This window comes from Camelina sativa, chromosome 14 (assembly GCF_030686135.1).
Source record: "Camelina sativa cultivar CO46 ecotype springtype chromosome 14, ASM3068613v1".
NCBI lineage: Eukaryota > Viridiplantae > Streptophyta > Magnoliopsida > Brassicales > Brassicaceae > Camelina > Camelina sativa.
The window spans coordinates 14,009,334-14,066,797 of NC_141893.1; the positions used below are offsets into that span (position 1 = coordinate 14,009,334).

The following is a 57,464-nucleotide window of genomic DNA, read 5'->3' on the forward strand; positions in this document are numbered from 1 at the left end:
GGACTAGAGTTAGAAATACTTGTTTCTCTCTGATCAATTGGAACTAGGTTTTAGACATTTCCGCACCCAAAAGGTGTTCGATGAAATGTCTGCCTAAGAGATTAGTTGTCTAGGATGTTTGTTGACGTGAATGAACTTGTTTTTCATGCCATGCTTGATCGTGTTTCTCTAGCGAGAGCTAGGTTTGGAAGTGGTTGAGTTTGAGTAGCTTCTGTCAAGAGATTGTATTAGCTAAGTTGTGATGTTCATTGTTTAGGGATAGTTTGCTTGTGGTATGTTAAATACTCTATAGACTAGGATACTCCACCAACATCAATTACTCCCATCCTTAGGACTTCTTTCTTTCTGATTTTTATTACATTCCTGAGACTGTTTTGTTTCTTGATTTTTAGTTCATGCTTAGACTCGTCTCCGTTTTCATTCATTTTAGTTTCTCGTCATGAATTCTCGTTTCTAGTTCTGTGACTCATTTCCGTTTTTGTATTGTCATCATTCTAGGACTGTTAGACAAACACTCTATTTGAATTGGCTTGACTTGTGATTTCTTGATTGCAACTTAATTGTTAGTAAAGTTTCCCAAATGGATTGACACCTTAAGTATTACAACTGCATAAGGTTAATTGAACCTACTAGGAGACACAAAAATCTTAGTATCAATTTGGCGCCGTTGCCGTTTGGGATTCGTTTTGCTACATTTAAGTTTTCAAGTTTTGCAAGATTAAGTTCTGTTACACTTATCATTCTGGGTTTTGACTTGCTTTGGTTGTCTGCTTGTTTGTTTTTCATCTCAGGTACCTGTTGATTGCAACCTTGCATGCACACCAGATCAAGAGGGCATCAGAATCTCCTTCCTGTTATCGACGAAATCAATCGGTTGCAACGACCACGACAAGCTCGTCAACTTACTGATCATCCCGCACCAGTCACTATGGAACAACAGAATGCACCACATCCGGGACCGCGAAACATTGGTGCTGGGGATGCACCGAATACTCATACTCAGCGTGCTGGAATCGTCCCTCCCCCCGTGCAGAACAACAACTTCGAAATCAAAAGTGGTCTAATCTCCATGATCCAAGAAAACAAGTTTCACGGGTTGCCTATGGAGGATCCACTCGACCACTTGGACGAGTTCGACCGTCTTTGCAGTCTCACCAAGATCAACAGCGTGAGTGAGGATGGTTACAAGTTGCGCCTCTTCCCATTCTCCCTGGGAGACAAAGCTCATCAATGGGAGAAAAACCTTCCCAAGGGATCAATCACCACTTGGGACGCTTGCAAGAAAGCCTTCTTGGCCAAGTTTTTCTCCAATTCCAGAACAGAACGTCTGAGGAATGAGATTTTCAGCTTTACACAGAAGAGCTCAGAATCATTCTGTGAAGCCTGGGAGCGTTTCAAGGGTTACCACAGCCAGTGTCCACACCACGGTTTCAGCAACGAGTCTTACTGAGTACTCTCTACCGTGGTGTCCTTCCCAAAATACGCATGCTGCTTAACACTGCTTCTCACGGTAACTTCCTGAACAAAGACGTAGATGAAGGTTGGCAACTTGTGGAGAATCTCGCCCAGTCTGATGGCAACTACAATGAGGATTATGATCGCACAGTTCACAGCGACGTTGGGTATGAGGAAAAGTACAAGAAAGACCTCAAGAATGCAAATGAGAAGCTTGACCGTATCTTGCTGAGCCAGCAGAGGAGCGTCCACTTCGTATCTGAGGATGACCCTTTCCAAGTTCCAGATGGGGAGGGTGAGCAAAGTGAGGAGATCAGCTATGTCCAGAATCAGGGTGGATACAACAAAGGTTACAACCCTTACAAGACGAACCCCAATTTGTCTTACCGAAGTAACAATATTGCTAATCCACAAGATCAGGTGTACCCGCCTCAACAGCAACAACAAGGTCAACAAAAACCTTTTGTGCCTTACAATCCGGGATTCGCCCCAACGCAGCAGTTCCATCAGGGTTACCAAGCTCCTTCAGGTCCACCACCAGGATTCCGCCCTCAACAAGTTCAGCCTACTACAACCCCAGATCAAGAAATGAAGCAAATGATGCAAAAACTTCTTCAGGGTCAAGCTAGCGGTTCTATGGATACTGCTAAGAAGTTTGCTGACCTTAGTCAGAGGATGGAATGTTCCTACAATGATCTGAACGTCAAATTCGAAGCTCTGAATTCGAAGATAAGGTACATGGAAGGGCAATCCGCTTCTACTTCTGCACCAAAGCCTGGCCAATTCCCAGGTAAAGATGTTCAGAACCCCCAAGGAGTTCGCCAATGCCATTATGCTGAGAAGTGGGAAAACATTGCGTCCCAGGCAAGAAGTTCCAGACGTCACTGAGGACAGTGAGGAATTAGATGGGGAGGATTTTGTTCAGGATAAAGCTGAGATGGAGAACCCAGTCGAAGCAATCAAGGATCCGGTTGAACCAGTTAAGCAGTCTGAACTTGAAGCTGTTAAGGAGCCTGTTGTTTCGGATGACAGACCTACGAGGTTCATCCCTCCACCGTACAAGCCTCCTCTACCATTTCCAATGAGGTTCAAGAAGCAACTTAATGAGAAGTACAAAGCCTTGTTCGAAAAACAAGTCAAAGAGATTGAGTTGAGGATGCCATTGCTGGATGCATTCGCACTCGTTCCTCACTACCAGAAATTCCTCAAGGACTTGGTGATGGAGAGATCAAAAGAAGTTCAAGGCATGGTGGTACTAAATCTTGAGTGCAGTGCAATCATCGAGAAGAAGGTTGTACCCAAGAAACTCAAAGATCCTGGATCATTCACTCTACCCTGCTCCATTGGACCTATGTCTTTTGAGAGGTGCTTATGTGATCTTGGCGCTTCAGTGAATCTGATGCCATTCTCTGTGGCTAAGAGGTTGGGTTTCACAAGGTTTAAAGGATGCGATATCTCCCTCATCCTTGCAGATAGATCAGTGAGACTTCCACATGGTATCTTGGAGGACTTACCTGTCAGGATCAGAGATGTGGAAGTGCCAACCGACTTCGTGGTTCTGGAGATGGATGACGAACCGAAAAATCCTCTCATCTTAGGAAGACCGTTCCTGGCGACTGCTGGAGCAATCATTGATGTCAGAAATGGCAAAATTGATCTCAATCTGGGCGACGACTTCATTATGAAGTTTGACATCAAGGATACTTTGAAGAAGCCAACAATAGGAGGACAAGTCTTCTACATTGAAGAGATGGATAAGTTGGCTGATGAGTTGTTGGTGGAATTAGCTGAGGAGGATCATCTCAAGACTGCTTTGACCAAGGGTGGAGAAGAAGGGTTCCTGCATGGGGAGACCACTTGTTACAAGAATATGCTAGACTCCCACAGAGAGACGGACGAATTAGAGAAGTTCGAGCAGCTATCTGACGCATGGGAGGTATGTGTAGTTGAGACAGAGAGTTCAGAACGTGAAACCTTCCACTCGACCGACGTCAAGACCCGACTCAAACCACCGCTCGAACCGCACTCAACCGTGACCGCTCCTGACGCCCATGCTGAGGATTGGTCGGAACTGAAAGCTCCAAAGGTAGAACTCAAAATTCTCCCTTCCGGACTTAGGTACGTTTTTCTGGGAACCAATTCTACTTATCGTGTCATTGTGAATGCTAGGTTGAGTGATGATGAATTGGGGTTGCTAGTGACTGAGCTTAAAAAGTATAGAAGAGCTATAGGGTATTCATTAGATGATATCAAAGGTATTTCGCCTTTGCACACATAGGATCAATCTTGAAAATGAGTCTTATGCTAGTATTGAACCCCAAAGGAGATTGAATCCTAACCTGAAGGAAGTAGTTAAGAAAGAAATTTTAAAACTTCTTGATGCTGGAGTTATCTATCCTATCTCTGATAGTACTTGGGTATCTCCAGTGCACTGTGTACCTAAAAAGGGAGGAATCACTGTCATCAAAATTGAAAAAAATGAGCTAATCCCAACTAGGACCATCACATGACATAGGATGTGCATTGATTATAGGAAGTTGAATGTTGTTTCCAGGAAAGATCATTTCCCTTTGCCTTTCATTGACCAAATGTTAGAAAGATTAACCAGTCATCCCTACTACTGTTTCCTTGATGGGTATAGTGGATTCTTCCAAATCCCTATCAACCCAAATGATCAGCAAAAGACAACATTTACTTGTCCCTATGGCAGTTTTGCCTACAGACGCATGTCATTTGGTTTATGCAATGCTCCCGCCACCTTTCGAAGGTGCATGACATCAATTTTCTCGGATTTGATTGAGGAGTCAGTTGAAATGTTTATGGAAGACTTCTCTGTATACAGTTCCACTTTCTCCTCCTGTTTGTTAAATCTGTACAGGGTATTGACGCGATGTGAGGAGACGAACTTGGTGCTGAACTGGGAGAAGTGCCACTTCATGGTTGAAGAAGGGATCGTTCTGGGACACAAAATTTCTAAGAAAGGAATTGAGGTTGACAAAGCTAAGATTGAGGTCATGGTTCAGCTTCAACCGCCTAAGACAGTGAAGGACATCCAAAGCTTTCTGGGACATGCTGGGTTTTACAGGAGATTCATCAAAGACTTCTCAAAAATTGCAAGACCATTGACAAGGTTGCTGTGCAAGGAGGTTGAGTTCGAATTTGATGCAGGATGCCTAGAAGCTTTCAGCAAGATCAAAGAGGCCTTGGTTTCGGCACCCATAGTACAAGCTCCAAATTGGGATCATCCGTTTGAGATCATGTGTGATGCTTCAGACTTCGCAGTTGGCGCAGTTCTGGGACAGCGTATTGACAAGAAGCTTCATGTCATCTACTACGCAAGTCACACCTTGGACGAGACTCAAGGAAGGTATGCTACCACAGAGAAGGAACTCCTAGCAGTTGTGTTCGCATTCAAAAAATTCAGGAGTTACCTTGTGGGTTCGAAGGTCATAGTGTATACCGACCATGCTGCTCTGAGACACATCTACTCGAAGAAGGATACCAAACCGAGACTGTTGAGATGGATCCTGCTTCTTCAGGAGTTTGACATGGAGATAGTTGACAAGAAAGGCATAGAAAACGGAGTTGCAGATCATTTGTCTAGAATGAAGATTGAAGATTCTGTTCCCATAGATGATTCAATGCCTGAGGAACAACTTCTGGTCGCCCAGGTTTGTGAGCGGATGCATGACACAGGGGTTGAGAACCTCAGAATCAGATGCATGGCGATCACTTCTGAGAATGCACCATGGTATGCAGATGTCGTGAATTACAAGGTTTGTGGAGAAGTTCCTGATGACATGGATCCCTACAGGAAGAAGAAAATTTTCAGGGAGGTCAACCACTACTTCTGGGATGAGCCTAATCTGTACAAAAGAGGTTCAGACGGTCTGTTCAGAAGATGTATAGTAGAGGGGGAAGTGCAGGGAGTGCTTGAGCACTGTCACGGCTCCACCTATGGAAGTCACTTCGCCACATTCAAGACAGCTCAGAAGGTTCTTCAAGCAGGTCTCTGGTGGCCAACCTTGTTCAAAGATGCTCACAGCTTCATAACCAAGTGTGATGCTTGTCAGAGGATGGGCAACATCACAAGGAGGAACGAGATGCCCCAGAATCCGATCCTGGAAGTAGAGATATTTGATGTTTGGGGTATCGACTTCATGGGTCCTTTCAACCCTCCATCAAATGGCAACGTCTATATTCTGGTGGCAGTTGATTATGTTTCTAAGTAGGTCGAAGCCATTGCTAGTCATACCAATGATCACAAGGTTGTTCTGAAGTTGTTCAAAAGTATAATCTTTCCAAGGTATGGGATACCCAGAGCGGTGATCAGTGATGGTGGAACTCACTTCGTCAACAAGGTGTTTGAGGGTATGCTGAGAAAGTATGGGGTCAAGCACAAGGTGTCTACTGCGTATCACCCTCAGACCAGCGGGCAGGTTGAAGTCTCAAATAAGCAGATCAAAGGTATCTTGTCAAGGATTGTTGGGGTTTCAAAGAAAGATTGGTCAGTCAAGTTGGACGAGACTCTCTGGGCGTACAGAACAGCGTTCAAGACGCCAATAGGCAGAACACCATTTCAGTTGGTGTATGGTAAAGCATGTCATCTCCCTATATAGATTGAGTACAAAGCGCTTTGGGCAATCAAGTTGCTGAACTTGGATATTGACACAGCTTAGGCTAAGAGAACTCTTGACATCCATGAGTTGGAAGAAAAACGACTTGATGCTTATGAGAGTTCTAAGATTTATAAAGAAAGAACCAAGAATTTTCATGATAGGAAAATTGTTGTCAAGGAGCTCAAGGATGGAGATCAGGTTCTACTTTTCAACTCCAAACTTAAGTTATTTCCGGGAAAGCTTAAGTCCAGGTAGTCTGGACCTTTTGACGTAAAGGAAGTTCTGCCATTCGGAGCTATCACTCTTTTGAACAAGGATGGTAGCGAATTCACTGTAAATGGTCAAAGAGTCAAGAAATATTTAGCTGACCAAGTCCGACCAGAGGGGTTTTCCTGTGCTCCTCTATGAAACCCCAAAAGCCTAAAAAGCTGAAAAGTCAAGCTAGAGACTTTAAACAAGCTCACTTGGGAGGAAGTCCCAAAGGTATCACTATAAATATATTTTTAGGATCCTTGTGTTTTTAATTTTTGTTTTTGGTTTTCTTGTATTCAGGAATCTACAGAAGGGAGCATGGACAACAAAAACAGAGGATACAGGGACCAGTGGAGTGAAAAGGAGAGTGGGAGAAAACTTTTTCTAAAAGAAAAAAAAAAAAAACACGCTCACGTGAGCCCTCCCTCTCCACTCAATCTTCACTACTCTTTTTCCTCCCCCACGTGAATTAATAATTCTCTTGTCACTTCACCTCTCATCTTTCTTGCTCCCTCTTATGAGACACAAACACTTTGTGTCATCTCATCCACCCCCATCACTCCTTTCCCCTCCTCACTCGAGCACACTCCCTCTATAATTAAACTTCCCTCTCCCCTTCTTTCTCTACACCCACCAACCATTTGCTATCAACTTCACTCTCTCTCTCCTTTAGCTCCGTCTGAACCCAGCTGCTCGAGCCATTATCACTGTCGTGTCCGCCGCACTGCCGTTCGAGCCAGTCGCCATTCAAGCTCACGCCTCTGATAGAGCCACACTCACTCCTTCCGATCGAGTCGTGCTCCGCTGCTTGCGTCGAGCCATCGTCGCCAAGCGCCTCAACCGAACCATGCCGACGCCGCTACGTTTGCTTTTGCCTCGCATCCCCTCGTTCGAGCCCTTTCCATCAAGCTTAGATCGAGCCGTTATTTGCACTACTCGGTCCGTCGTTATCACTCCACCGCCGTGCCGCTGCCGCCATCTGGTCTCGCCTGAGCCAGTCTCGTCGACCCTGCGAGCTCTGCTCGAGACACCCACCAACCGCCTCTCTCGAGCTACTGTTGCACACCTCGTCCGAGCCACTTCTCGATCGAGCCATTGTAACCATCTCCACTCACTCGAGCCATTCTTGTCACATCCTCGATCCTTTGCGTTTGTCGTTCCCAACACCTTGGCTCTCTCATTGATTTTTGCGATTTGTATTATTGCCCGATCACTAACCTACTAATCTTTGATTTTGAGTTTGAATTGTCTCAGTTTTACAATGTCTGACAATTTTTGGGATGAGATGTATGAGAAGTATGGTTGTGAGGTACCAGGACGTGTTAAAACTTCTAAGCCGCCTACGCAAGGCGCTGGGTCAAGCAGACCAGACAAACCGCTCTTTAAGAATAAGAGTCGCGGGAAGAGACCGGCACGAGCTTCAAACTCAAAGGAGGACGAGAGTGATTACGAGCAGGAGGAACCTGCGTTGCGCTCAGAACAAGCTCCCAGAAAATCGGTCAGACGGAAGAGCGCTGAGACAAAACTAACTCCCAAGGAATACTACGAGCTATTCCAGCAGTTGGAATTCGATGGCACAAGGTTTCCCATGTGGAGACGATGCAACAACTCGGGATTACAGAGGATGTTCAGTATCTGTTTAGGAGGTGCCATCTGGAGAGAATCATGAAAACACCCAAAAATGGATAAAGGGAAGAGACAATTCAGTTCCTCTGCACCCTGGAGATGCACTTATATGCGGATGATCCGGGAATGATGTCTGATGGAGGTCTGGGTTACATTACATTTCGTGTTCACGGCCAATTCTATACTCTCACCCTCAGAACTGTCGAAGAGATGCTTGGATTTCCCAGCGGAACGGGGACTACGCCGCAATTTGAGCGGACTGAGATAGCCGCCCTCTGGGAAACAATTGGGAGCACGCTCATATTCACTTCATCGAAGACAATAGCGCTGAACCTGCGAAGCCCAGTGTTGCGTTACTTCCAGAAGGCGGTTTCGAATGCATTCTACGCCAAAGAGATCAAGGGATACATGACAAACGAAGAGCTTGAGATGATTGATCTCGCGCTGAAGGGACTCTCATTCACTGCCATGGATTGCACCGCGATGCAAGGTGACATATCCAACACTTCCATCTCGCTCTATCTTATCAACTACCTGATGTCATACAAGAACTGGGTCTCTAGGCTCAGCAGCAACCACACTCCCGGAGTAATGTGCATGGGAGGGGTAGTGACTTGGTTTCTTGAGGCTGTTGGTGTTCCCCTGCACTCTGAGTCGCACCCACCACGTTGGATAGACATCAACAACCTGCGACAGCTACGCACTTTGGATTGGGGTTTGAGACATGGACGATTGCTCTACAAGTTTGTGCATCCTGTTGTCGGTCCTTCGATATTACTCCTCCCTCGCGTCGAGTTGACTACGATCTTAGGGGGTGAGCATATCGAGTTCATCCCTCCCGCGGATACCCTATACAATTCCGAAGCTGAGGAGGAGCATGTAGACGTTGAGGAAGCAGAGGCCGTGCCAATGGTGGAAGACACCAAGGAGTACCGCCCAGAGCAGTTCTACTTCGAGGAGTACTCAGACCCAAGAATGGCGAAGGGGGTCAGAGCAGCTCATCAACGCCTACAACAACTTCAGCAATGGGGGAAAGCCAAAGACAAGGCGCTCAGAAGCTTCACCAAGACTATCAAGAACTTCATGCGTAAGTTTAGCTGCTCGAATTTAACAACCGCCATCCCTAGGTCTATCCCCGCGGATACCAGACCAATGCCAGGACCCGCTTCCGCGACCCTAGAGCAAACACCTTCTCCGATTCCCTCTCCAGCACGTCAATCTTCATATATGCCTTGGGAGCGTCAACCTTCACCCGCTCCTTCACGCCACTCTTCACACGAGTCTAGGGAGAGACAGAGACGCGGTTCGCGGGGTTCCAGAGCCTCTTTCAGTCGGCGATCAGCGCGTCGTTCTGCAGCTCGAGAGGAGCATGAAGTTGAGGTTGAGCAGCAAGTTGAACATCAGGGTGACTATCAGCCTACCGAGGTTGTTGTGTTGGTATCGGACCACGGTGAGTCCAGAGTTGATGACATGCAGTGTGACGAGCAGCCGAACATGTATCAGAACACGCAAGCGGTTGAGCAGCAAGTCGACAAAGCCAGTTTCACGCTCCTCCTTGGGTGAGCACGGATTCCTTCCTCTACTACTTAGGTACTCCGACCTTTCCTTTGTACATACCATTTCATTCCTGCATTGTTTCTATTGTGATTCTTAAATCCTCCTGCAAATTTTTCTTACACAGCAGACTCTGTAATTTAAGTTTGGGGGAGGGTTTGAGATGATGTATCTGATGTTGTGTTCTGTAATTCTTATTTCATATTTTTGTATCATATTATGTTTGAGTCTGCATTCATTTATTTGCATAGAAAAACCAAAAAAATTAAAAAAAAAAAAATTCAAAAATTTCAACAAAAACAGAGTGTTCATGTAGCTTGCACTTGCATATTAGGATTGAGTCTAGTGTCATTCATATAGGGGTGTTGCATTTAGCATAGGGGTTGATGATGATTGTAACCATGGTAGCATGCTGAATTCAATAGGATAGGATCAAGGCCCTTGTTATTAGTTATTTGATGCTTGTTGATTGAACTTGAAAAAAATAAGATTGAAGCATGGTTTGAATTGACGTTATTCCCTATCTATCTGAACCTAATCCTGATTTGCAATTATCTTGTTATGCATTGAAGTTGAACTCATAGATACCATATACATACTTGGACTGTCTTTCACATTTTTACCACCCTTGTCATTCCAAGTAGCTGATTCCCATCTTTGGAACAGTTCCCCGCACCATTAACCAACCCTTCTTTCAAGCCAATTGTATTCTTGAGTGTCAGGCCTTTTTCCGAGTTGAGCTTGTTAGAAAGTGTTAGGTTCTAACCGACAAGAGTAGGATCCTGTGTAGTTCTAGTTTGCGTTATCCGGACTAGTAGGACTAGGTGAGAACTCGATTTTGGGTATTGGGTATGGATTTGTGCAGAAAAGTGAAGTGTAAAAAAAAAAAAAAAGGAGAGTAAAGGGTAGAACGTCTTTAGGAGGAGGATGTGTTTACAAAGTTTACAAGTCTAGTAAAGGATTTGGGTTGAGCAGAATAATGAGTTATTGGTTTTGGGCATGAAATAAAAAGATTAGACAAAGAAAAGAAAGTAAAAATGCTGAAGATGTCTAGAGTTCTCAGAAGAAAAGAAAAAGAACCATAGTGATAATAAAGATTTCCCAATCCGGTAGAATGATAAGAAGTGAACTCCTCCTAAGACCAAGTGTAAAGGGTGAAAGAATGGGTTTGATATGGTGTTTCTGATGAAGGGTAGAGATAGGACCAACTTCGGTTTGGAACGTTCTTTGGGTAGACAGGACGCTACTCTTGTATGTATCAGTTGGTTTCAACCTTTAGCCTTCTCTTAAGCTCAACTCCTTTTCTTGAGAGAACCTTGTTCTGAATTGATAAAACCACCTGAGAAAGAGACCATCTATGTCTCTGACCTTTTACCCTAGCCAAATGAGTTCAATGACATTGTTTAGCTTGATTCACGGTTCTCTGTTAATGAATGTTAAAGGGAATGATTGATAGGATTGCATGTGTAGATTAAAGAAATAAAGTTCCTTCACTACGCATCATAGAACTAAAAACAAGGACCTTGATTCTAACTACTCTATTCAACATGTTCTATGTTCTGAGACCCCATCTTCACACCTCTTCTCCATACTTCCTTCTTAATCGTTTGCTTAAGGGCAAGCAAAGAATAAGTTTGGGGGAGTTGATATGTCTATATTTTGTCTCTCCTTGGCATATATTTATCATGCATTTAGCTAGGATAACACATTGTTTTGCTTCATTTTCTAGTCCTTTCTATACACTTTGCATGTTTAGGTAGTTCTTGCATCATCCTTGCATACATTGTGCATTTTGGAGTGTTTCAGATATATAGGAGACGTTGGAAGCCTTTCTCGTCCGAGCCATTGTCGTCCGAGTCATCTCCGGGAAGCGTCAATCAAGCCATCCGTTCGAGCCGTTCAACTCCATTGGGATTTAGCTTTCGACGTCTTCATCAAAGTTGTATGTAATTGAGTTATCTTTCCAACGCCATTCATTTCAAGCCAATCGGAGGTATGGTTCAAGAGTTATCATTGTTTTAGTGAATGCGTATACACCACACTCGAGCCATGCTCCCCCGCCACGCACTCCAGCTTGTTTGATCGAGTCATGCTCCCCCGCCACGCACTCCAGCTTGTCTGATCGAGCCATGCTCCCCCGCCACACATTCCATTCGACGCGCACGGACTCGATCGCACATGACGGGAAGAAAGACGTTTGGTATCACACGCTTCAGGAGATTACCAAACCGACGCTTTACCTTGTCGTTTTAAGTTTTAGGGATTTCCATGTTGGACTACTATATATACATTTTGTTAAGTCTTTGCTAGGGGGAATCTTTTATCTCGTATTGTTTTTCTTCCCAGAAGGTTTTTAACCTAGCCACAAAAATACGTTCTGAGACTTGTATTCCGATATCGTGGAGATTTATTGAGATTTTGCATTTGATTCGTTCTACAAAGTTGTTCATATTATATTTTTCTATCTTACTATGCTTGTTTCAGTGTTTTCTATGTTTGCATCCTTGATGATGATTTTCGGATCTGAGTAGTGTAGTAGTTCTTGAGGATGGGATAGAATAGGTGGAGGATCTTAGGATGTAGAGTGTTTAAGCTTTGATTTGTATGATTCTCTTCTGGACTAGAGTTAGAAATACTTGTTTCTCTTTGATCAATTGAAACTAGGTTTTAGACATTTCCGCACCCAAAAGGTGTTCGATGAAATGTCTGACCAACTAGTGCCAGAGACTTACGTTCCTAGCCTAAGAGATTAGTTGTCTAGGATGTTTGTTGACGTGAATGAACTTGTTTTTCATGCCATGCTTGATCGTGTTTCTCTAGCGAGAGCTAGGTTTGGAAGTGGTTGAGTTTGAGTAGCTTCTGTCAAGAGATTGGATTAACTAAGTTGTGATGTTCATTGTTTAGGGATAGTTTGCTTGTGGTATGTTAAACACTCTATAGACTAGGATACTCCACCGACATCAATTACTTCCATCCTTAGGACTTCTTTCTTTCTGTTTTTTATTATATTCCTGAGACTGTTTCGTTTCTTGATTTTTAGTTCATGCTTAGACTCGTCTCCGTTTTCATTCATTTTAGTTTCTCGTCATGCATTCTCGTTTCTAGTTCTGTGACTCATTTCCGGTTTTGTATTGTCATCATTCTAGGACTGTTAGACAAAAACTCTATTTGAATTGGCTTGACTTGTGATTTCTTGATTGCATCTTAATTGTTAGTAAAGTTTCCCAAATGGATTGACACCTTAAATATTACAACTACATAAGGTTAATTGAACCTACTAGGAGACACAAAAATCTTAGTATCAAGGTCCAAAGCCAGCTCATGTTTGGCTCGTTGTCTGTAGATTTGCATTTCTCCGGTGTCTATAGGGAAATATCTACACCATGAAAAATTACACTAGTATCATTTTATTTAAGAAGAGAAATGGAAAGGGTGACATTCCTTCTATAATATGTACGAAACTGTTTATATTTACACCAAGCTTATATCTATGACTCAATCATGACATTTTAAATATATTTGTTTTTGGTTTAAAGAAATTGTTTTTGTTTCTCATTAATAAAGATAAAGGCAATAGTACAATTCTTTTTTTTTAAAGGAATAATAGTTTTTCCTATGTCTGAATAAATTTTATATTTGAAATTCAAAATGTAAAAATAATATTAAAACTCGAAAAGGTTAATGTTTTAGTTAGTAAAACATATAGCAAAATTCAAAATTTGGTCAACCATATAATATTTTTTAATCACTCAAAGTTTGCAATTAAATCACAAAATTGAATAAATTATGCTTCACAAGAATAATAATATAGTGAATGACGACTACCGTGAAAATTGGTCACAGAAAAATAAATTTAATATTGAATCTCTTCAATTAAAGTAAATTAATTTGTAAGAAAACTTCAAAAATCCAACTCTAAACTGGTCATCCCTATACCCCAAAGCCTAAACCTAGTAACTACTCTTCAATTTCTGTCTCATGGAAAAATGTGAGACTGAAGCTTTTTGACATTCTTTTTTTTGTCAACTGGTAATATATTGATATGAGAGGTTATAACAACCTATTAACATTACATGGTGCCTACATTCCTACACGGAATACACCTTTCACTTATCAAATATATACAAACGTCACCTCCTAAGTCTCACCACAAGACAGTGCAGACTTATACAAAAAATGGCTACTCTACTAAAGCCATAAACCAAAAAAACTGATCTTCAATCAGAGGACAGTCTCTTTTCTTCCGCAAAATAAGTGTTGTAACCATTCCGGATGCCCGATCTTTACATATGATTGAAGCCTTCACTCCTGAGTGACACTTTGCGCTATCATAAGAGCTCCTTTGTTTGAAAAAGAGATTTCAAAAAAGAATTTACTATCTTTAAAGTACTCCAACCTTCTTCCTACCTCATTAGATTGATATCTGAATGAGGACCATAAAGCAGGCTTAGTAACCACCTGTACTAAAACTTGATCCTGCATTCCAAAAATCACATATTCCATCCTATGCCATAACATACTTTCAATCGCCCACATGAGCCCTTTAAATTGAGCTTCCTGTTTGTCTTGAACATATGCCATAGCTCTCCTGCTATACAACACAACATTGCCATCATGATCTCGTAGGACCCACGTATAGCCTAACAATCTATTTCTAGAAGACCAAGAGATTCCAATATTGCACTTCATCCAGTTACTGGGCGGTGATTTCCAACCTGCCTTACCCTGGAGTATACTCACTTCTCGTATTACCCGAGTACCGCTTTCATCACAACCTTCTTCCTCTTCCTCTTGATCCGAGTCTTTTTGGGCTTCAACCCACTTCCTCCAGTTTCCTTGACTTTTGATAATTGATTCTCCTGGGAAAAAATCTTTACCCTCAAAAGCAACCAGGTTTCGATTCTTCCAAATCCTCCACATAATCCATGGAAACGTTTTTCTTAACTCTCCAAGCCAAAGAGGATTCTTCATATTTAATAAGAAGTATTGAATATTAGAAAAGACAGACCCATTATGGAAACCCATTTCGGGATTTGGGATCTCTGAAACTGCCCATATTTGCCTGGACAACGAGCAAGTGAACAAAACGTGATTAATTGTTTCTTCCTCCCCTCTACACGTTTGGCATGAATTATCTATCCTCAATCCTCTCCCGTTTAACGCTGCTGCTACAGGTAGTGCTCCACACAACACTTTCTAAAGGAAAACTTTGATCTTTGGGTCTGTATGTATCCCCGAGACTTGTGCTTTTAGAGGATTAGTCGAAGGTAACATGTTTGCTTCATTCCTTATCTGAATGTTTAAATTCTGGAAAGCCAGCCAGTATGCCGACTTTACCGAAAAGTCTCCACTCTTATTGTACTTCCAAGAATAAAAGTCCTCACTCTCTATGACCGGCTTTATCTTTTTGATTCTTTCAATATCCAAAGGTAAGAAATGATACTCCAAAGCATTTTCATCCCATGTTCTATTACCATTATCAATCAATTCTGCCACTCTAAGGTCTGGATTGAAAAAATTATTTCTTCTCCACGGGGCCGTAACCCATCATCCTCAATCCAACCATCCAACTAGACCCTGAACGACTTCCCATTGCCAATATTCTTAACTATGCCTTGCACCAAAAGTTCTCTCCAAAACAAAATAATTCGCCATGCATATGATGGACGACTTCCCAAGGTGGCAGTTAAGAAATCAGACGTAGGGAAATATCTGCTTTTAAAATCTGAGAAAATAAAATAAGCACTCTGGAAACTGCAAAATCCTCCAAGCTTGCTTTGCTAATAAAACTTGGTTGAAGGTCTGAACATCTCTGAATCCCATCCCTCCTTGCTCTTTAGGGAGACACAATTTTGACCAGCTTAACCAATGTAATTTCTTGGAATGCTCAGAAGTACTCCACCAAAAATCTGCCATCACACTCGACAGATTCTCACAGGACTTCTTTGGTAATTTGAAGCACGACATGGCAAACACCGGCATCGAGAGAGCCACAGATTTTAGCAAAACTTCCTTCCCCCCTTGAGATAAGAATCGAGAAAACCAAACAGACGTTTTCGACTTTACTCTGTCCTTAATATAGTTCAACAATTCAATCTTTGAACCGCTGAAGCATTCTGGGAGTCGTAAGTACGTCCATGCACCACCTTCTTTCGTTATCCCCATCCTATTTTGGATACTCTTCTTCACCACCAAATTCACCTTTGAACCAAAATTAATTGATGACTTAGACAGATTGATTGATTGTCCAGTGGCTCCTCCGTATTTTCTTAACGTATCCATCAGGAAGCCACATTGGTCCAAAGAAGCTTTTCACATGAATAAGCTATCATTTGCGAACAAGAGATGGTGAACTTCTGGTCCATCCACCAAAAACTTGATACCATGGATTTTATCTTCTCTTTGTCCCATATTTAGTAAATGAGTTAACCCTTCAGTACAAAGAACAAAGAGAAAAGGTGATAAAAGGTCGTCTTGTCTTAATCCTCTTTTCGGCGTGATCATGCCGAAGGGTTGGTCATTAATCAGCAATGAAAAAGTAACCATACTCACACAAACCATAATCCACTCGATCCATCTCAGGTGAAAACCCATTCCAGTCAGTAAAGCTCGCAAATAACTCCATTCCAGTCTATAATAAGCTTAAGACATATCTGTCTTTACGACCATGAACTGAGAAGAAATCTCCGGATGAGAGTTTAGGCTGTGTACTGCTTCATGAGCCACCATAATGTTATCCGTGATTAGCCTCTCCGACACAAACGCCGATTGGTTACTGGACACAATCTGTGGTAGAATCCCTTGGATTCTAGACACAAGAATCTTTGAGATAGTCTTGTACAAAACATAACAAAAACTTATCGGTCGTAAATCATTCATATTAACCGGATGTTGAACCTTTGGAAGCAAACATAAGTGAGTATAATTCTACTCTGCAGGAAAGCTACCACTCTCAAAGAAATCCTGGATCTCCTTAGTAACCTCTTTGCCGACTATGTTCCAATTCTTTTGAAAGAAAATGGCAGTCATACCATCTGCTCCAGGGGCTTTTGAAGCTTCAATGGAGAACATTGATTCTCTGATCTCTTCTTTAGAAACTTTGGCCAATAATTTCTCATTCATTTCAGTGGACACTTTGGATGAAAACTCATCAAACCAAACCTGAAAGCTCTAAGGGTTTGAAGATTGAAAGAGATTATTGAAATACTCAATGACCACTTCCCCTTTTGCTGCTTTTGATCTCTTGATTACCCCTTGTGCATCTCTCAGTTGTTCAATCCTTTTTCTTGCTCTATTTCCTTTAACAAATCCATGAAAGAACTTCGAGTTACGATTACCTACTCTTAGCCATTTTTGCCTGCTTCGTTGCCTCTAGTAAGTCTCTTCAGCTCTTTATGCTTTAGCGAGTTCACGTTTAAGAATATGAACCTGATGCAAGTTAGGCCATCTCTCAGATTGTACTCTCTCTCTAGAGCCACTTCACACTGATGAATCTTATCTCTGGAATTAACAGAATTTTTCTTCTTCCAAGAACTTAAGGCTTTTCTACAGTCTCTGAGTCTTTGCGACACTAAAAATCCCCCATTAGATACACCAGGTTTCCAAGCCCTAGTAATGGCTCTCCTGACATCCGCTTTGTGTAAAAACCGCTTGTCAAAACAGAACTGTCCTTAATACGCTTCCTGGGATACCACTAGCTTGACCAACACCGGACGATGATCAGACCCCCTCATGTCTAAAAAGGCTTGATTAGACGCCGGAAAAACGTCAAACTAGTCTTTATTTCCAAAAGCTCTGTCGAGTCTGCTCTGTATCCAATGATCTCCCCTTCTTCCTCCCCAGGTAAAACGATTGCCACTACCAGGTAGTTCTAACATGTCACACACGTCTAACAATTCTACAAAAGGTTTGAAGAAATTCTCTCCTCTTCTAGGTCCCCCAATCTTTTCTCCATTGTGCAAAATAGCATTGAAATCGCCTATCATACACCATCTATCCTTTCTTCCAACCCCACATCTCTTAATTCTTTCCCACACCTCCTTTCTATTACTACAATTCGGGTCTTCATATACAAAAGAGAGGAAAAAGTTTGATGCCCTAAACTGCACTTGAACATCGATAACATTTTTGTCCTCCCACAAAAAGTCCAACTAAACGTTATTTTTCCACAAAAGTGCTAGACCCCCACATTTTCCAACTGGATCCACTGTGAAAATTCTATCATACCCCAAAAGATACTTTAAATCAACCAACTTATCTCTACACTGCATCGTCTCCATCATAAACAAAATCTCAGGAAAGTGCTTTTTTCGCAACTCCATGAGAAGAGGAATCACCAAGTCTTGAGACTGTCCCGTGCCTTGGCAATTCCAACTCAGAATGCTCATTACACGTCGGGCGATCCCTCAATTGGGATCACCATCGAAGGGCTTAGCTTTAAAACTTTTGCAGTGCTTGAGCCTTCACCAACTGCTTTCCTCTTCTCATTTGCATACCGAGATAAATCCACTTGAGGCATTGGATTATCACCAATTTGATCGCTGCCTTTTGGTTTTGGTTTTCTTAACCTAGTCGGAGGTCTGTTCCTTGCCTTCCCCTTTTTAATCTTAGAGCCGGAAGGACTAGTTTCACTGAAACCAGTCCTAAAACCCGTAGCTCTGTCCTGAATAGGATGAGACAATGCCAAAAAAGAGCCCACAGAATCACTCCTGCGGAAAAACATTCTTCACACCCCCAATGCTCTTCCTCTCTTCCTCTATCCAAAGTATTACTCTTGAGAAATCCCAAATCACTGCCCCTCTCTCTCTGCGAACCACCATCTATTCCTTCAAACCCAAAACCTAACCCCTTATCCTTGTTTACATCCAAATGTACCTCAGGGGCAGCCTCCAATCTCCAAAAAGTCTTTTTAGCTATCGGGTCTTTTTCAACTTCACCTACTGATTTTCTTATGCGATTGATATGCTCAAATTTACCCAGAGCTACTCTCTCAAATTAAGAGATCAATTATAGTACTTAGGGATCGAATCCACAAAGACTCTAGATTCACACAATAGATTTATTAATCTTTTAATTAAGCTAAACATAAATAAATTGTATTAAAATCAAAAGATTAAACAGAAAATAAAAGAGTTGTAAAATTCAGAAGGATGAAACGCTAGGCCTAGGAAATTTCTCAGGAAATCATGGAAAATCAGATCAATTAATTTAGCAAACTGGATTCAACAATTAAGCACCGTTCTTGAACTCTAAACACAATTGTAAAATAAATCAGTTTTCCCTGCAAATATTATCTAAGTTTTAAAACCCGAAAATCCAAATCTCTTTGCAAAATTCAAGTTAAAAACCAGCAATAAAATCAAGTTTAGATAAGTTCACAAAATCACTAATTCAAATCTCTTTGCAAAAAGTAACTTTGCTCACCAAAGGTTTTTGTCAGGAAAATCAATTATATTCTCATATCAATCAATAATCCTAAGATCTAAATCCAGATGACTAATCAAAGATCCAGCATTAAGAACAACCTATGGTGAAGAACAAGAAAGATAATGAATTCAAACAATTAATCAATCTAACAATCCATGAAATCCCTAATGAGAAACCCTAAACCTAACAAGCAGATCTACTCAGACATAATTGTAAGAACACAAATCATGAATAAAATAGATAGCATTAAGAGATTAAAGGAAGACGAAAAAGAGTTCTGAATCTTCTCTGAAGGAGTCTTGATTCTTCTCTCCAAAAGCTCTCTAAAAATCTCTCAGGGTTCTCTCTCAAAAGTTGCAGGGAAAAATAAAGCGTAGGTCTAAACAATGACCATAAAAATCCTATTTATATTCCTAAAACACGTCCAGGGACTAATGATGCAAATATGGAAAACTTGGGCAAATTTTGTAAATCTTCTAAAGCTTGTGAGAAAACATTTGATTGGCTTGTGGCAGCTGCATCGATCGATGCAGAGGTAGCATCGATCGATGCATACTTCTGAACTCGTCTCTCAACTTCGTAGCTTAGCCTCAATGCTTTGATTATGCTCCAAATCCTCTTATTTAGCTCCATTATGCTTCCATCCATGCTAAATCCTATAAAGACTCAAAAGACTCTAAAAATACCAAAAAAACTCTATAAATAAGACTTATATCATGGCTAAAAACACCTAAAAACCATGATATATCAACTCCCTCAGACTTAGCCTTTGCTTGCCCTCAAGCAAAACATAAATTTAGACCTGTGAAAGAGGTTTTAAAACGCAGGAACTCATTTTCTTTTTAAAGTGATGCCATGATCATCCAAACCATAATCCATATGCTTAGCAGATAAATCCAAATCGAACCACCATGTACTTCTCCGTTGACTTTCATAGCATCCTTAATTCAAACCAAATTTCACTACTTCCTCCATTAAGCTTTCATCGGTAGGTCTCATCAATTTGATCAATGTCAAGAACCTTCTAGACTCATTCCCGTATTATACCATAACAAGCAAGATATACCTTTAACACCAGTGGTACTCTTTCTCTCCCTCAGACTTATTCTATTTAATCTTCCTTTGAGCTTTGCTTTGCTGTTTTTTTTTACTATTCTTTTTTTTTTCTCAAAGTTGTAGGCGAATAATGGGGTCATCGGTAATTTACCTACCCCTCGTTTCCAAGATTTGTGTGATCATTTGACTCAAGAGTAGAATAATGAGGTCATAGGTAATTTACCTACCTCTCTAAACTGATCAAAATCATTTCATCTTTTATTCACTTTCTTTTTTTTTAAACAAAGCTCTCAGGGATATTTTTTTTAAACTTGAACAAGGGAGAGGAGTACCATTTTTTTTCTTTCGTAACCTTGTCAGGTATGAAAGAGGAGTCAAGCCCTATGAACCTCGATCTCCATGATGAGGTAAAAAGAAAAGAGCAGAAATTACCTCAGGCTTTTGTGGATTCTGTTGGAAATTCGGATGTCTCTGGTTTACTGGTCAGCCATTGGATTTCTCATTAGTCGGATAGTGGATTCAATCTGCAGCATTAATCAACCAAGGCAATACACTAATAAGAAAAATCATAGTTCCCAACAAATTTTTTGACTCAATAAAACAATTTTTTTTTTGGACTGACGCTCAAAAACGAAAACATAGTTAGTAACTGCCTCCCCCAGACTGAAACAACATTGTCCCCAATGTTATCAAGTAAGAGATTGGCGAATAAAATAAAAATAAATCAAAAGAAAAAGGAGAAAGAAAAACCTACCAGTGGGTTGCCTCCCACTAAGCGCTTGTTTTCAGTCATTAGCTTGACTGTGTCGGATCTCAGGCATCCGATGGATCGGAACATGGCAATGAATGCTTATGAGAGAATGTCCTCTTTATCCAAGGTAGTGTGTAGGTAGTAGGTACATGAGATCTGCCAAGAATGTGAGGAACAGGACCAGGGCGGGACTTAGGAATGGGTGACTTTCTTTTAAGTCCTACAAAATCATCAACAAAATAAACAAGCGCTCTACGATAATCTTGTGGCTTGGTTAACTGCAAAACAGTGTTTGTACCTTTGAATTCTTATTGATGATAGGAGAAGGTTTAGGAGAAGGAGATGCATACCTTGGCCTTAACTGTGGGTTATGGACTGTGGAATGGTGAGATTTCAGCTTAACAACTGGTCTAGGACTTGTAGCTAAGGAATCAACTCGAGTATCTTCGGTTTTAGACAAGTCCAGGTCAACTCGTGGAGGTGTGTCGATCGATGCAACAGCTGCATCGATCGATGCAACATCTGCATCAATCGATGTTGTGTCTGCAACTCGTGTCTCTTCAACGATTCTGCAACTTTCCTCAGCAATCCGTGTTTTCATTACAAAAACATCATCTACCAGCAACTTGTCATGGATCAGAACCTCATCATGGTCTCTAGTACTGATTAGATGATCTCCACTTCAATCTTCAAGCTTAACAGCTTGCTTACTCACATCCTCAACAGTCTCCATCTCTTTGACATACCCAGCAGTTTTGTCTTCAGGAAGTTCTATGATCGGATCATCATCAGATGCAATCTCCATAGAAAATGTCTGACCATCAATAGTGGGAACCCTTCTCAGCTTGTCCATCTCAAAGTTCATAACCAAAATCTTCAACATTCAGAGCTATGTGTCCCTTCTTCACATCTATGATGGCACCAGTTGTAGCCAAGAATGATCGTCCTAAGATGAGTGGATCACTAGGTTTTTTGTCATATTCCAACACCACAAAGTCAGTAAGAATCATGCAATCTCCAATCTTGATTGGAATGTTCTCTAAGATACCTTCAGGAATCCTTCTAGATCGATCAACTAAGATAAGAGAGATCTTAGTTGGCTTGAAATCTGTCATCCCAAGTCTCACAGCAACAGAATGTGACATCAAATTGATACTAGAGCCAAGATCACAAAGTGAATGAGGAAACCTTCTTGTGGAGATAGACCAATCTAACACAAAACTTCCAGGATCTGGTAACTTCTCTGCAATTCTACTTTGGATCACTGCACTTACTTCCTCATATACAACCACTTCTTGCTTCCTCTCCCTCTTCCTCTGTGGAGGCTGATTCAACAGAATTGAGCTGACATCCTTTGTAAGCAGTGCTCCTTCCTCAGGACTCAAACCATTGGTGACCATCCGCTTCACATACCGCTTAATACCAGGAAAAAACTTGACTGCATCAACCAAATGCATCTCTATCATCACCTTGTCCATTATAGCTTTGCATCTAGCTTCCTCAAGCTCCTGCTTAGACCTCCTAGGCTTAGGAAAAGGAACTTTAGGCTTATAAGCTTGCTCTGAATCGATTGGTGGATCTGGAATTTAAACTGGAGCTGTTCGTGGGGGGTGTCGATCGATGCCATAGTTGCGTCGATCGATGCTCTCGTTCTGGAGTGACTTTGCCTCGATGGATGGTGACTTCATCGATCGATGCATTGTGATGGCGTCGAGCGATGCTGGTTCAACAGACGTATCTTCGTATCCTCCCTTCACCAAAATCGCATTACAAGCATGGTTGAGGTTCTCAGTTCTTCTAGAAAGAAGTTCCTCTTATCTTTTAACAGACCCAACAGTCTGAATCACTTGATTCTCCAGCTTTTTGACATGAGTGTTCAATGCATTGAATTTCCCAGTCAGCTCAGTGTATACAGAATCAATCTTTCCATTGAAGTCCACTGTCAACTTCTGTTGACCTTCCAAAATTTGTCCAATCATTGATTCCATTTTGCTCTCTGAATTGGGTGGAGGGAGGGTTGATAAGAATAAGATCCATAGCTCCTAGTGAAGTTGCTGTTTGGATTTCCTGTGAAGGAATTCTTCTGACCAAATCTCTGACTTTGATACCCAGCTCCATACACATACAGTAAAACCTCTATAAATTAATACTCTATAAATTAATAAACACTATAAATTAATAAATTTTGCTGGTCCCAAGTCGGGCCAGTGTAAAAATTAACAATATTCGATAAGATAATAAGATAATAATTTTTTCGAAATCTCCTTATAAAATATGGTCCCAATAATATCATAAATTAATAATTATGTAAATTTATATATATATATATATATATATATACTGATATAATAGTGTATGTTTCTCCTAAAGCTCAATTCTATAGAACAATTGTAATGTTGTATTTTCAACCTATAATGATATCTCTAAAATATTTTATAACATGTCATACAAATAATTAAATTTAAAGTTTTAATTTTTAGATATGCATCATTTACAATTTGATAATTTGACAGATTATTAAAATAGGAGAATTGATATTATTATTCATAGATTTGAATTTATGTGTCTCATGTGTATAAGTCAATTTGTCTATAATATTTGTAATTTATTGTAAATAGTGCTTTCTAAATATTACAAGTTCAATTCCTAAACCATAAAATTTATAACATCCGAAAGTTTAATCTTATTTTGCTATAGTTGTTCCAATTCATAATTTTTTAAAAAATAAACAATTAAAAATATATCTATAAATTAATAATTATTAATTTACACTATAAAATAATAATTATTAATTTATTGATAAATTAATATCACTATAAATTAATAAAATGTCTTAGTCCCAACATTATTAATTTATAGAGGTTTTACTGTAGTTGACATCTTCTTCTGTAATCTCTGGATTTGGCTCAAAAGTCTCAACATCTTCAGCAAAATGGACAGACTTCTTTCCCACAAGAAGATTGTGCATTGTATCCAACTTAGCATTCACCGCAGCAAACTGATTTGAACCATTGCCTTCATGTGCTCTTCTCCACTCTAGGTCCGCATTCTTAGTGTTGTTGCTTGATGCTAGCCTTTCAATCAACTGTTCTGCATAAGCTGGGTACCTTGTCTTGAAGTTACCATCACTAGCTGCATCCAAAGCCATCTGATACCTCCAATCAATACCACTGAAAAAGATACTAATCAGCAGCACCTCTGAGAACTCATGATGCAGGCAGTCTCTCTGGTATGCTTTGAACCTCACCCAAGCAGCTTTGTAAGATTCAGCTGGGCCTTGTCTAAAGGTGGAAAGCTTAATCCTCAGCTCATCTGACATCGCATCATCATAAAAGTAGTTCAAAAATGCCACCTTGATGTCATTCCAGGTCTTCAGAGATCCTGGCTTCAGCTGCCTTAGCCAATGAGAAGCTTCCCCAACAAGAGAGTAGGGGAAAAACTTGCAGTAGAGATAGTCCTCTGTAACTCCATTAGCTTTTATGCTTGTGACTATATCCTCAAAATGCTCAATGTGGTCTAGAGGCTTCTCATGTGGCAGATTCTGGAAAAGCCTTTGTCCAACAAGAGCAAAGTAGGCAGGCTTAAGCTCAAAATCATTCCTGGGAAATGGAGGAGGGACAATTGTGGAGCGGTTCTCATAGAACAAATCTGGTATGTTGAAGTCCGCAAGAGTCTTGACAAGCTCTCCATTGTTATCCCGTTTGCCCTGAAGGTTCTGCTGGTTGTGACCTTCCAAATTCGCATCGTTTCTGGCATTGCGTCGATCGACGCCAATGTTGCATCGGTCGATGCCATCTTGGTTGCGTTGATCGATGCCATCGTTGCGTCGCTCGACGCCACGTGCATCATCCTCAACCACGACGAGTTCTTCCTGAATAACTCGTCCTTCAGCATGAAGTTTCTGGCCTTGCTCGTTGTACACATGACCCTCTTGATCCCTCAAAACTCCAGCCTCATCAGGTCTTAATATGAGTGTTTTGACCATCTTCACTGACTTGGCTGCTTTTGTGTTTTCACGCTCTAGTTGTCCTAACTCTTGGTTTGTAAGCTTCACAACTGGACCAGTAGGATTTTTACTGGTGCTAGGCTTAGGCATGTACCTGAAACACACAAGATAAAAGAAACAAAAGCGTGTGAGTAATATAGAAAAATAAAAATTTAGACAAAATCAAAGATTTTAATCTAATGGTGAATCAAAAGAGTCCCCGGCAACGGCGCCAAAATTTGATATGCTCAAATTTACCCTAGAGCTACTCTCTCAAATTAAGAGATCAATTGTAGTACTTAGGGATCAAATCCACAAAGACTCTAGATTCACACAATGGATTTATTAATCTTTTAATTAAGATAAACAGAAATAAATTGTATTAAAATCAAAAGATTAAACAGAAAATAAAAGAGTTGTAAAATTCAGAAGGATGAAACGCTAGACCTAGGGAAATTCTCAGGAGATCATGGAAAATCAGATCAATTAATTTAGCAAGCTAGATTCAACAATTAAGCACCGTTCTTGAACTCTAAACACAATTACAAAATAAATCAGTTCTCACTGCAAATATTATCTAAGTTTTAAAACCCGAAAATTCAAATCTCTTTGCAAAATTCAAGTTAAAAACCAGCAATAAAATCAAGTTTAGATAAGTTTACAAAATCACTAATTCAAATCTCTTTGCAAAAAGTAATTTTGCTCACCCAAAGGTTTTTGTGAGGAAAATCAATTATATTCTCATATCAATCAATAATCCTAAGATCTAAATCCAGATGACTAATCAAAGATCTATCATTAAGAACAACCTATGGTGAAGAACAAGAAAGATAATGAATCCAAACAATTAATCAATCTAACAATCCATGAAATCCCTAATGAGAAACCCTAAACCTAACAAGCAGGTCTACTCAGACATAATTGTAAGAACACAAATCATGAATAAAATAGATAGCATTAAGAGATTAAAGGAAGAAAAAAAGGAGTTCTGAATCTTCTCTGAAGGAGTCTTGATTCTTCTCTCCAAAAGCTCTCTAAAAATCTCTCAGGGTTCTCTCTCAAAAGTTGCAGAAAAAATAAAGCTTAGGTCTAAACAATGACCATAAAATCCTATTTATATTCCTAAAACACGTCTAGGGACTAACGATGCAAATATGGAAAACTTGGGCAAATTTTGTAAATTTTCTAAAGCTTGTGAGAAAACATCTGATTGGCTTGTGACACTTGCATCGATCGATGCAGAGGTAGCATCGATTGATGCATACTTCTGAACTCGTCTCTCAACTTCGTAGCTTAGCCTCAATGCTTTGATTATGCTCCAAATCAGCTTATTTAGTTCCATTATGCTCCCATCCATGCTAAATCCTATAAAGACTCAAAAGACTCTAAAAATACCAAAAAGACTCTATAAACAAGACTTATATCATGGCTAAAAACACCTAAAACCCATGATATATCAGCGATCAACTTTTACTTGCCAATCTTCATTATTATTGGCCAATAGGTACTGCCTCATTCCTTCGAGTACGTCATTTGCGATTCTTAACTGACTAGTGGAAGGATCAACCCCCCACCTGATCTTCTCTCAAAACCCCAAGCAAAGGATCGTCTTCCTTCAAACACAAAGGTTTGGGTATTTTAACCACCGGAGAGCCTGAAACTTTGGCTGCTTCTTCCAACACCTTTTTCCTAACCATAAGCGGACAAACATCTCTCACATGTGTCAGCCTTTGGCATTCAAAACAACGTTTTTGGACTCGCTCATATTGAAATCGCACCACTGTTCTCCCTCCCTTTGGTAACTTGAGTTCTTTTGATCGTCGCAGAGGCCTTGAGACATCAAACATAAGCTTAACTCTAACAAACTCTTGGATTTGTGGTTTATCTGGATCAAAGGCTACTTCCAGAATTTCCCCCACCAATTCTCCCAGAGCTGTAATCGCTTTTGCCGTATAATAGTTTACTGGAAGATTCCAGATCTTAACCCAGATTAAGATACGCTGCAAATAATTCACCGGGGGATTTTCATACCACCTATCCACCGCTATGGACCAATCATTATAGGTATGAGCTCCTTTTGCTAACACTTCCAGTAAGTCATGCTCGTTATCGAAAATGAATTGGAATCTTTCATTTGATAACGCTACTCCTCTCATTCATCCCGGTTTTTGCCACTTCCTTGGCATATCACAGATCAAATTCCTCATCGGCTGGCAGGGAGGATTCAGGGTTCGACCAATAAAACTCATGAAATTTCGCTCCATAAATAAGAATTGTGGTAAGTCCGACATCTCAAACGGCTCCTCTTCTTCCACTTCTTCTAAAGACATAGACATCAAGACCTTATCCATAGTTGAGGACATCGTTGTTGAACAGACAGAAAAACCATACTTGAAGAACTAACTTGAACAAACCCTAATTTCTTTCTGAGATTTAGAGCTAAACAAACGACACAAATAGGTAAACAGGAGAAAGCAGCTACAAGGAAAATGTTTTTCAGTCTAAAAATTCTCTTCTTAACCTAGTGAAAGACTCTAAACAAAAAAAAAGATCTAAGCCCTAAAGAGGGTGGTCTTTTTGTTTTTCCCAGCTAAGTTGAATATTAGTCTCTACTGTCTTCAAGCTTTTTGACATTCTTGCGTGATGTTTTTTTTTTTTTTTTCCTTTTTACCGAAACCTTTAGACATTATTTTGCATAGAAAAGTTGGGAACCTTCGAATTAGAAAAACCTCTATCAAATCAAATCTTTTTATGGGTTCCAAGTCATCTTCTTGAAAATTTTCCTAACTTTATAATTGATTAAAAAAAAGTAATATTAAAATAGCACTACCACTCGACCGTTTTCATTACAAAACTTAAAAGAAGTCTTAAGTGAAAAACAAAAAAAAACAAAAAAAGAAGTATGCTATCTAGCCTGTCTTATAGTTGTCAGTTCTAGACTATCAGTAAGTCAAAATCATCAAAAAGAAATTGCAACATTGATTCTCACTCAGCTTTTGTGAGCCATTGGCCCATCACTATTATAGCCCATAAAAGCAACTCATAAAAGCGTATCGGAGAAGACAAGGGATCGCGAGGGCTTCAACCTTCAAAGAAGACATCTATAATCAACCACCTGATCACGATCATGGTGATCTCAAAGGTCACTCCAATGGCGGATCCTTCAGATCGTCTCAATCTTTCTCTTCTCATTCCTCCCTTGCCGCTCAAGCAATCCGTGCCTCCTCTCAGGTCTGATCTCTGTCTCTCTCTCTCTCTCTTTTTCTCTTTTCATGAGATTACTTTTCCTGCAAGAAACCTTAAACATCACCAAATCTCAGGCTCAAGGATTCACGGCTTACGAGGATAAGAGCGAGAGCCGTGGATTCTGGGGGATCCTAGCTCAGAAAGCTAAATCAATCCTCGAAGACGAAGAAGAGCAACAACAACAACAACAACAACAACATAACGACGTCGTTCCCGAACCCTCGAATCCAACAATACGCAAAAGCATAGACAAAATCACAACCTCTCTGAATCAGATCGGAGACAGTTTCGAGAAAGCGTTCGGGGAAGGTCGTACGATCGTAGCTTCTCAAATCAGACGTAAAGGATCCGATCTAATCGATTCAGACAACAACAACAATTATAACCAATCCTCTGGATCAAGCAGTCCATGGCAACCATTAACACAACCAAACCCACACGAGTCTCAACTCAAAGCTTCACGTGACGTAGCCATGGCTACAGCAGCTAAAGCCAAGCTTCTCCTCCGTGAGTTGAAAACGGTCAAAGCAAATTTAGCTTTCGCTAAAGAACGGTGCTCTCAGTTGGAAGAAGAAAACAAACGGTTAAGAGATAACAGGGATAAAGGTAACAACAGTCCAGCTGATGATGACCTAATCAGGCTTCAGCTAGAGACATTGTTGGCAGAGAAAGCAAGATTAGCTCACGAAAACTCCATTTATGCTAGAGAGAACCGGTTCTTGAGAGAAATCGTCGAGTACCATCAGTTGACTATGCAAGATGTTGTGTATATCGATGAAGGTATTGAAGAAGTAGCTGAAGTGAATCCTTCAATCACTAGAACTCTTTCTATGGCTTCGTTTTCGGCTTCTGAACTGCCATCGGTCTCGCCTTCGCCTTCTTCCCCTGCTTCACCTTCTCGTCTCTCGGTTTCTACCGACATTTATCCGGTTTTGGTTCAGCAGAGTTCAGCTAGTGATGTTGCGGTCGAGAGTCCTAAACCAGTTCGACCACCTTCTTTGGGATACACAGATGATGGTAAGAGACCATCGTCACAACTCTCTGTTTAGTATATCAATGAGTTTTACTACTATTACCATTTTGATCATGTCTGTTTTGGATAATTTGTTTGTTTAGTACAAGTTTGTTCTTGATTAAAATAACTTGGTTCTTGATTTATGAACATTTTCTTTTTGCTTCGACATCCATTAAATGTGAATCATTATTTCCTATGGAAGTTTTATCGATTTTGTTTTTGGATGTTGTGAACTGTTCGACTTTCACGGCGTAACGGACTCTAATTTTTCTTTTATCAACTTACACGTAGCCACGTCTTGCGTATTTATAAATCTGAAAAATAAGTAGTTGTTGGTCAATTAGGCTGGTGCGGCCCGTTCAGGTAGGAGTGCATGTATAGGCTGGCGCGGTAGGTAGGAGTGCATGTACAGGCTGGTGCGGCCCGTTTAGCCCACCTAACTGACGGGTAGGGCCTCGTCTCAGAATTGAAGTTACTTCAAAGCTTAAAATTAGCTGCCAAAATCTAATATTCAATGCCATGAGCTGAAACAGTTCAGAATGATGCAAGATTTGATCAGCTCAACTTCGAAAACAAAGGCTTTCTAGTTCTAGTTGCTTAGGAATATCAAACAAAAGTTCGAATGCTTGCTTACAAGAAACTAATATCCAAAACAGCAAATGCAACATTCGACTAAACTAAAAAAAACAGATGTTTTGCTTTTGTCAAGTTCTTTCAGAGAGATACGGTCACACTAGAACATGAAAGCACATTTGCTCGGATACAAAAGACGAATTAGTGAACGATGATGATTACTGGTCAAAGAAGCTTCATAGTCCTTTAAGAGGATCTGCTGCTTTGCCTGACCTAGCATCTGTCCAAGCTTTGGCTATTGTCTTCTTGGTTTCTTCATCTCCATCCTCATACATGTTCTGTAGTTTTATTCACATCAAACCATAAAAAAAAAAATCATAAGCAACTAGTAAGAAGATGCACAAACATATATCTCAGACAACCACACGAATGAAATAGATCCTTACTTTCATCAAACCCATAATTCCAGCCATTGGGTCTTTCTCTTTCTCCAAACTCGGTTTAATCTGAACCAAACAAAAAAATAGCCAAATTTAGTTTCCACCAGACAAAAGCTCCACCACTATACTAAGACAATAGCTTAGTTCTCGAGTATTCGGATTATTACCTTATCTTCTTTGTAGTGTATATCAAGCCAGTTACCTCGGAAAGACTTGAACATTGTGATAACTATCCTCTTAGGCTTAACAAGCACTTTGCATTTCTCAGGCACAATCTCCTTATTCAACTTCGGGATCGCACATCGGTAATTCTTCCCTTGTACATCATGGATTTTGATATCCAAAGACATTGGCTTGAACTCAGCTTGAATATTGTCCTGATCAACACCTTCCAAAGAGATGTACACCTGTTTTAAAAAAACACCTCATTAACATAACCAAAACCTTCACTTGTGGAACTAATTTGAGTCTACTCTAGATTAAGGAAAATAATACTGATTAGTTAATACCTTGACTTTTTCATTGTCTTGATCCCAGCTGAATGTTCCAAGAGTTACATAGCTCACTGCTGGAGAAACCGGCTTAACCGAAGAAGAAACCGGGGCAGGAACTGTCACTGGCACCTCTGGCTTTGCATTTGAAGTGATTGCAGCAGAGTCTCTCAGCTACAAAAAAGAACGATTCAATCTAATCAGAAACCAAAGTAGAGATTTTTATTTTCATAAAACTCAATACAAGAGATAAGTTTAACTCCAAAGTCATATCCTTTCTCCTTGTTAATTATTCAGACACACATACATGATACATGTCACAAATACAAAGAATGAAACAGTTCTTCTCTAAACTCTCAAAACTAAATCCCAAGTTCTGTTTCTATACAAGAGCAACTACTTATAACAAAACGATTTATGACGAGAAAAGGGGTGAAAAAAAAGTGGAATAGGTACCTTCTCCAAATTGGAAATCTCGGAGTTGATGAGATTGAGAACACGAGGTCTCTTGGCTATGTTCTGGAGTTGTCTGAGTTCTTCCAAATCAAGCCCTAACTCTTCCGCCATGGATATGAAATCTCAGTTAGAGCAGCCTAGCCTTGTTACAGAGGGGGATACGAAACGTAGAGAGTCTGAGTCTGCACAGAGAAAAGCTGCAAATTTGTGTTAATATTACAGAGAGACACGAAGCCAAGGAAATGAGAGAGTCTTGTGGAGGATACTGGAATGTACTAGAAGAAGCCTATTAGTTTTCAAGGTTATTGGGCTTTGTAATTTCATACCGAGTCAAGCCCATTGATTAAAATTTCACCTGAAAAAAAGGTTTACAAAAAAAACAAAGTTTGAATATTATTTACTTTAACAATTAATGCAATTAAAGAAAGTATGATAAGGCCCATCAACGAAGTAAAACATTCGAATGTTTTCAACTTTTCATTTTGTACCCAATAAATATACGAATATAGGTCCCATTCTAAGTGATAAAATAGATTTTGTTCGATTCTTATTTGTTACTATTTTTGACCACTCATTGACAATTTCACATGTATTTAAGGGTAATTAGTTAGTGTATTATGCGTTATAAAAATTTAGAAAAGAAAAATAGTAAACTACACCATATATAGCTGAATACATGACTACATCCACACATCACTTTAAAAATGTATAGTTAACTATACGAAAAAAATATATTGCATGACCATATGTATCAACTATATAATGGCATGTGCTCAACATCACGATCATTTTATTCTGGTATACTGTTTGTCAGAGTCTGGCATTGACTAGGTTTGATTGGTGTTGACCAACAATTTTTTTTAGTTATTAGAAACAAAAATAATAAAATTGTTTTGTTGAACCATTTATGGTTAAAAAAACATATCTATATCCAATATAAAGATATATTATATATGTTTAATGAATTCAATCTTATAATAGTTATTTTTTTTAAGTTCAAAACTTAAATAAAACTGAAAAATCATTAACAGCTTTTTAAGATATTGAAACTTAAACTAAAACCGGAAAATTCATGTTATAATAAATAAAATAAGGAAACTGCATATTATACATTGTTAAACAAAAAACAACAAATTTTTCTTAATTTCTTTAAATTCAAAATAATATTTATAGTATCAAAATGATTATATGAACTCGTTAGAATCAAACCCAAATTATATCAAAATCATTAGAATTACTGAAATAAAAGTCATTTACTCATACACTAGAATATATCCCGTGCTATAAAACACATATTAACATTTTTCCAAAAATTATAATATAATGATAAAAATTATTGTTATATTGTTATAAAAAGTTATTTTGTTTGAGACATTATTTATTTAATATTGCAATTCTTTGGTAAATTTACATATATCTTTCTGAATACTAACTATTTTAGAATATTATAATATATTAATTTGTTTGAAATATATTACAGTTATATATTGTTTGGTTGTTGTATTTGCATCATTATTTTGTAAAATATTTTAAAGTACTTATAATATTGTAATTGTAAGAAAATAAAATTTATTAATTTATCAACTACATAAATTTAGTTTTACCAACCCACCGATGTGAAACATTAAAACACATATTTTCCTTCATAGACTGAATAATATATTTTCGTTTTTAAAAATTCAAATCACAACATATTCAGAAAAAATTATAAGATTAGATTCATATTTGAACATTCAATTAATATAGTAGGATATATGGTAAAATAAAAGTTTTAATATCTGAAAAATTTATTAATGATTTTAAATTTATTTATTGTTAAGTTTTACAATTGAAAAAACTATTATAAGATTGATTGCTTAACAAATATAAAATATATCTTTGTAATGAATATATATATATATATATTGTAAATTATTAAATGGCCATACATTATTCTATAAAACAGTTTTATTTTTTTGTTCTAATACTGTAATAAAATAACTTTAAAAAAAAAACAAATTGGTGGTCAACATAGGTCAACGCCGGTCAAACCTGGTTAACGCCGAATTCTGATAAACGATGTACCGGAATAAAATGATCGTGATGTTGAGCACATGTCATCAAATAGTTGGTATATATGACCATGCAATACATTTACTTAGAGTAGTTAGCAATACATTTTTAAAATTTGGATGTGTGGTCATGTATTGAGCTAAACTTCGTATCGCTGAGTATTTTTTTCCTATTAATCTGGAAGACATTTTGAGTATTCCTACCTATATTTAAACATTTTATTTTTCTCCAACTAAGATCATCTTATCTTTAATTATTGTTCCCTCTTCATAACAACATCATATCATAATATGATTCAAAGATATTGTTTGGTGGTGAATAATGATATGTTGATTTGATGTCGTTATAGTTAATAGGGATGGAGTTGGAGAAGACACAAACACAATAATTGTACATTCAAATGTCCAATTGTGTCAAACTTTTATCCCCTTTGAATACATTGGTGTGTATACAGTAAAATTAGTGGAAGGAAAAATAATTGAATTAATTACGAGATCGGTACTTCTTTATATGGGTATTGTAGAAATATGACTTTCTTCCCGTACTCATATATTTAGATATTTTTAATATATTAAAAAGACAAAATTGTCCTTGAAACAATTGATTGTTTCTTCTTGTCGCAACTTTTTTATTTTGTTCTTTAGATTCGTTGGCATAAAAACGACGATGATGCTCTGATCTTCTCCTTCCAACAACACAAACACAATCCCTTCAATTGAATTAGCCCTATATGAATGCCAACGACGATTTATACGAGATTAGGTGGTGGTGATGATGAGATCTAATGAACCAAATGGTGGTGAAGATGATGAGATCTGGCGGTGGTGATGAAATCCGGTGCACGATGGTGGTGAAGATGATGAGATCTGGTAGTGATGAGAAGACGAGACGAAGAAGATGACACTGCAAATGAGATATGTGGTGATTGACGACGACGGTTTGCCTAGTGACGACGATGGTGAGTGTAACGCCCCGACCGCCACCTCTTAGTGGGCCCTATGTCCAATTCCAGTCTATGGGCACACTTTCCTTAATGGACCTCACGTCCTCTCACTAGGCTCGTGAGCCCATCTATATCCGACGGTTGGTTTGCTACGTCCGAGAGGTTTTAAAGACTTGTTACCGTCCCTACAAATCACCACATGATCTTTCCCTGTGTTTTGTCCTCACTCGCACAGTTCCGACAATCATTTCCCGGAAGGTCATCCATCCTGAGACTACTCCAGCTCAAGCAAGTTTAACTTTGGAGTTCTCTCAGGACCTTTGACCAAAAAGATAAGTGCACTTTGGTGACATAGGTGGCCAAACCAACTCTTTTAAACCTCTCCGCAAGTCTCTGAAACCTGGGTGTCACAACTCACACCTCCTAACAGATCGCAACGTCCTTGGTGCACACCAAGAACGTCACCCCCGATGGTGTGAGCCCACTCGACTCCACACTCGTTTGGGTTCGGCTCCGATACCACTTGTAACACCCCGACCGTCACCTCTTAGTGGGTCCCATATCCAATCCCAGTCCATGGGCCCATGTTCTTTAATGGACCTCACATCTTCTCACTAGACCTGTGAGCCTATCTATATCCAATGGTCGGTTTGCTACATCTGGGAGGTTTTAAAGATTTGTTACCATCCTTACAAATCACCACATGATCTTTCCTTGTGTTTTGTCCTCACTCGTACAGTTCTGACAATCACTTCCCGGAAGGTCACCCATCCTGAGACTACTCCAGCTCAAGCACGCTTAACTGTGGAGTTCTCTTAGGACCCTTGACCGAGAAGATAATTGCACCTTGGTGACATAGGTGGCCAAATCAATTATTTTAAACCTCTCCGCAAATCTCTGAAACCGGGGTGTCACACTGAGCTTCGCATAATGGTCACATGTTTGCCGTTAAACGCTTCATTCGCCTTACGTGGAATGATTACCGATAGTTTTTGCTGTGATTTTTCAAGATTTGTTAATTCTAAACCTGTAATTTTCAAGTTTGATTTAGATTTGAAAACTAATTGGAAGTTTTTATCAGATTAGTGTTTATAATTGGAGCTTTTGGGTTCACAAGACATAATTTCCTTAGGGTTTAGTTTTATTCGTTCAAAACACAAATGATTGAATTCAGATTCAATCATTGAGTTCATCGGACATCTGAAATGGTGGTGGCGGAGAGATTTTGTGTTTTGGTTGGAAGAAGAACGAGAAAAGTTATCTGGTCTCAAGGTTTGAATCGACAATACATAATGATAAAAATACCTAAATCCATAAGCATGGACAGAAGTTTCTTATTTCAAAGTTTTGAGCCAAAAAATGTCTTATTTGACAATAACCCCAAAATAATTAAAAGAGGGAAAAGAGAAAAACTAAAGTTAAGACTTGAGAGTGAGCTCTCTACTATCCTTCCCCTTCGCATAATGAGTTCTATGAATATATTTTTGAATTGGATGTTACGAAATGCACATACCTGGCGTGATATCTTAAGTTCACAATATAAGTATGAATAACTATTAGGGAAGAAAGATGTGTATTTTGCGGACCAAGTAATATGGACCGTAAAGTCCATTAATGAAGTGAAGCCCAACCCGAAGAATATTCTAGATCTTGATATTACTTATTGTACAAGCTATTTCCTTGTGTGTTTAGGAAATTTTACATTATAGTATTAACAAGATGTCAAAGCTAATCACCATATATATGTATGTCTTAATCTTATGAAACACAGCACAATAAACTATTCTATTTCTATAATAATTGACATGGTATCAGAGCAGTCGATCTAGTGGATCAAAACTAAAAGCTTACGCATTATAAATCTGGTGTGATCTTTTCGTGATCATGTAGAAACTCATCAACGAAGAAGATGCTGACTATGACGATGATATTGATCGTTAGTGTTCTTAGGTTTTTATTATCATTATTATTAATTTATGTTTCTCTCTTAAGTTAAGTTAGGAGTTTGGTGTTTATTTTAATTATTATTGGAGGTTAGTGGTACGTGTCTGCGTTTTTCAAAGGTTTAAGTATTTGGTTTTCTATATTTGATTATGGTTTTATTTCATTAGTGCAAGAGTTATTAAGTGGGGGATTCTTACGGGTGGTATGTTTAAGGTTTTGTGGCTTTCACAGGAATTATTCATGATTTTAAAATATCTCAATATTTTAGTTTGGTAATAGTTTTACCATTGTCGGAAAATTTGGTTATAGTTTAATGATTAGGAGAATTTTGTTGGAACGCTAATGTTTAGGTTATTATTAGTCTGATTTGTGGACTGTCCAAAATAAGGACAATTGTTTGTGGATTTGCAGGATTTACGCCCACGGGATGTTGTTATTCCCTTTTATCAAAACCGAAGACGAGTTGAAGTTCCACCCCTCTTCTCAAAATCGAATATTATATCCTGAGAATTATGTTGACATGATTTGTATATCCTCGACAAGTGTCCACGACATAGGTGTTCCACTTTGTGGTTGCATAGTTTGCGTTTCACGTCTCACCTTTGTCGTACGGGGGAGTATTAGGGAAGCAAAATGTGTATCTTGCGGACCAAGTAATATGGACTGTAAAGTCCATTAATGAAGTGAAGTCCAACCCGAATAATATTCTAGATCTTGATATTACTTATTGTACAAGCTATTTCCTTGTATGTTTAGAAAAATTTACATTATAGTATTAGCAAGATGTCAAAGCTAATCACTATATACATGTATGCCTTAATCTTATGAAACACGGCACAATAAACTATTTTATTTCTATAATATTTGACAAGAACAATTGAGAAACAGATTCTCTTGTAAGTTGTTACATTATATGATCTTGTATTACTAACTTCATGGATTTTAATGATTTGCGTATGCCTTTTAGACAAAATAAATTGAACTCTCTCATTTTCATATGATGGGTGTGGTCTAAATAAATATTGATGGGGTGGGTTTGTTGATGTAAACTAAATTTTCATTCGTAGAAAAAGAGTCGCATGAGTTAACTTGATGCCAGGTAGAATGAATGGTTCTAATATTAGCCATTAAAACCTAGTAGTATATATGTAACAACTCATTGGATTGTCAACCAACAAAAACACCACTCAATGTTTCCATTTAATATTAAACTTCAAATCAAATAGCAATACAAAAAAGTCCACATCCAAATGATGGCGTTATTTAAGTGTAACAAAAATAAGAAAACGTTATTTATCTGAAATTGTAATAAAACTGATTCGAATACTCCTAGATTCTAATGAGTTAACATCATTCAAAATGTAATCGCGTAAGTATTACTTTAGATATGAACAATATAATCATTCAAGAGTAAAACTCGATATAGCTGGTAACATTTTTAAGTTAAACCGTGATGAATTTATACAAAACCAGAAAGGATTAGGAAAAGCGATGACGATAGTCATTATTTTAATAAACATGTTGGTTATAAAAATAAGTAACAAATGAGTACTCCAGATGAAAAAAAGCAGAAAATAGAAAATTCATAAAAAGAGAGAAAGCTCCTTTGAAAAGGGACGGCCAAATGACTATTGTCAAAATGCTGACGACTTAAAACATGGTCGTGGAATAAAGTTGGGACCGTCCATATCTACTTATATGCTTCCTAGTAAAATAATATGAGAGTAGTTTACTTTTGATTATTTTTTACTTCCTCCTTTTCTGCCGTTAGAAAAAGGGAGCATTACTCTTTTTAGTCTTTTACCATCCAAACAAAAAATAAAAACTATTATTGATTAGATCAATTGGTGAATGAATGAATATCCCACACACAGGTATAGTGTACACAGTACACTGTACACATATTCATACATGTGTCATGTCTGCATGTATGAGTAGTGTCATGTGAGTGCACGTACGTACATATACCATATATGTATAATGCATGCATGTGTGTATGTAAGAGCAGACAACATAGGTTTCGAATGTTGACGGTGATCGAGATGAAAAAGGAAGGTATCGTATGTCTAAGGTTTATGGATTCCACGTCCAAAAGATTAAAGAGCCTTCACCTTCGGTGTAAACCAATCAAGAAATTGTATATAAAAAGATCTGATATCATTATATAATATGTACTTAAAAGTAATGTTTAAACCAAAAAGAAAATAAAAAAAGTAATGTTTGGAGTGTTGAAAAATGATAAATGTTTCCTGTTTAGTAATAATGATTCTATTTTCTACCTCACGTAACCGTAGTAACTAGTATATAATATAAAATCAACCATTATATATATATGAAATGTTGCAATGAATGTGGATTTTAGATGCCTAATGACATTGTTTCCCTTCGGCTCCAGGCTCCAGAAACACGATTGTTTTCCTCTGGCTCCAGAAAATTAGTTTTTAGGTTTAGAAAACCTTTAAAATCACTCCTAAATTATTAAAAAAAAAAAAAACAAGAAACACGATCGTCACTTATAAATCATGAATCATTATTGTAGACCTAGAGTTAGATAAAATTTTGATTAATATAGCTTCTAACCAACCAGCTTCTGTAGTTTGATTAATATGTTGTTTTTAAATTGTATCTTCTTTTTTTTTTTTAATTAATTGTATCTTCTTGAAAATTATTAAAATTGATTGTCGTATATAGAAGTCTTTATGTCTATGGACAGACCCAACTATTAAACATTTTTATGTTAGATGATGAAAACTAATTAACACATTACTAATTTACTAATAAGACAAATACAAATACATAACTATAATATGAATCGTCAGTTTTTTCTTTATACATTGGATTCGCTTCGCAGTACTGCATCATCCCCTCCTCAAGTTAATTAATTAATTACTCGGAACAAATTTTCTGATTTTTTTTTCCTTCAAAGAATCATCTAAGAACACTTTTGAGAATAGTTTAATTATTCTCGTTGAAAAAATGAACCGCATTAGTGGACTCTCTCTCTATTTACACATAAAAGCTCTTTCAATTTGTTTTTGCTTCTAGTACCGTCGTCTAATTAGCATTTGAATGGCCAACGAATAAATGCATGTCCAATATATCAACTGTTGCGTTCCCTTCTTTATAGCCTGTTTATAAAATAAAATACTAACAAATATAAGTAATAATTAAGACCACAAATTTCAATTAGTTTATGTTAAAAAAATCAGATGGTGAGGATAATCATAAATATCATGACTAGTAGTGAGTACTAATCATGTTGCTCCAAAAAAAAAATCTAACTTTATCGTTATTAATTAAGAAATATGTTTGATAGAGGAATATGTTCTAGAAAAGCGCCTAACTTTTCAAGTATTAAACGTCACAATTAGAAGAAAAAAACGTCACAGTATTCTTCAGTCAGAATTTGTTTTTAAAAAAATGTTTCTCAATCAAAGCTTTTTTTTCTAAGGGATTTAATGTGATATTTATAAGACAGAAATAAAAGAAATAGAGTAGGTAAAGTCAAATGTTGAAACATACCGTGGAGGCAGAGGAAGTGAGGGAAATAATAGAAGTTGAAGAAGTAGATGTTGATGATGATGTTGATGACGAAGATGATAGTAAACCTACATTGTAAGTCATGGTCTCATCAGGCTGATAGAGTCCATAGTTTCTCTCAGAGGTTGGTCCTGGTTTGAGGTCTTCATTGAAGAGAGCAAAAAGATAAACATCAAAACTCATGTTTTGTCTCAATGGCGTTCCTTCACCCTGAAGTTGTCTCCTCAGAAGATTCTTGTTATAAACCGCTGCGTTGGCCACGGTGGCTCCAACCTCATCTCCATCACCTTTAGACGGCCACCCTGTCTCCGAGACCCCAACTTCAATATCCTTAAAGCCAAGCCTAGCCATGGCGAAGATCACAGCATCTACTTGAGCGTAGAGCATGTTGTCGTAGTGGTACTTGGTGAAGGGGTCAACCATTCCAGGGTTAGGGTTGAAGAGGACGTAGTCTAATGGGATCTTAGTTGGGGAATCCTTGTAAGCGAAGTAAGGGTAAGCATTGATCCAAAAGGGGGATTTCGTGTTACGCAAGAAAGTTAGGAGCTGCGTCATTACTCCGGCTACTTCCGGCTTAAAACATCCGGCGGAGGGAGGGTATGATTCTTGAAGGACTGATAGTGAATTTGGAGTCGATACTTGAATGTACTTGTCTAGCCCTGTTTGGACCAAAGCACTATGAATGCTCATCATTGCAGGCACAAGATATCTGCAAAAAATAGCAATAACAAGATTGAATACTTTGTTTTTTTTTAATCTAGTGGATCACGAAACAAAACACGATCTAAATCGATCTCAACAAGATGATAACCACTAGACTACCATGATTTGGTTAATAAGGTAGATTCTTAATGTGCCAAGATTTGATAAGGATAACATAGGAATGAGAGGATGTATGTAACAAACCCTATGAGGCTTGAGTCATCGTCAGTGTATAGTTCATTGCCGACGGCAATACCACCGATCTTGGTGGCCGGAAAGTAGGGTTTTATACGGGTAGTTATCCACTGGAGAGCTTGTTGAGGGTCGACTAAGCTGGAAAGCATTTCATTTTCGACGGTGACGAAGAGCTCGATGTTGGAATTGGCGAATGAGGTTAAGACTCGAGGATTTGTGTCGTAGATTCTTGTCTTATTGATATGGAGTGAGTTCAAGAGTTGTAGAACTTTGTCCGGTGGAGGAAGATTGTCGCCGACTTGACCGTAGTTTATGCCAAGAGAGGAGACCCTTTGAAACAACAATCCACATTCTGTGAAAAAATGTAATAGAAATTAAATAAATGTCATGAAAAATTGAATTTGAAATAATGGTTTCTTTTGTTAGGCAGAAATAAGCAATTATTAGGAAAGATACCTAAGAAAGTTAAGGAAAATAGAAGAAGAACAATAGAGTTGGTCATGGTCATGGCAATTCTTCTAAACATTTTAGAACTGGAGGAGGAGAGAGGGAGATAAAGACTGAAGGAGAAAGTGCTTGTAAGAGAATCAATGCAATGAAATGTGGGGATAGATATAGAGATGAAGGTTTGAGAGATATGGGGACAAGTAGGAGAAGAATAATTATTAATTTATAATTTAGAGATAATAATACTTTACTCTGCCTGCCTCTTTCATTTTGTGAGACATAGGGTCTTCTAAAGTAAAAGGTATAGTAATTCATTTTAATAATAAGTAATGTATTATTTTCATTTTACTCGTTATTTTAGTAATGGGATGGGAGTAGGTTTGGCAATAGGTTTATCTTATGGAAGTCTATTGTAAAAAGGAGATACTGTTTGTCGAAAACATTCTTTGTGAGGCAACATGGGTTTCATAAAACATTTTGGACCCAAGCCAAAAAAAAAATGACATCTTAGATTGTCTCTTTCCAACACATTGCCAACTATGTCAGTCCAAAAATAAAAATAAAATTGAAAAAGTGGCCTAAAGAAGACACTTTCTTCAGAGAAAGGCAAAGGTGGGAAAGATTGAATTGCCCACTATAATGGGTTTTTAATCTTAACAATATGTCTTTGGCTTTGGGCAATAGAAACTGGAGGATCCCAAATTTGGGAGTTGGGTGAGCGAAATAATGGAAAATAAAAGAGTAGAAATCACACCTTCATTATGATAAGAAGGACAGTGCTCTTATCTTCAGTTTAAATATATATATATATATATATATATATATATATATATATATATATATATATATATATATATATATATATATTTGTTGCATCTTGTGAAATAAAAGTTCCTTTCGCACATTTTTGTTCTATATTGTTAGAATTATATTTCACATAAAAATTAGAGTATGACCTTTATTAAATGTGATAATATGTCTAGTATAGGCTGAATTTCGATTTTAACTTACACATATATAAAACTAATTGACATTCAGTTCAGAATGTATAGTCACCTACCTACAAAAGTAAACGTTTATAAGTTCAACCTAACAAGTTCTCTCAAAACCGCTCCAACAACATTAACAAAAAATTTGGGTTGTACACTGGTTCATCATTTATTTTAAAAAGAATTCAGAAACAAGATTCATAGTATTAATCGATTATAAATTAATAACCATTTTTTTTAAAATCGATTTAAAGAAGTACACGTTAAGAATAAAAACTAAACATAGTCGATGTATAAATTTTAGAGCCTAATTGGTCCAAACCAAAAATTTAGCTGCTAGTAAAATTTTAATTTTTCTCGGCACATTTTTTTTCACTTTGATATTAAAAATTTTGAAAAAACATTCCAATCTTTAACTATGCACCGGATGATGATTGCAATCCAACTTCAAATTGCTCATGTATAAAGGTTAAATTGTTTTTACGAGATTTTTTGGATACTTGGGTTGTTGCTTTTCTTATGACTTAATATATCGAATTTTGATTAATTTCTGAATTTTTAAATATATATTAAATACATTAGAGATCTGAAAACATATGTAAAGTAGCTTTATGAAATGATGCAACAAAAGTGACCCAATTTTTATCTTTACGTAACTATCCCAAGAATATAGTAACTTTTTTGGAAGATGAATTCCACTAACCGTACTTGTTTATTTGTTAAACCTTTACATATATACACCCAAAAAAACATACAATAACAAATTTTATATACAACATGAATATGCGTGTGTGCTTGTTTTGGAATAGGACAAATGAGCTGATGCAAGTGGTGCGCTTTATGACATCTTATATTCCTCCGATCTGATTTAACCACTAATCTTTATTTTCCTTAATCTCAACTCGAGATTCTAATGTAATCAAAGTTATAAATTAAAAGTAAAATTGGTCGCTAAATCTTGTAGCTAATCGAATATTATATTCTACGCGCATGATGAACTTACCAATCTGTGTAGGTATGTCTGAAAATTTTGAATCACAATGCTAATAGCTTGTTTTCAATGTAATTGATTTACGAGGCTCTTATAACTTACCATTATCAGTAGTTATATTCAGTGGCGGATCCAGGACCTATTTTTACATGAGGCACAATATATAAATAACAATTATTTCATTAACAAAATTATCAAAAATGAGGCATTTTAGGGGCATCGAACCTTGAATCCTTGGTGTAACATGAGGCACCTTCTACCAACTAAGCTAGAAACATATTATTTGATTAAGAAATTTATTAAATTTATCTAATCTGTGTATGGCACGTGCCCTACTACCCTCTCAAGTAGATCCGCCCCTGGTTATATTATACAGGAGCAGAGTAAAATGAAAACTCATAGAGTCATAGTATATTTTATTTTCTCTTACAGAATTGAACATTCGTTTTCTTAACTTCGACGACTACAAAATAAAGTTATATTTCAAACTTTATCCAATAGTTTGGTAAGAAGAAAATTTTGATAATATTATTTCCAACAAAATAACGAACATTGCTAATGAATTAGTGACTAGTGAGGTTGGTGGTTATGACTTATGACAATTATAAAATCAGCCAAACGGAAAATTCGACGTAAAAAGAGAGAGAGATGGAGCAAAAAAGATTGGTCTTTCCATGGGAAAGGGGAAAGCAAAGAGAGAGCACATGTTTGATTACTCAACAAAATAATTGATAATTATGTCACTAACAATCCACTAATTAATCCTTTCGAGTTAAGTAATATGGTTAGGAATCAATCTGGGGCTCCTTTTCCATTTATTTGATCCTTCATATAAAAATTGTAACACTCCCTTCGGTTAGAAACCAAAAATTCAATAAAAGTTGTATGTTAGTAATAAACAGAGACGCAAATACCCAAACCTAATAAAATAAAATACATCTAATCTCGTTGATTAAATAACACACACAGAAATACATTTCTTCAATTAGAAAGTTAGATCATATACGTTTACATTATAAAGAAAGTGATTGAAGGCTTTGAATGGTTGCAGACTTGCAGCTTTATGTTTTGTTTTTGGTAGATTTTTCAGAAAACTAAAATTAATTAGATCTTAGCTTTTCAAATAAAATACAAAATCTTAAGAAAAAAAAATCACGTAAAACTTACTGTCATTCCAACTGTTTTTGGAGGTTAAGCCAAATGGGTAACTTTATAAACTTGTCCGATCTCAATGTTTTTCCATAGTTGATCACCAACCGATGTTATTGTTTGCTAAACATATTGTATATGCACCAAACTGACCATAACTCCAATCCGGTCGAGCACTGATTTGCGGTCCAAAATTATCTCAAACAATAATCAAATCATGAAAACATTTAGCTGTCGCTCGTTTTGTTTACTCTTATTTGGCGGTTGTCGTAGTGACACTTAAGTATCTTGTTTGAACCTTAAAAAAATCAGACCCTGTTTTACGTCAAAGTGTGTCATTGATCGGATTGAATCTACTTATGCTAATAAGATTAACTCCATAGATGTCGTGCTTGATGTATAGAGGAAATGATCCCATCTAAAGCTCTGTTTTATGGTTAGACCATGTGTGGTGCTTATGGTAGATTTATTATCAATAATTCATTGTTTTTTATGAAGTAGTTTGAATAAGAATTGCCTTTTTTTGTGTAAATAAAGTCATATTACTAGTATATTCATGTCAGCATGTGATCTGATTGGTAGTAGAAAATTTTGAAAATTGAAAGCTGAAAAAGTAAAAGAAAATAGCTTTAATGTTTAAACAAGAAAAGTTAACAATATGTACTAGAGAGAAAACATGAATATGATAAAATGAACACATTAAAACATTGTATCCACAATACCATTTTTTCCTAAAAAGATTTAGTAGGAAATATCATTAAAAATGAAATAAAAAATAATAAGCAAAAAGAAGGGAAGAAAAGAGAAGAAAGCATATGCTTGTGTATCTTCCATTGCTTTAATTCTAGCAATGAATCTACAAAATCTAAAGAGTAAAGACCAATGTGGTCAATCCATCATATTTTATATTTCCCATGTTCGAATTAAGTTTGTTGTTGATAAAGATCACGACCATTACAATTTGAAAGATATACATAATATTGTCATATCTAACTATATCTACTCCAAAATAATATTCTTATTTAAAAATAAAATAGAAACAGGAGAGACAACTAATAAAATAAAAAACGTATATTATTTAGTTATCTATGTGTAAAGCCAAACTAAAAAAAAATAAGTATTAATTACGTTATGGGCAAGATTTTTCTTTTTCATTAATTTTTTTCTACATATGAAAGTATCACATAAATAATAAGAATATAAAAAATATATACCTACTTTATAGCCAAATACTCAAAGGTTTTTCGTAAAAGATTATATATATATATATATATTTGTATAGTAATGTAGAGATGCTATACATGATCTGATGATATATATACTTTGAACACTCGTTAATATATATATAGATATGTATATTGTTTTAAATTAACTTAGTGAGGAGGATCACCATTGGGAACATACTTTAGTGAAAGTACAATAACAAAAAGGAGATAACAAAGATAAGCATTATTTTTAGAAAAATAAATTGAAATGTCAATATACAATAGACGAAAGGCTAAGTTAAGGGGGGGGGGGGGGGGGGGGGGGAGAAGATGGGAGAGAGCATGTGCATGTGTGTGTAGTGTTTTTCTAAAGACATGTTTCTTTTTTCATTTGACTCTCTTTAATCTTGTTTGCTTCTTTAACAACTTGGGATTTAGACAAGAATGTGTAATATATGGTTTGTGATATACATGCAAAATATATACTTTACGAATTACATACATATAGGAGTGTCAAAATAGATAACCCAACTCAACTTGATACCTAATAGGTCCAAAGGTAGATGAGTTTATTAGTTGACTAAACTCAACCCATGAATTTGGTGAGTTTAAATTTTGTGTACATTTGTTACTGATGTAAAAAAGAATTATTGGTAATAACAGTATAATAAAATAAAATAAAAATGTAGATACATTAAAACTCTTTCTTATATTAAATTTTATAAATCTATCATCAATATTTTCTGTTTTTCTTCGTTAAACTGTCAAAATATCATCCATCATATTATATTTTACTAATCATTTCTGTCATACTGGAAACCAATGTTTCAATAAAGCAATCTATATAATTAGACTTTAACTATTACAAGCACTAGATGGTTTTTGGATTATCTCTAAAGTCAAAAGAAGAAAGTAAAAATTTTAATGAAAGAAAATACAATATAATAAATATAAAATTTCACTAATTTGTGGGATGACTTATCAAATCATCATCAAATTCAGTAGCCAAGGTTTGTTTTCATTTGAATAATTTCTTAAAAAGTTATAAGCAATATGAGAAATTAGTATTTTCTATACTATCGAGCAACATTGTATATGATTTTATTTACATTCAGTGTCACATATATAAATATAATATGTATATAGTATATGAATCGCATTGAATCTTTAGTTGGACTTAGAGATCGTTGGTTAAACTTAAAGTTAACCACTTAGATGTTTCATATAGTTATAACTTATAAGTCATAGACAAAAATATCTACATAGAATATAAAATACATAAGTTGAACACGTACACAAAAGAAAAAGAATCTTCATAATCCTAGCTTCTTATCACACCCTAAATTTCAGAGTGAAAATTTATATAAATAGCTTTTTATTTCATAGCTCGATCCGATCATCCTTTAGAAAAAGAAAAAAAAAAAAACATTTTGCCATCGTATTAAATAGCAAATGTATATGTCAATGCGTATAGTGTATTGTCAATATGCGTATACTTTGTATTATGATTGAGTTGAGGCTATGAATGATAAGATAACTAGATAAGCTAATGAGAGAAATGAAAAGCAAGAATGCTTATTGGTTTGATTAGAAGCTCGATAAGATTGGATTTCACCTTCGACGCTTTTTATTTATTTTAAGTTTCTTTTAGGCTGTTATCCATTTCGTAAACAGTATTAGTCCAACTTGGTTATATATTATATGAAAAATCAAAATTAATGATCAACGCACAGTTAATTAATTTGTATTAAACATAATGTGTGAGTATCATATACATAACTATCTTCTGATAGATTTTAGCTCTCTTATTTGTGAGTTGGTTAAAAGTTGGTAGATGAGAAGCACAATAGTTTGTTAGTTACCTCTAATACAAATGTAATTAGCAGTTTAGTAAGGAATCCAAAGTCAAAAAGTACAACACAATACAAATTAAGGAGTGCGGTGGTAGATTCTTGAAGCTGCCGGGCGGAGCTGTGTCAAATTGTGGATTTTAGACCAGCTAACCTTGCAATCTCTTTATCACAACAACTTTAACATTTTTCTTTATGGTTATGCAATAAGGGAAGAAGATCCCATATCATTTTGGTTTAGGCCAATGATCCAAACGGCATCCAAAAGCTGCAATTTCCACAATGCATCTACAATTTTTGTCTTTTCTATCTACATAATTTTTACTAGTTAATAACAAACTAACCAATAAAAAAATTTAATTTAAAGAATTTCATTGATCAATTATATCAGAATTTATCCCTAATAGAATCTATGGCAAAGATGAGTTTGATCAAATCCCTAATAGAATTTTTGTAGCTAGTATTCATGTAATACAGACTTTTGAATCAGTAGTATGAATTATACTGTGTGATACAGACTTTTAAAAGTATGTATGAAAAAATTACAGTCTTTGTAGAAAACAACATTTTCAATCTATGTATATTATATAACACTTTCTTTCGGACATACACACATATGCATATGATACTATAGTACAAACATCATGGTGCTTGTAAGAGACATGTTTACTTATTCATAACAATATGTAATCCAAAACCAACCAGCTCCTTTAAGCAAAAAGAATCTGCGAATTCGATGGAGTTATATCTGCATAACGCTCTGGCGACTTCACAACCTCCCACCTCACACCAAACTTATTCTCCGACCTCCAAATACTCCCAACCGCGAGGTGAAGGTTCCTGCCAACCACATATACTTTGTTTCCATAACAGTTAACCGCAAACGGTCTACAAATCTGCTCAGGCAATTCCGGCCCGTTAATCGTCTCCCAAGAATCAGTAACCGGATCATAAACTTTCATCTTCATTCTCTCTAGCTCCGACACTATAAACAACCGATCATATATCACTACACTCGTCCCTGTCCATCCTTCTCTTAACCCCATAGGCATTGTTTCCCATTGATCAGTCCTCGGGTCATAAACTTGACCTCGTGGGGATACAAAGAACGGCCATAACCATCCTTCAGTCACCAATAGCTTCCCGTTTAATACTGCTGTGTCATAAGACGCCATGTGTGCGACCATGTTCGACACTGGCCGCCAACTACCATCTAAAGGGTTCAAAACCTCGGCAGAATCGAGCTCAAACAAATCCGCAGCATTCCCACCAGCTGCATATATCATCCCGTCGATCACACCACTAGCGAAGAACGACCTCGCGGTTATCATTTTGTTTGTGACGGTCCAATGATTACTCACCATATCATACTTCAACACCAAATCAAGAGGGCAATCAGAATCAGAAACCATCCCTCCACACACAAACATAGTACCTTCACGAGGCATCGAAACCGATCTGAAACCGTGAGGACACACTTTGTCTCTACAAGGCATAGCAGGGATCTCGTGCCAAGTGAGGTTCCTCAAATCCAAAACCTTCCATTGGATTTTACCAGTGCATCTACTAAACCCAACCACGAACAGCCACGGGTCTTTAAACCCGAACTCCTTACGTTTGGCGAAAAACGTGTCTTTAGTACCAAACAAGAGATGCCATCTCTTGCACACGGATCTACTAGATACATGGCTTTGCACTGGAACCCGTAAAAGACAGTTAAGCGCAACGTCGTCTGGTAAACCCGGAATCAAAGGCTCTCCACTAAGAGACAGTTCTAGTTCAGATGATCTATCGAACAATGTGGATTGAACAGATGCAGCTACTCTAAATTTGGGAGATAAAGTCATCTGAGAATCACCGAGCTTATGCACAGCTGCTCTTTGAGATGAAACCCTTACCCTCTGCATCTTCTTCTTCTTCTTCTTCTCTTCACACTCAAATTTGCTTCAATTCCAGATTCTCAAGATCAGTAATTTACTATTTTAAACAGTGGGAAAAGCTCAAAGTTTCCAACTTTGGTTCTTCTACTCTTGTTCAACCTGAAATGAAGAATCAGTATCATCACTAACACTAAGACTAATCAAATTCCAGATTCTGTAATAGAAATTGATTGAACTAACTAAAGATTCCAAATTCGAATTCATAGAATCAAACCCTAGAAGAGAAAGGGGCAAAAAAAGAAACAACACACAAGAAGAAGCCAAGTCGATGAAAGAAACAGAGAAACAAGTGATCGAAGCTAAAGAACATAAAGAAGACAAAAATGATCAGATAATTTCATATTCTTACAGAACAAAGGGCGGCGATAGATATAACAACAACACAACACTGTTGTTCTTGCTTCGTCGCGAATCTTTCAGCTCTTCCTTTTTGTTTTTTTTTTCTTTTTGGTAATCGAGAGAGAAGACGTGATCGTTTTGGGCAAATTAGTATAATATATGTTTTTTTTTTTTTTTAAACAACTGATAATACATCTATATATTAAAAAATGTGTGTATCCATTTCTATATTTATTTTTAAGTAACTGCCGCAAATCTTTTCTGTAGATGTCCTAATGACAGTTCCCTTATAGTAAGTAATATTAATTATTATCTTATGAAGTTTATAAAGAATGATTACGTACGAAACTGTAAATTAACAAGGGAATATACGAATATATTTCCTTTTGCGGGGTATTTCTACTTAAACGGGCTTATTAGTGGGCCTACGTGATATTATTGGCCCATTAAATAAATGGCCTGGTTACATTTGGTGATACACAAGGTTCTTGATGAAATTTTCAAGTTCAGTTTTAGATAACATAACTTAAATTTGATTTTATTGACGTTATGCGCAACAAAAGAAAATATTTTCAATCAAATGTTAGATATTCTGAAATATTTTGAGGGTAACTAAACACTAACGAATGAAAGGAATTTGAAAATATTAGAAATAAAGTACGGGGGTATTCATCTAATAATGTAGATTTTATGATTAAAAAAATGTAGATTTTATGATTTAAAAGTCATAAAATATTAATTATAATTTATAAAGATTTATGATTAAAAATCACATCATAGATAAAATGTAAGAATAATTTATAGATTATTTTAGTAAATATGGAGTCCAACTCAAAACCAATTGGCAGGAGATACTCATTACTAAATATATTAGTTTCAAATTTGCAAAGTTTTATGTGGGATTTATTCTAATAGATTACTAATTGAAATCTAAGCCAGTTTTAACGAAATTATGTCTTTTAAAGATATGATTCATCAACTGTGTCGTTATAATAGTTGATAAAGAACGTGGAATATAAAATTTGAGATGCGCTAATGAATCATGTGATCATCTCGTTATATGCTGTGGAGATTATTTTGGACAGGACATAATCTAATCTTCCGTCAAACTCGAAGATGTTCCTTTTTTTTTTCGTCCATCGAACATATTATAGCCTTCTAACAATGAATTGTATAATATATGAATATGAATAATATGACCATCTTGCTATTTTGCAGAGATATTTTTTCTGGACGAATCTTTTATGCAAGTAGGGTGGTACTTCACTTTCTTTAAAAGAAAAATAAAATAAAAAGAAGATACGACCAATAAATTTGACGATTATGACCATTGCTTGGTAGGTATTGGCCGTTGGTAGTTTTTCCGGTGAGTTCTTCACAACCATAGGATTCTCTCAATTATTTATAATGGACAAAAACAAATACTAGTATATTGGTTTTCAATATTTTTCTCCAAAACATTAAATGGTTGTATATTTTCGATTACTCTCAATCATTCAGAATTTTTAAGTAATCAAGCACACAAAAAATGGAAAAAAAAAAATCAGAAAATGGTCACGAAAAGATATGCATAAAGATCGTTCCATGTGCCAACAGTATCCAGTATCGGAATTTTCTTGAATAATGCATGTATATGTCGGATTCTTAAATATTTATGTAAATGATTTTGCCTCTTTAAAGTAGTGATAGATATAGACATGAGATCTTTCCAATGACAAGTTGTAATGATAAGTTGGTGAGCTTTAATTTATTGTACCAACTTAGTCTTTATAGCCGTATGTGCAGTCCATGTGGCTAACCGAATTATCCCTTATTTTGGTGTGTTTTGGTGCTCACCATGTGTTAATATTTGGTAATCAATCTAAGGTGTGTGTATAAACTATAAAGTATACATATATAACGGGAGTGTTCAACGCTACAAAACATTTCAATTCAAATCGAATAAAAGGAGATATATAATAATCAAGTTGGAACTTAAATACTTTAGACGTGGTTTTATTTTCTGTTGCGAAAAAAGATACCGAAACTGAAAATGTAAAAAAACCTAAGCATAAACACTTTTTATTGGAGAGCTAAATTTGAATTAAAATCAAAGTTGTACTATTTATTATCTTTGGTTTCAAATGTTTACTATAACATCTCCATAAACCTGAAAAGGTATTTTGAGTCCATATGTACCTGAATAAAATCTTTGATGCTAGGTCAAATCTAATTGATCAAGCAATAGCATGATTAAAACTTCTTAAGGACCTATAATAATCCAATCAAACCTTCAATATGTCAACTATGTAAGCTTATGTGAGTTAGGGTTCTAAAATGCACTCCTTACAAATAAAGAAGACCCGTATAAACAAAAGCGGCGGGGATAGACCAATAAAAACTGGACCAGATGTTAACAATAAACGAAATTTCGTACTTGCAACAATTCTCTGATTAAGCTCAATACTTCTTTTTGCTACATAGATTGTTAGATATATCATATTGTGTTGTAAAATATTTAAATGTGTTCTTCGCACGTATACTTGTATAACGTATGAAATATACCCTAAAACATATTATCACATGCTATACTACAATGCAGTAGCCACAATAGCTTGTTGTGTATCTTCTAGGAATTATCATGGTGATTTCAGGATTTAAATCGATGAGTTGTAGAGATAAACTGTGAAACAGTTAGTAAGATTCGTTCATCACTGCCGACAGTGAGCCAAACGAACTAAGTCGAAATGGTGAAGCCAAACGAACTAAGTCGAAAAGACATCACTAGTAAAAACTTGTGATATAGTTACTAATAATTCTGTAGTTATCTCATGATTTTTGTAGCAAGAAAAGATTAGTTACAAATTTGTGACCAAAAAAGTTAATAACTATTTGGTGGTAGCAAACTTTTCAATGGTGATTTGTAGCAAAGTGCTACCAATTAGACATTACATAATTTGTGGGAAAATGCGAAAAAAAAAAGTAAAAAAAAATAATAATTAGAAAAAGAAATTAATAATAGTTTTTATTTGTTTCTTAAATTCATTATATGTATAATAAATATATATCTATACAACTATATCTATAGCATCGGCCAGAGTGACGGAGATGTATTATTGCGGCGACGGAGCAACGGAGAACAAAACGACGGCGGCGGCCGAGATGTATTGGTGGTGAACTGGCGGAAGCTTCAAAACGTAGTGGCGGTGGTAAAAGGTGCGAGCATCTTCGGTGGTCCTTCACTTCCACCACCATCTCCGACGTCATCGTTGACACAAGGGTCTTCAGATCCACCACCTCCGATGCCGTTGTTGACACTATGGTCTTCAGATCCACCACCTACGACATCGCTGTTGACACTAATTCTTCAGATCTGTCGATGAAACCTAAAATACAAATCAAAGAAATAATTAAAACACATTGAGAAGGAGAGAGAGAAGGTGACAAACCAAAACAACATAAACTTCTTTAAGTATTGACCTAGAAGCGTTAAATTTTTTGTCAAAACATTTAAATCTAAGTATAATCCATGTGTTTTGCGGTTAGATCTGGAGAAAAAGGAACATAAACTTCTCTTACCAGCGGCGCTACAAGGTAAAGCAACGAAGAAGAAGAGCATTTAGGTTTTAGTTTATTTATTTTAATTACACGTGGCTATAACTTTTTAATTAATGAAATAAAGATATGACATACAGATACTCTACATAATACGTAACGTATATATGACGTGTATCTCTTATAAAGAAAAAATGGGTTTTTCTTGATAAACCAAAGGACAATCTTTGCCATTTTATATTAGTCAATGAGAAAATTCTTTTCTTTTTTTTGATAAAATTTTGGTAATTTGGTCTCATTTTAATGTTATAGTTTTGATATTGAGAGTTTAGGATCTAAAACGTATTAGATTTGATTTTAATTAAGACTTATAAAGAAAATATTTTACACTTATATTTTCATTATTTTAATTAATAGCAGATTGTTACACTTATATTTTCATTATTTTACATTTTTTCATTATCTTTAACTACTTTTTGTGACGATTTCAATTGTGAGAAACATGCCTACAACATGTTGTGTCACAAACTATGTCGTAAAATTTCTACAGATTTAAATTGACACTTTCAATAACTAAATACCACATTTAGTGACATCTTAGCTACAATTTTTTTTCTCAACTTATTAGTCACTAATTAGTAACAATCTGTAGTAATAGTTTCCTACAACTATTCCCGTAACAAAATCCCGTAGCTATATGAACGTTTTTTACTAGTGCATCCACTATGAACAAAAAAAAAATGAGAAAAAGGTAGAGACGAAAAAAAATCTCTGTCATGAAGCACTACGAAATGAGTGGAAGATGCCTTTAAAATCAAAAGTTCAGAGAAACATAGTACAATTTGTCTCCAAACGATGAAGCCACTTGTTGGATGGTCATATTCACACCAATGAGATATCTTTTTACTTTGAAAGCAAATTTGGCCAATGAGATCGCTTGTTTTTTTACGAGTTGTCTGCCCATTTCTTTTATTTCCTCCTTTCTTTTCTTTTGTAGTCAACATATAAGATTAAACTATGGTTGTTTAACTATATGTACCATCGAGCTTATACCATCACTAAACCCTAAAAATAGAGAGTTTAAAAAACATGAGTTTCCTTTGTTTCTAGTGGTCTAGTCGATTTACTACAAATCATGAGAATTAATCCGAGTTTGATATTCGGATTCTCTCTTCTATATATAAAAAAGAAAGGTCATTCTGATTGTTCACTATATCATATTGCTTTATCAGTGGTTATTTTTCACAGACTACTTTTTGTATCTAGTGGTGTCATTAATTATTCCAAATTACTATAATTTTGCTTCTAAACTTTTAACTTAATTTTTTGTAACTAATTAGTAACTAATCATCGCAATATTTTGCTACAAAAAGATAGCGTGACAAATGCCGAAGCTATATCGTCCAATATCTGTAGTGTATACACAATCTTTTGATTGTTTTCTACTGAGAGACGAGTGAAAACAAGATGATATAGAATAAAATAGACCTAATGGAAGACACATTATATATTGAAACAAGTGTAAGAAAAACAATTCTCAAACTAAAAAGAGTATAATCCCTAGATACATATACTTGTCATTGGCGTTACAGATTGAAATCACATACAAAAAAATTCAGAGACCATGCATGGAGAAGTACGAAACCCGCCCTAAACATCATATTAATGGTTTACAATGAAGTTTTACACAGTACTATATGGCATCAAATATACAGGACCGAACATTCCATAAAATAGGACAAAAGATAGAGAACAAAATATCAGAAATACAAAATAACATTAATATAGAGTTAAAATATAATATATTAAAAAAAGAGAGACAGTGCCATTATGCATACAAAAACTACTGATTGAAACTAACTTTTCAAAGTTGCTTTCAAGTCCACCTAAATTGGAGTGATTCAGACAGTGGCAGTATCCGGTGCAAAAGCAAATATGAAAGCCTCTCTAATCACTGATATGATCTGTCATGTTGTTTACTCATCAAGAGGACAAACTTGTAAACAACTTGCATGCATATATCTATTATATATGGATGAATGATTTTGGAATTGCTTCACTTGGTGTAGATAGAGTGGATAAATTTTCCATTACTTCTATTCTTATCATTCTTAATTTATACTTTTGTATAAATGGATTTCTTCTATAACATATTTCATAAAATTTTAAATTCACGGTTGATATAATCATTGTTGTTTTTGAATATTGAGAAATGATAAATAGGTGCAGTCATTTCTAGGCGTACATAACCACAACTTAAATCTTACAGGTACGACCAACATTACTACAACCAAGTTTTACAACACGAAAACATATTCCAACCGATCATCTAATTATTATTGGTATACTGTATTATTAATAATATTTAAATCGATTTATGATTTGAAATACCTCTTTTATCATCTTACTAGAAAAAGAAAAGAAAACAAAAAAAAAGACTCGTGATCTTTTTAGCATCCTGTCAAAATAAAGGGAACGAAATGATGGTAATTAAGTATCTAGTGAAGAATTTTATATTAGCTTGGATTCTGCCCATGTAACATGTTTTCTGGTATTACGTAGTGATTTGAAACCCGCATAATTATAATAAAAAAATTTAAGAAAATATTCAAGAAAATATTGGCTATACAAGAATCAAAGGGTTGTGAATGTTTATATATAGCAAATGGACATCGTACAAGTCTTCCTACTTTTACCAAATTTGAATAAAGTTAGGTTTGCATCTCAACTAAGAACCAACAGGACTTTTATTCAAGTACAAATTACCTCTTGCCAACCCTAAAATTGACCCTACACATGATTCTCAATTCTTATGTAATGTGCTGCGACAACAGCTTTATATACATCTACTTGCACCACTACACATGCACTTCTACATATTTCTATGCATGTATCAATGTCCATTTAGTTGCATACTTCACCCTCTTGTCAGTTCATGATCAGATCGTGTAGCTTCATTAATGTGACAAAACATATCTGCATCTGCATGATAGGATATGATCATAAGTGACTCATGACTCAAGTGGACATGGTTGGCTCTTCCATGTTACGAATCAGGTCGAAATTGAAAGGTGAAGAGATATAAAGTAATATAAAATGCCATGGGTAGATCCACTAATTATCATTTTTTTTTAAGTTGAAAATTCATAAAGTTTTACTCTATGTGATTTTGTGTATATACTTGTGTTCTTTACATGCATCAATTTCAATGCATGATATTATACAAGTTTTGCAGAGAAACTAACAAGCACAACATCAATAAAATTCTAAAAATAACACAAAAATAAGTTTTTTTTCCAAACTTAGCACAACATCAATAAAATTCCAAAATAACACCAATTAATCATTCAAAATTAAATCTTAAATTCAAAAAACTAAACATACCCCTTCAAACTATATTCTAAATGTGAAATTGAGAACCCAAACCTAAAAAAAAAATTATAAAAATTAATTTTAAATATTTTAATGTGTTAAATAGTGCTATTTTGGAAAATTTTGTAATGTGTGCTAAAGTTGTCCATAAAACTTGTTTTAGTGCTATTTTAGGGTATTTCTCTATAATTTATAAGTTTATAACCAAGAATTATTGTTTGTCTATATAACTATAAGTTATGAATTGAAGGTCATGCAAATTATCGTAAAACATATATTTTTACTATTTAAAAGCGTTCATATTGGTTCATAATTCATATCATTAAATCATGATTGAAGAATTTATCGTGTGAAGACTAGAATAATATGTACTTTCAAAAGTGAAACATTATGTGGGATCGTTAGAAAACAATATATACCGTTCGTATTAATTTATAACATATATATATATATATATATATGGAGAGAATGTGTTAGGCAATTGACCATGATCTTCGATGGGGTTTGTGAAACGTTTTACGGTAGAACTTCTTCTCTAGATAGTTGTAGATTTGCTTACTTCTAGGAGAAGATTGCAAACAAAAACCAAAGGTAATATATGGTGATGGAGCTAATACATGTTACGTGAAATTGGTGACTAAGGAAACCCGTTTATATGGCTTCAGTTTTATACTAGCGTCGAGTGACTAAACTTATCGTCTAAAATAGTTATTTACTTACCAAGTTTGTAAACTTTTTTTCTTTGGTAACCATTTACACATACATATCTATCCATACTAGTATTTTTGTAGCAGTTTTTGCTCAAAAATATTTTTTGGAAAGTTTTTACATTGAATGCTATTTAATGCTTATATTCATATCTAAACAAGTTTAGTTAATTTTCTTTATAATCCTTATAACCAAACACAATTAAAATATTTTAAATATTCATATATATAATGTTCTATAATTAATATAGATATTAAGAAGATTTATTTCAGATTTAAAAAATTATTTTCCTATCATCTCTTTTGATTTTAAAATTTAAACGTAGTGAATCATCATATAATACATAAAGTTAATAAAAATGTGTATTTTTCCTGCATATATTGTGATTTGAATTTTTTAAAACAAACATAGATTACTCAATTAATATAAAAAGTGTGTGTTTAACATATATATATAGTAAATATACTGTATATAGTAAATTATAAAATTTTAAGAAGTCTATAATTTATAACTGATGTATCTAAACTTAATAAAAATTTTAAAATTATAAATATTTAAACATATTAAATTTTTAAAATTACACAAACGAGTTATATTACATGACGGGTTATATGACATT

At 36.2% G+C, this 57,464-nt stretch overlaps 7 protein-coding genes, 1 long non-coding RNA gene and 1 other non-coding gene across 9 annotated transcripts; 1 reads left to right on the forward strand and 8 right to left on the reverse strand.

The window, feature by feature from the left end:
• Positions 1-1,324: 1,324 nt before the first annotated feature.
• LOC147928191 (small nucleolar RNA R71) lies at positions 1,325-1,431 on the reverse strand. The gene has a single exon (XR_015581118.1). It is a non-coding gene; the product is annotated as a small nucleolar RNA R71 (small nucleolar RNA).
• Positions 1,432-13,808: 12,377 nt separating this feature from the next.
• Positions 13,809-14,477, reverse strand: LOC147928192 (uncharacterized). The gene has a single exon (XM_087486047.1). The coding sequence runs from the start codon at positions 14,475-14,477 to the stop codon at positions 13,809-13,811; it is 669 nt and encodes a 222-aa protein (XP_087342173.1).
• Positions 14,478-14,702: 225 nt separating this feature from the next.
• LOC147928193 (uncharacterized) lies at positions 14,703-15,671 on the reverse strand. Its single transcript, XM_087486048.1, has 2 exons — positions 15,253-15,671; positions 14,703-14,973 (listed from the first exon to the last, which is right to left on the reverse strand). The coding sequence occupies exons 1-2, from the start codon at positions 15,669-15,671 to the stop codon at positions 14,703-14,705; spliced, it is 690 nt and encodes a 229-aa protein (XP_087342174.1).
• Positions 15,672-26,286: 10,615 nt separating this feature from the next.
• LOC147928194 (uncharacterized protein At4g02000-like) lies at positions 26,287-26,880 on the reverse strand. Its single transcript, XM_087486049.1, has one exon. The coding sequence runs from the start codon at positions 26,878-26,880 to the stop codon at positions 26,287-26,289; it is 594 nt and encodes a 197-aa protein (XP_087342175.1).
• A 91-nt stretch (positions 26,881-26,971) lies between these two features.
• On the forward strand, positions 26,972-29,218 carry LOC104757346 (uncharacterized). Its single transcript, XM_087486050.1, has 3 exons — positions 26,972-27,088; positions 27,761-27,955; positions 28,045-29,218. The coding sequence occupies exons 1-3, from the start codon at positions 26,972-26,974 to the stop codon at positions 29,017-29,019; spliced, it is 1,287 nt and encodes a 428-aa protein (XP_087342176.1). The 3' UTR covers positions 29,020-29,218.
• Positions 29,219-29,550: 332 nt separating this feature from the next.
• LOC147928195 (uncharacterized) lies at positions 29,551-31,220 on the reverse strand. The gene is made up of 5 exons (XM_087484370.1): positions 30,946-31,220; positions 30,508-30,663; positions 30,166-30,405; positions 30,005-30,064; positions 29,551-29,896 (listed from the first exon to the last, which is right to left on the reverse strand). Exons 1-5 carry the CDS (start codon positions 31,054-31,056, stop codon positions 29,795-29,797), a joined length of 669 nt encoding a protein of 222 aa, XP_087340496.1. The 5' UTR covers positions 31,057-31,220; the 3' UTR covers positions 29,551-29,794.
• Positions 31,221-38,606: 7,386 nt separating this feature from the next.
• Positions 38,607-41,064, reverse strand: LOC104741597 (glucan endo-1,3-beta-glucosidase 11-like). The gene is made up of 4 exons (XM_010462482.2): positions 40,778-41,064; positions 40,331-40,673; positions 39,407-40,133; positions 38,607-39,012 (listed from the first exon to the last, which is right to left on the reverse strand). The coding sequence occupies exons 1-4, from the start codon at positions 40,845-40,847 to the stop codon at positions 38,926-38,928; spliced, it is 1,227 nt and encodes a 408-aa protein (XP_010460784.1). The 5' UTR covers positions 40,848-41,064; the 3' UTR covers positions 38,607-38,925.
• Positions 41,065-47,431: 6,367 nt separating this feature from the next.
• On the reverse strand, positions 47,432-49,428 carry LOC104741598 (F-box/kelch-repeat protein At1g30090). Its single transcript, XM_010462484.2, has 2 exons — positions 49,242-49,428; positions 47,432-48,991 (listed from the first exon to the last, which is right to left on the reverse strand). The coding sequence occupies exon 2, from the start codon at positions 48,857-48,859 to the stop codon at positions 47,663-47,665; it is 1,197 nt and encodes a 398-aa protein (XP_010460786.1). The 5' UTR covers positions 48,860-48,991; positions 49,242-49,428; the 3' UTR covers positions 47,432-47,662.
• A 2,762-nt stretch (positions 49,429-52,190) lies between these two features.
• On the reverse strand, positions 52,191-52,801 carry LOC104741599 (uncharacterized). The gene is made up of 2 exons (XR_760332.3): positions 52,691-52,801; positions 52,191-52,596 (listed from the first exon to the last, which is right to left on the reverse strand). It is a non-coding gene; the product is annotated as an uncharacterized LOC104741599 (long non-coding RNA).
• Between the last annotated feature and the right edge of the window lie 4,663 nt (positions 52,802-57,464).

Bases quoted from the DNA above. Each gene is read 5' to 3' on its own strand.
- LOC147928192 (XM_087486047.1), bottom strand. From the start codon at position 14,477: ATGAAGAATCCTCTTTGGCTTGGAGAGTTAAGAAAAACGTTTCCATGG.
- LOC147928193 (XM_087486048.1), bottom strand. From the start codon at position 15,671: ATGGGGATAACGAAAGAAGGTGGTGCATGGACGTACTTACGACTCCCA. The intron at 14,974-15,252 runs GTGCTTATTTTA...TAATGGTAATAG, and splicing joins AGGATTTTGCAGTTTCCAGA to AACATGGGATGAAAATGCTT.
- LOC147928194 (XM_087486049.1), bottom strand. From the start codon at position 26,880: ATGAGAGGAGTAGCGTTATCAAATGAAAGATTCCAATTCATTTTCGAT.
- LOC104757346 (XM_087486050.1), top strand. From the start codon at position 26,972: ATGAAATTTCGCTCCATAAATAAGAATTGTGGTAAGTCCGACATCTCA. The intron at 27,089-27,760 runs GTTGTTGAACAG...AGCCCATAAAAG, and splicing joins TATCCATAGTTGAGGACATC to CAACTCATAAAAGCGTATCG. The intron at 27,956-28,044 runs GTCTGATCTCTG...ACCAAATCTCAG, and splicing joins CAATCCGTGCCTCCTCTCAG to GCTCAAGGATTCACGGCTTA.
- LOC147928195 (XM_087484370.1), bottom strand. From the start codon at position 31,056: ATGGCGGAAGAGTTAGGGCTTGATTTGGAAGAACTCAGACAACTCCAG. The intron at 30,065-30,165 runs GTAATAATCCGA...TGTTTGGTTCAG, and splicing joins TACACTACAAAGAAGATAAG to ATTAAACCGAGTTTGGAGAA. The intron at 29,897-30,004 runs GTAAGGATCTAT...ATAAAACTACAG, and splicing joins GAATTATGGGTTTGATGAAA to AACATGTATGAGGATGGAGA.
- LOC104741597 (XM_010462482.2), bottom strand. From the start codon at position 40,847: ATGTTTAGAAGAATTGCCATGACCATGACCAACTCTATTGTTCTTCTT. The intron at 40,674-40,777 runs GTATCTTTCCTA...ATTTTTTCACAG, and splicing joins ATTTTCCTTAACTTTCTTAG to AATGTGGATTGTTGTTTCAA. The intron at 40,134-40,330 runs GTTTGTTACATA...TATTTTTTGCAG, and splicing joins GATGACTCAAGCCTCATAGG to ATATCTTGTGCCTGCAATGA.
- LOC104741598 (XM_010462484.2), bottom strand. From the start codon at position 48,859: ATGCAGAGGGTAAGGGTTTCATCTCAAAGAGCAGCTGTGCATAAGCTC.